Source organism: Bufo gargarizans, unplaced genomic scaffold (assembly GCF_014858855.1).
Source record: "Bufo gargarizans isolate SCDJY-AF-19 unplaced genomic scaffold, ASM1485885v1 fragScaff_scaffold_249_pilon, whole genome shotgun sequence".
Classification (NCBI taxonomy): Eukaryota; Metazoa; Chordata; class Amphibia; order Anura; family Bufonidae; genus Bufo; species Bufo gargarizans.
Genome location: NW_025334076.1, coordinates 3,113 through 74,708, shown reverse-complemented (window position 1 = coordinate 74,708; position 71,596 = coordinate 3,113). Strand labels below are relative to the sequence as shown.

Here is a 71,596-nt window from a genome sequence, read left to right as displayed (position 1 = left end):
GATGAGGAGGAGGAGGAGCAGAGCAGAGCAGGAGATGAGGAGGAGCAGAGCAGAGCAGGAGATGAGGAGGAGGAGGAGCAGAGCAGGCAGGATATGAGGAGGAGGAGGAGCAGAGCAGAGCAGGATATGAGGAGGAGGAGCAGAGCAGGCAGGAGATGAGGAGGAGGAGGAGCAGAGCAGGCAGGATATGAGGAGGAGGAGGAGCAGAGCAGGCAGGATATGAGGAGGAGGAGCAGAGCAGGCAGGAGATGAGGAGGAGCAGAGCAGAGCAGGAGAGGAGGAGGAGCAGAGCAGAGCAGGAGATGAGGAGGAGGAGGAGCAGAGCAGAGCAGGATATGAGGAGGAGGAGCAGAGCAGGCAGGAGATGAGGAGGAGGAGGAGCAGAGCAGAGCAGGAGAGGAGGAGGAGCAGAGCAGAGCAGGAGATGAGGAGGAGGAGGAGCAGAGCAGAGCAGGATATGAGGAGGAGGAGCAGAGCAGGCAGGAGATGAGGAGGAGGAGGAGCAGAGCAGGCAGGATATGAGGAGGAGGAGGAGCAGAGCAGGCAGGATATGAGGAGGAGGAGCAGAGCAGGCAGGAGATGAGGAGGAGGAGGAGGAGCAGAGCAGGCAGGATATGAGGAGGAGGAGGAGGAGCAGAGCAGGCAGGATATGAGGAGGAGGAGGAGGAGCAGAGCAGGCAGGATATGAGGAGGAGGAGCAGAGCAGGCAGGATATGAGGAGGAGGGGCAGAGCAGGCAGAGTTATGTAAAAATTGTAAAATATCATTCATACCACAAGCTGCATGTGGCTACCAGACCCCAAATACCCCGCACATCCACAGGGAGAAAAGCCCACTATTATCAGGGGTCAGCAAAATCCAGCTGATGTGAAACTACAACTCCCAGCGTGTTCCATCTACTCCTATGGGAGATCCGGCATTGTAGTTACACAGCAGCAGCCGACCCCTGCACTATACCCTGACTACGGAAACACAGGAAGCACCCCCTGCTGGAGCATCTGTACTCACCTGTACTCGCTGGGATTAATCCTAACAGCTTCCGTATAATAATGTAACGCCTCCACATAACGCCCCCTGCTGGCCATATTATTCCCTATATCTGTGGGGGACAGCCAGCGTTAGAAGGCAGCGCGAGGAGGATGGGAGTTATAGAGGAGGGAGCAGAACAGACTCACTTGCTAAATCCAAACTCTCCTGAACTTTATACCGATCCAAAAGATGTTCCTGTAAAAAAAAGTGTCAGGAGGAGATGGGCGATGAAGAGGGTCACAAGGGGGTGGAGCTCAGGTCGAGAGGGGGCGGAGCGCAGAGGGAAGACAGAAGGTGGAGCAAAGAAAGGGCGGGGCGCAGAGGGAAGACAGAAGGTGGAGCGAAGAGAGGGCGGGGCGCAGAGGGAAGACAGAAGGTGAAGCGAAGAGAGGGCGGGGCGCAGAGGGAAGACAGAAGGTGAAGCGAAGAGAGGGCGGGGCACAGAGGGACGACAGAAGGTGGAGCAAAGAAAGGGCAGGGCGCAGAGGGACGACAGAAGGTGGAGCAAAGAGAGGGCGGGGCGCAGAGGGAAGACAGAAGGTGGAGCAAAGAAAGGGCGGGGCGCAGAGGGAAGACAGAAGGTGGAGCGAAGAGAGGGCGGGGCGCAGAGGGAAGACAGAAGGTGAAGCGAAGAGAGGGCGGGGCGCAGAGGGACGACAGAAGGTGGAGCGAAGAGAGGGCGGGGCGCAGAGGGACGACAGAAGGTGAAGCGAAGAGAGGGCGGGGCACAGAGGGACGACAGAAGGTGAAGCGAATAGAGGGCGGGGCGCAGAGGGACGACAGAAGGTGGAGCGAAGAGAGGGCGGGGCGCAGAGGGACGACAGAAGGTGGAGCGAAGAGAGGGCGGGGCGCAGAGGGACGACAGAAGGTGGAGCAAAGAGGGGGCGGAGCGCAGAGGGACAACAGAAGGTGGAGCGAAGAAAGGGCAGGGCGCAGAGGGAAGACAGAAGGTGGAGCGAAGAAAGGGCAGGGCGCAGAGGGAAGACAGAAGGTGGAGCGAAGAAAGGGCGGGGCGCAGAGGGAAGACAGAAGGTGGAGCGAAGAGAGGGCGGGGCGCAGAGGGAAGACAGAAGGTGGAGCGAAGAGAGGGCGGGGCGCAGAGGGAAGACAGAAGGTGGAGCAAAGAGAGGGCGGGGCGCAGAGGGAAGACAGAAGGTGGAGCAAAGAGAGGGCGGGGCGCAGAGGGGAGACAATATGGAGCGAAGAGAGGGCGGGGCGCAGAGGGGAGACAGAAGGTGGAGCGAAGAAAGGGCGGGGCGCAGGGGGAAGACTGAAGGTTGAGCGAAGAAAGGGCGGGGCGCAGAGGGGAGACAGAAGGTGGAGCGAAGAAAGGGCGGGGCGCAGAACGTCTAGAGGAGGCGGGGTGGCGAGGGTCATGAGAAGGCGGAGCACAAGGTCAAGAGGGGGCAGGGTGCAGAGGGGAGACAGAAGGTGGAGCAAAAAGGGGGCAGAGAAAGGAGGGAAGGGGGTGGAACGAAGAAAAGGGGAGAGGGAAGAGGGGGAGGAGTGAAAACAGGAGTAAGAGAAGAAAGAGGGCAGAGAGGAGGTGGATGGAGCGGGAGGAGGGAAGGCGAGAGAAAAAGGGAGGATGGAAAGCCAAATAGGTGAAGTGTGGGACAGATGGGAAGAAGAGAAGAGAAGAGAAGAAAGAAGAGTGCGAGAGACAGGAGGGAAGAAAAAGAAGAGAGAGAGACAGGAGAGGAGAAAGAAAAGAGAGAGAGTGCGAGAGACAGGAGGGAAGAAAGAGAAGAGAGAAGAGAGTGCGAGAGACAGGAGGGGAGAAAGAGAAGAGAGAAGAGAGTGCGAGAGACAGGAGGGGAGAAAAAAGAGAAGAGAGTGCGAGAGACAGGAGGGAAGAAAGAGAAGAGAGTGCGAGAGACAGGAGGGAAGAAAGAGAAAAGAGTGCGAGAGACAGGAGGGAAGAAAGAGAAGAGAGAGAGAGAGTGTGAGAGACAGGAGGGGAGAAAGAGAAAAGAGAGAGAGAGAGAGAGAGAGAGAGAGAGAGAGAGAGAGAGAGAGTGCGAGAGACAGGAGGGAAGAAAGAGAAAAAGAGAAGAGAGTGCGAGAGACAGGAGGGGAGAAAGAGAAAGAGAGAGAGAGAGTGCGAGAGACAGGAGGGAAGAAAGAGAAGAGAGAGAGTGCGAGAGACAGGAGGGAAGAAAGAGAAGAGAGAGAGTGCGAGAGACAGGAGGGAAGAAAGAAAAGAGAGAGAGTGCGAGAGACAGGAGGGAAGAAAGAGAAGAGAGAGAGTGCGAGAGATAGGAGGGAAGGAAGAGAAGAGAGAGAGTGCGAGAGATAGGAGGGAAGGAAGAGAAGAGAGTGCAAATATTGGAGGGAAAAGGCAGGAAGGAATGCTGGCGCTCCTTACATTCCTCTGTGCTGCTGGTGGACTCTCTGCCACCTTTTCTAGCTGTGGATCCATGCTCTCGCTCATGCCGTCCTGAGATTTGTTCCGTCCTCTTTCACGTAAGGTCTCTTTACTTCGTTCCCTCCTTTCTGGCTTTGGTTTGTTCTCCATCTTTTTTTGTGCCTGACGAACAAACGAGCTTCCGAGATCCAGATCGTCCTGATGAAGAGCCCGGGTCAGACAGAGCAGTGATCGCCGGCAGCAGCGGACATGCAGCCACTCACCTCATTCCCTAATTCACCAATATCATCTTGTCCCATGTCCTGAGTGACCGGGGCTCTCGGACCATCTACTGGAGCCTGATACAAACAATGGGGGGGAGAGGTCAGACTGTGCTTCCCCTGCCCAGGATACCTGGACGCCCACCACATCCCCATTACACCTTCCCACTGCTACTGGAACCAGTACTGCCACAATGGCCGCCCCCTCCAGCTGATCAGAGCCGCCACTCACCAGGTTCTCCCCCGCTGGTTCCTCCTTTAGACGCTGCTGACGTTTACGATCTTTCTGTCTCTGAAAATAAATGTAAATCCAGAATAACAAAACCAGACTAACAAGTGACCGGGGGAGGCTACCGGAGACTACCGGAGACTAACAAGTGACCGGGGGAGGCTAGCGGAGACTAACAAGTGACCGGGGGAGGCTAGCGGAGACTAACAAGTGACCGGGGGAGGCTAGCGGAGACTAACAAGTGACCGGGGGAGGCTAGCGGAGACTAACAAGTGACCGGGGGAGGCTAGCGGAGACTAACAAGTGACCGGGGGAGGCTAGCGGAGACTAACAAGTGACCGGGGGAGGCTAGCGGAGACTAACAAGTGACCGGGGGGAGGCTAGCGGAGACTAACAAGTGACCGGGGGAGGCTAGCGGAGACTAACAAGTGACCGGGGGAGGCTAGCGGAGACTAACAAGTGATCGGGGGAGGCTACCGGAGACTAACAAGTGACCGGGGGAGGCTAGCGGAGACTAACAAGTGACCGGGGGAGGCTAGCGGAGACTAACAAGTGACCGGGGGAGGCTAGCGGAGACTAACAAGTGACCGGGGGAGGCTAGCGGAGACTAACAAGTGACCGGGGGAGGCTAGCGGAGACTAACAAGTGCCCGGGGGAGGCTAGCGGAGACTAACAAGTGGCCGGGGGAGGCTAGCGGAGACTAACAAGTGGCCGGGGGAGGCTAGCGGAGACTAACAAGTGGCCGGGGGAGGCTAGCGGAGACTAACAAGTGACCGGGGGAGGCTAGCGGAGACTAACAAGTGACCGGGGGAGGCTAGCGGAGACTAACAAGTGACCGGGGGAGGCTAGCGGAGACTAACAAGTGACCGGGGGAGGCTAGCGGAGACTAACAAGTGACCGGGGGAGGCTAGCGGAGACTAACAAGTGACCGGGGGAGGCTAGCGGAGACTAACAAGTGACCGGGGGAGGCTAGCGGAGACTAACAAGTGACCGGGGGAGGCTAGCGGAGACTAACAAGTGACCGGGGGAGGCTAGCGGAGACTAACAAGTGCCCGGGGGAGGCTAGCGGAGACTAACAAGTGGCCGGGGGAGGCTAGCGGAGACTAACAAGTGGCCGGGGGAGGCTAGCGGAGACTAACAAGTGGCCGGGGGAGGCTAGCGGAGACTAACAAGTGGCCGGGGGAGGCTAGCGGAGACTAACAAGTGGCCGGGGGAGGCTAGCGGAGACTAACAAGTGGCCGGGGGAGGCTAGCGGAGACTAACAAGTGGCCGGGGGAGGCTACCGGAGACTAACAAGTGACCGGGGGAGGCTACCGGAGACTAACGGAGACTAACAAGTGACCGGGGGAGGCTAGCGAGACTAACAAGTGACCGGGGGAGGCTAGCGGAGACTAACAAGTGACCGGGGGAGGCTACCGGAGACTAACGGAGACTAACAAGTGACCGGGGAGGCTAGCGGAGACTAACGGAGACTAAAAAGTGACCGGGGGAGGCTACCGGAGACTAAAAAGTGACCGGGGGAGGCTACCGGAGACTAACAAGTGACCGGGCGAGGCTACCGGAGACTAACAAGTGACCGGGGGAGGCTACCGGAGACTAACAAGTGACCGGGGGAGGCTACCGGAGACTAACAAGTGACCGGGGGAGGCTATCGGAGACTAACAAGTGACCGGGGGAGGCTATCGGAGGGCAATAACACAATAACAGAGAGGAGAGGAGACAGGAGGGTAATTACAGAGAGAGGAGAGATAAAGTAGAGGGAAGTGACATTTCTCCACTCACCTTCTTTTTCAGCCTCTTCTTATCCGCTTTCTCCTTCTCTCTCTTTTCCTCCTCTAATAGTTCTTCAGCATTTCTATCTGCCTGCTGTATGGAGACAACAGCTTAGGTTTTTTTTGGACAGTAACAGTCCCCCATCCTATCCCCACCATAATCCCACCTGCTGAGTCCACTATCCCCACCATCATCCTCACCATAATCCCACCTGCTGAGTCCACTATCCCCACCATCATCCTCACCATAATCCCACCTGCGGAGTCCACTATCCCCACCATCATCCCACCTGCTGAGTCCACTATCCCCACCATCATCCTCACCATAATCCCACCTGCTGAGTCCACTATCCCCACCATCATCCTCACCATAATCCCACCTGCTGAGTCCACTATCCCCACCATCATCCGCACCATAATCCCACCTGCTGAGTCCACTATCCCCACCATCATCCTCACCATAATCCCACCTGCTGAGTCCACTATCCCCACCATCATCCTCACCATAATCCCACCTGCTGAGTCCACTATCCCCACCATAATCCCACCTGCTGAGTCCACTATCCCCACCATCATCCTCACCATAATCCCACCTGCTGAGTCCACTATCCCCACCATCATCCTCACCATAATCCCACCTGCTGAGTCCACTATCCCCACCATCATCCTCACCATAATCCAACCTGCTGAGTCCACTATCCCCACCATCATCCTCACCATAATCCCACCTGCTGAGTCCACTATCCCCACCATCATCCTCACCATAATCCCACCTGCTGAGTCCACTATCCCCACCATCATCCTCACCATAATCCCACCTGCTGAGTCCACTATCCCCACCATCATCCTCACCATAATCCCACCTGCTGAGTCCACTATCCCCACCATCATCCTCACCATAATCCAACCTGCTGAGTCCACTATCCCCACCATCATCCATACCCATCAGCCACCGTATCCTGGATTTATTTTTATATTTTTTCTTCCCTCCACCTAAAAGATTTCAGTTTGTTTTTCGGTTGAGTTGTACAGTTTATAGTTCACATTAAAAGGTGGAAAAAGTTCTGAAATTATTTATCTTTGTCTTGTTTTTTTACAGCACAGAAACCGGACATTTTACCAGGGGGTGTGTAGACTTTTTATATCCACTGTACATACTACAGCTGGTACTAGTGGTACTATGGCTGGTACTATGTATACACTACAGCTGCAAGCCTCCCACCCTGCCCTCCTCATCATCAGCCCATCTCCTCTCCACCATCACCCTGACATAACCGTCCCCCACCCTGTCCTCTCCACCGTCACCCTGACATAACCGTCCCCCACCCTGTCCTCTCCACCGTCACCCTGACATAACCGTCCCCCACCCTGTCCTCCCCACCGTCACCCTGACATAACCGTCCCCCACCCTGTCCTCTCCACCGTCACCCTGACATAACCGTCCCCCACCGTCACCCTGACATAACCGTCCCCCACCCTGTCCTCCCCACCGTCACCCTGACGTAACCGTCCCCTCCATTATCATCTTCTCTCCACTATCACACTAATTCCACAATGCCTATGCAGTACCTCCGCAGCCTCCCCTGCGCCTCCCCCGTGCACCCCTCTCACCTCTTTTGTTATACAAGTCGGGATAGGTGGAAAATCCTTAGAGTAAAGGAAGGAAGGGCGGAAGCCACAATACGTCCCCCGAGTAGGCAGACCATCCCAAAATCTATAGTCTTCAACATCATCATCATCCTCATCATTGTTATAATAATAATATTCATCAGGATAACTATCATCCGAGTCTACGGAAAGAAAAACAGGTCAGAGAAGGCCCCACCAGAGGGCGAGGACAAAGCAAGAGTGTCCTGTAGTGTAGAATACATACTACATGTGATACATCATGGAGCTGACAGGTTCGGTAGAATACATACATACAACATGCGATACATCACGGAGCTGACAGGTTCTGTAGAAGGCAAGGGAAAAAAAAATCATGGGTGTGTCACAGGTGAGGCGCCAATTTTCTCGTGACGGGAGACACACTAATAGGTGCTCCCCGGTGACGGGAGACACACTGATGGGTGCTCCCCGGTGATACATTAACCAGTAGAAGGGTCTTGGAGGATTATAATTGGATAAACATATATTATTGTTTACATTCTGTAAAGGTGAACTGATGATGATACAAGCAGTGTGTAGAGACCACTGACCCCACCAGGGACATGACGCCCACAGACCTCCCTCGCCCGAGTCGCTGGTAGAATGTGAGGAAGAAACAGCGACCTCCACAGCAGGGGTTCTTGTTGGCTCCTTTATTGGTAAGAGCGGGCCATGTGCTCAACGCGTTTCGGGGTCTTAGTGGTCCCCCTCATCAGGAGCATTCAGTAAACTGACATAGACCTGTAGAGACAAGCATGGTGTATATAGGGAGGGGCGGGAAAACGTCAGTACCCAAATACATCACTTCCGGTTTCGAGTATACAGGAAGTGGCGCGTTCCACCGTGGAACGCATATTGACATGACATATAAATGGAGGTGCTGCACCAGTGATAGAGAATGAGCGGGCGAGGACTTTCCTCTCCATACAGACGTGATTCAAGGGGGTTTCAATACGAGCGTCAGGGATGGGAGAAGATTAGGGACAGAAACAGCTACGTATCCAAATACGAAACCAGAAGTAGTGCCTTCCACCGTGGAACGCACTCGGACTTAGTCCTCCTCCGTGTACACTGCTGCTGAGCTGGGGAAGAGGATGAACAAGGACTGGGAACCCGTCTGGGTCCAAGCAGGGAGATGGTACCTGTCAGTGAATAGAATGCTGAGACTGCTCAGAGGCGATAGAATCGCGGCGAGGGCGCAAGTGATGTCACGTCCGGTTGGGTCTGGAGGAACGCAGCCAGATCCCATATGTCAGTAGGAGAGAAAAAGAAGAAATATGGACAAATGAAAGAAAACATGAGACCGGGGGAAACGCAGTGTCCGTATTGTGAGTGAAGAAAAATAATGAGAAAGAAGATCGGGGGGAGAAAGGGAAACCAGAAATAGGACTGACCGTAACGTAATCACTTGGTGCATTAGATCCAAGTTATTGTGGGACCGGAGCTGTAAGAGCTTCCTATCAGACCGGATCCAATGTGTGGGCCCCTCTGAAGAGTCTAATACTGGTCTGTATATTGTAATGATACATGAATATAGAAGGCGTGAGAAGTAGGAGTGCTGCGAGACTCCTCGGGGTTCCATCTGTACGGCGAATAGATTCCATGGAGTAAAGTCTTATCTTCTACGTAAATATATCTATAAATATATGTATGGGTGGGGGGGGGGGGGGGCTGTGAGAAGTAAGAAGTAGAGGGGATAGGGAAAAGAAAACGAGAGATCTATAAACGGTATATGATAGAAATATATGGAAGGATATACAAACCGGATTCCCAAAAAGTTGGGACACTAAACAAATTGTGAATACAAACTGAATGCAATGATGTGGAGATGGCAAATGTCAGTATGTTATGTGTAATAGAACGTAGATGACGGATCAAACGTTTAATCCGAGTAAATGTATCATTTTAAAGGAAAAATACGTTGATTCAAATTTTCATGGTGTCAACAAATCCCAAAAAAGTTGGGACAAGTAGCAATAAGAGGAAAAAGTAAATTTGAGCCTAACGAAGAGCTGGAAGACCAATTACCACTAATTAGGTCAATTGGCAACATGATTGGGTATAAAAAGAGCTTCTCAGAGCGGCCGTGTCTCTCAGAAGCCACGATGGGTAGAGGATCACCAATTCCCACAATGTTGCACAGAAAGATAGTGGAGCAATATCAGAAAGGTCTTACCCAGCGAAACATTGCAAAGACTTTGCATCTATCATCATCAACTGTGCATAACATCATCCGAAGAGTCAGAGAATCTGGAACAATCTCTGTGCGTAAGGGTCAAGGCCGTAAAACCCTACTGGATGCCCGTGATCTCCGGGCCCTTAAACGACACTGCAGCACAAACAGGAATGCTACTGTAAAGGAGATCACAGAATGGGCTCAGGAATACTTCCAGAAACCATTGTCAGTGACCACAATCCACCGCGCCATCCGCCGCTGCCAGCTGGAACTCTACAGTGCAAAGAAGAAGCCATTTCTAAGCAAGATCCACAAGCTCAGGCGTTTTCACTGGGCCAGGGGTCATTTACAATGGAGTGTGGCAAAATGGAAGACTGTTCTGTGGTCAGACGAGTCACGATTCAAAGTTCTTTTTGGAAATCTGGGACGCCATGTCATCCGGACCAAAGAGGACAAGGACAACCCAAGTTGTTATCAACGCTCAGTTCAGAAGCCGGCATCTCTGATGGTATGGGGTGGCATGAGTGCGTGTGGCATGGGCAGCTTGCATGTCTGGAAAGGCACCATCAATACAGAAACATATCTTCAGGTTCTAGAACAACATCTGCTCCCATCCAGACGTCATCTCTTTCAGGGAAGACCCTGCATTTTTCACAAGATAATGCCAGACCACATTCTGCATCAATCACAGCATCATGGCTGCATAGGAGAAGGATCCGGGGACTGAAATGGCCGGTCTGCAGTCCAGATCTTTCACCTATAGAGAACATTTGGCGCATCATAAAGAGGAAGGTGCAGCAAAGAAGGCCCAAGACGATGGAACAGTTAGAGGCCTGTATTAGACAAGAATGGGAGAGCATTCCTATTTCTAAACCTGAGAAACTGGTCTCCTCGGTCCCCAGACGTCTGCTGAGTGTTGTAAGAAGAAGGGGAGATGCCACACAGGGGTGGAAATGGCCTTGTCCCAACTTTTTGGGGATTTGTTGACACCATGAAATTCTGATTCAACATATTTTTCCCTTAAAATGGTAAATTTTCTCAGTTTAAACTTTTGTTCTGTGATTTATGTTCTATTCTGAATAAAATATCAGAAGTTGGCACCTCCACATCATTGCATTCGGTTTTTACTCACGATTTGTATAGTGTCCCAACTTTTTTGGAATCCGGTTTGTACATCAGAAGTAATGGTTTCACGTCTCAGATGGAGAACATAATAGGTCGACAATCTCACACTGCGCAGTGAAAATAAAAGGTAAGAAATACATTCTGGACTTAAAAAACGAAGTATAAAAGTGGGAGAGGACGAATAGTTCACATATTCCAGAGATTCCTTCAATCCGAAAGGAGATAAATCCAATACATGTCCTTCCTGGTAAGAGAATGGCGCCCGTTCTGGGGGACTCGCTGGAAGGAGAGCGGAGTTGCTTCCGTGGGGTTCTGAAAATGTTTTGGAATACTGTGTGTCAATGTGACGGCTGATGTTTGATCATTGATTTGAGTGGTCCTTCCGACACACTGCAGTTTACAGGGCTTTCTAATAGACATCCGATATTGCGCGCTCTAACGTCCATCTTTCCTTGGAGCCCGGGGTTCTTATGTCTTTTTGGTTATCGGTGATCAGGACGCAGCAGTTACACCTTTTTATGTTGCATCTAAAAGCCCCTTTTTTGTCTTCATTGACATTATGTAAGGGAAAGAGAGGGCGGCTGCTGCTGCTGGGGCAAGAGGGTGCGATGATATTTTTGAGGGTCTGGGCCCTCCTATAGGTGATCTGTGGGGCCGGGGGGAATATGTGCATTAGAATGGGGTCTTTTAGCAGGACTCCCGATGTTTAGCAAGTACCTTTCTGATCGTCACATGTTTGGTATTGTACTGAGTTATCATATTGGGTTGGGGGTCTTTCACAGGATCTACTTTGATCGGTTTTAATGCCTCCTTTTGATTTATTTTTATGGTTCTTTTTATAGATTCATTGATGAGGGTTTTTGGGTACCCTTTTACTTTAAACTATACCGTTTATATACCCAACCCCCCCCCTCCCCATTTTAACAATGGAAATCTGTGCGTTTTTCACATGTAATCTTGCCGTTTAAGATACTTTGGTTTTTGTAACATTCTAGTAGAGATACTAATGCACCAAGTGATTACGTTACGGTCAGTCCTATTTCTGGTTTCCCTTTCTCCCCCCGATCCTCTTTCTCATTATTTTTCTTCACTCACAATACGGACACTGTGTTTCCCCCGGTCTCATGTTTTCTTTCATTTGTCCATATTTCTTCTTTTTCTCTCCTACTGACATATGGGATCTGGCTGCGTTCCTCCAGACCCAACCGGACGTGACAAAGCAGTCTCGGCATTCTATTCACTGACAGGTACCATCTTCCTGCTTTGGCTCAGACGGGTTCCCTGTCCTTGTTCATCCTCTTCCCCAGCTCAGCAGCAGTACACGGAGGAGGACTAAGTCCGAGTGCGTTCCACGGTGGAACGCACTACTTCTGGTTTCGTATTTGGATACGTAGCTGTTTCTGTCCCTAATCTTCTCCCATCCCTGACGCTCGTATTGAAACCCCCTTCACCAGGAATCACGTCTGTATGGAGAGGAAAGTCCTCACCCGCTCATTATCCATCACTGGTGCAGCACCTCCATTTATATGTCATGTCAATATGCGTTCCACGGTGGAACGCGCCACTTCCTGTATACTCGAAACCGGAAGTGATGTATTTGGGTACTGACGTTCTCCCGCCCCTCCCAATATACACCATGCTTGTCTCTACAGGTCTATGTCAGTTTACTGAATGCTCCTGATGAGGGGGACCACTAAGACCCCGAAACACGTTGAGCCAACAAGGACCCCTGCTGTGGAGGTCGCTGTTTCTTCCTCACATTCTACCAGCGACTCGGGCGAGGGAGGTCTGTGGGCGTCATGTCCCTGGTGGGGTCAGTGGTCTCTACACACTGCTTGTATCATCATCAGTTCACCTTTACAGAATGTAAACAATAATATATGTTTATCCAATTATAATCCTCCAAGACCCTTCTACTGGTTAATGTATCACCGGGGAGCACCCATCAGTGTGTCTCCCGTCACCGGGGAGCACCCATCAGTGCGTCTCCCGTCACCGGGGAGCACCCATTAGTGCGTCTCCCGTCACCGGGGAGCACCCATTAGTGCGTCTCCCGCCACCGGGGAGCACCCATCAGTGCGTCTCCCGCCACCGGGGAGCACCCATCAGTGCGTCTCCCGCCACCGGGGAGCACCCATCAGTGCGTCTCCCGCCACCGGGGAGCACCCATCAGTGCGTCTCCCGCCACCGGGGAGCACCCATCAGTGCGTCTCCCGCCACCGGGGAGCACCCATCAGTGTGTCTCCCGCCACCGGGGATCACCCATCAGTGTGTCTCCCGCCACCGGGGAGCACCCATCAGTGTGTCTCCCGTCACCGGGGAGCACCTATTAGTGTGTCTCCCGCCACCGGGGATCACCCATCAGTGTGTCTCCCGCCACCGGGGAGCACCCATCAGTGTGTCTCCCGTCACCGGGGAGCACCTATTAGTGTGTCTCCCGCCACCGGGGATCACCCATCAGTGTGTCTCCCGCCACCGGGGATCACCCATCAGTGTGTCTCCCGCCACCGGGGAGCACCCATCAGTGTGTCTCCCGCCACCGGGGAGCACCTATTAGTGTGTCTCCCGCCACCGGGGAGCACCTATTAGTGTGTCTCCCGCCACCGGGGAGCACCCATTAGCGTTTTTTTCCTTGCCTATTTGATTATGGAACGGTTTTCCGTACATATGTGATCACGCCTGGCAGCCTTTTTCTGATTCCCTACTCCCAATTTTCCATCTCAGTCCGTCCTTTGGCGCTCTGCGGTTACTCCCAGATTCCCCAGGAGTTTTCTTTAATTAACGCTCTCTTATTCTTTATTTTCTCTACCTCATGTTCTGTAGAATACATACATACTACATGTGATACATCCCGGAGCTGACATGTAGTGTAGAATACATACATACTACATGTGATACATCACGGAGCTGACATGTAGTGTAGAATACATACATACTACATGTGATACATCACGGAGCTGACATGTAGTGTAGAATACATACATACTACATGTGATACATCCCGGAGCTGACATGTTCTGTAGATTACATACATACTACATGTGATACATCACGGAGCTGACAGGTTCTGTAAAATACATACATACTACATGTGATACATCCTGGAGCTGACATGTAGTGTAGAATACATACATACTACATGTGATACATCCCGGAGCTGACATGTTCTGTAGAATACATACATACTACATGTGATACATCCCGGAGCTGACATGTATTGTAGAATACATACATACTACATGTGATACATCACGGAGCTGACATGTAGTGTAGAATACATACATACTACATGTGATACATCCCGGAGCTGACATGTTATGTAGTGTAGAATACATACATACTACATGTGATACATCCCGGAGCTGACATGTTCTGTAGAATACATACATACTACATGTGATACATCCCGGAGCTGACATGTTCTGTAGATTACATACATACTACATGTGATACATCCCGGAGCTGACATGTTCTGTAGAATACATACATACTACATGTGATACATCCCGGAGCTGACATGTTCTGTAGAATACATACATACGACATGTGATACATCACAGAGCTGACATGTTCTGTAGAATACATACATACTACATGTGATACATCACGGAGCTGACATGTTCTGTAGAATACATACTACATGTGATACATCACGGAGCTGACATGTTCTGTAGAATACATACATACTACATGTGATACATCACGGAACTGACATGTTCTGTAGAATACATACATACTACATGTGATACATCACGGAGCTGACATGTTCTGTAGAATACATACATACTACATGTGATACATCCTGGAGCTGACATGTTCTGTAGAATACATACATACTACATGTGATACATCACGGAACTGACATGTTCTGTAGAATACATACATACTACATGTGATACATCCCGGAGCTGACATGTTCTGTAGAATACATACATACTACATGTGATACATCACGGAGCTGACATGTTCTGTAGAATACATACATACGACATGTGATACATCACGGAGCTGACATGTTCTGTAGAATACATACATACGACATGTGATACATCACGGAGCTGACATGTTCTGTAGAATACATACATACGACATGTGATACATCACGGAGCTGACATGTTCTGTAGAATACATACATACTACATGTGATACATCACGGAGCTGACATGTTCTGTAGAATACATACATACTACATGTGATACATCCCGGAGCTGACATGTTCTGTAGAATACATACATACTACATGTGATACATCACGGAGCTGACATGTTCTGTAGAATACATACTACATGTGATACATCACGGAGCTGACATGTTCTGTAGAATACATACATACGACATGTGATACATCACGGAGCTGACATGTTCTGTAGAATACATACATACTACATGTGATACATCACGGAGCTGACATGTTCTGTAGAATACATACATACTACATGTGATACATCACGGAGCTGACATGTTCCGGTCACAGACATATAATCCAGTAATGTGGGATTAAACCCACGGTGCTGCGGAGTCTGCGGCCGCCCTTAGCGGTGAGATTACAGCCGGATCCGCACAGATCACGTACCAATAATAAGATGGCACAGTAGGGGTTAAAGAGGACTGGAAACAGTCCGTATGCAGGAATGGTCCCTAACACAGTCCTTGGTCTTCGGCTCAGCTGGGTGTCTCCTCTGGTGCATGTACAGAAACATCTGGTCCGGGCGCACAGCGCAGACGGGACTCTGACCGGAGGAAGGGTTGAGGAATCCCAGCTCTTTAATATGTCGCTGCCTCTTTAAGGGACCAAAAGTAATTGGCCAATTGACTTAAAAGCCACTTAATGGGCTGCATGGGCTATTCCCTCGTTAGGCCAGAGACACACGAGCGGCTGCCGTCCTGTCCTCCCATCACACAGCTTCGTGTCAGTGTAATGCCACAGATTTCAGGACTGTAGGGATCACGCAGCATCAGAAATCAGTATAACTGCTGTGTGATCCCTTCAGTGGAACGGAGGTCAGGACGGGACCCCTCACTGACACACACTGACAGTTTAATGCAGCGCACCCGCTCGTGTGTCTCTGGCCTTAATCCATCATCAATTAAGCAGGTAATAGGTCTGGAGTAAATTCCAGGTGTGGAATTTGCATTGGAAGCTGTTGAGGTGAAACCACAACATGCGGCCAATCAGCTCTCAATGGAAGTGAAACAGACCATCGCTGTACACCACACCGAGGTCTCCGAGGACACAGAGGTGTGACCGGTATCACAGCGCCCCCCGCCGTACACCACACACCGAGGTCTCCGAGGACACAGAGGTGTGACCGGTATAACAGCGCCCCCCGCCGTACACCACACACCGAGGTCTCCGAGGACACAGGTGTGACCGGTATCACAGCGCCCCCCGCCGTACACTACACACCGGGGTCTCTGAGGACACAGGTGTGACCGGTATCACAGGCCCCCCCGCCGGACACCACACACCGAGGACACAGGTGTGACCGGTATCACAGCGCCCCCCGCCGTACACTACACACCGGGGTCTCTGAGGACACAGGTGTGACCGGTATCACAGCGCCCCCCGCCGGACACCTCACACCGGGGTCTCCGAGGACACAGAGGTGTGACTGGTATCACAGCGCCCCCCGCCGTACACCACACACCGAGGTCTCCGAGGACACAGAGGTGTGACCGGTATCACAGCGCCCCCCGCCGTACACTACACACCGGGGTCTCTGAGGACACAGGTGTGACCGGTATCACAGCGCCCCCCGCCGGACACCTCACACCGGGGTCTCCGAGGACACAGAGGTGTGACTGGTATCACAGCGCCCCCCGCCGTACACCACACACCGAGGTCTCCGAGGACACAGAGGTGTGACCGGTATAACAGCGCCCCCCGCCGTACACCACACACCGAGGTCTCCGAGGACACAGAGGTGTGACCGGTATCACAGCGCCCCCCGCCGGACACCTCACACCGGGGTCTCCGAGGACACAGGTGTGACCGGTATCACAGCGCCCCCCGCCGTACACCACACACCGAGGTCTCTGAGGACACAGGTGTGACCGGTATCACCGCCCCCCGCCGTACACCACACACCGAGGACACAGGTGTGACCGGTATCACAGCGCCCCCCGCCGTACACCACACACCGAGGACACAGGTGTGACCGGTATCACAGCGCCCCCCGCTGTACACCACACACCGAGGTCTCTGAGGACACAGGTGTGACCGGTATCACAGCGCCCCCCGCCGTACACCACACACCGAGGTCTCCGAGGACACAGGTGTGACCGGTATCACAGCGCCCCCCGCCGTACACCACACACCGAGGTCTCCGAGGACACAGGTGTGACCGGTATCACAGCGCCCCCCGCCGTACACCACACACCGAGGACAAAGGTGTGACCAGTATCACAGCGCCCCCCGCTGTACACCACACACCGAGGACACAGGTGTGACCGGTATCACAGCGCCCCCCGCTGTACACCACACACCGAGGTCTCTGAGGACACAGGTGTGACCGGTATCACAGCGCCCCCCGCCGGACACCACACACCGAGGTCTCTGAGGACACAGGTGTGACCGGTATCACAGCGCCCCCCGCCGTACACCACACACCAAGGTCTCCGAGGACACAGGTGTGACCGGTATCACAGCGCCCCCCGCCGTACACCACACACCGAGGTCTCCGAGGACACAGAGGTGTGACCGGTATCACAGCACCCCCCGCCGTACACCACACACGGAGGTCTCCGAGGACACAGAGGTGTGACCGGTATCACAGCGCCCCACGCCGTACACCACACACCGAGGTCTCCGAGGACACAGAGGTGTGACCGGTATCACAGCACCCCCCGCCGTACACCACACACCGAGGTGTCCGAGGACACAGGTGTGACCGGTATCACAGGCCCCCCCGCCGGACACCACACACCGAGGACACAGGTGTGACCAGTATCACAGCGCCCCCCGCCGGACACCACACACCGAGGTCTCCGAGGACACAGGTGTGACCGGTATCACAGCTCCCCCCGCCGGACACCACACACCGAGGTCTCCGAGGACACAGGTGTGACCGGTATCACAGCGCCCCCCGCCGGACACCACACACCGAGGACAAAGGTGTGACCGGTATCACAGCCCCCGCCGCTGTACACCACACACTGAGGACACAGGTGTGACCGGTATCACAGCGCCCCCCGCCGTACACCACACACCGAGGACACAGGTGTGACCGGTATCACAGCGCCCCCCGCCGTACACCACACACCGAGGACACAGGTGTGACCGGTATCACAGCCCCCGCCGGACACCACACACCGAGGTCTCCGAGGACACAGGTGTGACCGGTATCACAGCGCCCCCCGCCGTACACCACACACCGAGGACACAGGTGTGACCGGTATCACAGCGCCCCCCGCCGTACACCTCACACCGAGGTCTCTGAGGACACAGGTGTGACCGGTATCACAGCGCCCCCCGCCGGACACCACACACCGAGGTCTCTGAGGACACAGGTGTGACCGGTATCACAGCCCCCGCCGGACACCACACACCGAGGTCTCTGAGGACACAGGTGTGACCGGTATCACAGCGCCCCCCGCCGGACACCACACACCGAGGACACAGGTGTGACCGGTATCACAGCGCCCCCCGCCGTACACCACACACCGAGGTCTCTGAGGACACAGGTGTGACCGGTATCACAGCGCCCCCCGCCGGACACCACACACCGAGGTCTCTGAGGAAACCATTATATATGAAAGCAATGAGTGGGCGGAGACATCTCTGGTCATGTGATCATTATCAGCCAATAATAACTACGCGGACTGAGAAGAGAAAGTAGCGTCTGCCCCGCCCACTGCCGGGTGTAACACATCTCACCGGCTGATCACCACCGCTGGGGTCATTGTGTCAGCCGTCCAGACACGGGCACTCACCCAACTCCATGTCTCCGGCTTACGCCGCGTCCGCCATTCTCCCCCGGGCCCGCCTCTTCCGGATTTCCCGCCTCCGATTGGTTATCATTATTATCAACGCCCTGATCGATAATTCCAGCCCTATATGGTAAGCTCCACCTTTTTACCTGACGTCACTGACTGATACGGTCACGTGATATGAGATCCCAGATCAGGGCGGTAGGTCAGCAGAAATGGCGCGGAGAGCGACAAAGTGAATACCGGGGGCGTGGTGTAACATGTGGGAGGCGTGGCCTACTATAGTGAGGTGGGTGGAGCGGCAGATGTGAGGAGGACATGTCCACCACTGAGGAGAGGAGATGTCTGACCAGATCTATGCAGGTGTAGAGAGGAGCGGCTGATGTGAGGAGGTGTAATGAGGAGCGGCTGATGTGAGGAGGTGTAGAGAAGAGCGGCTGATGTGAGGAGGTGTAGAGAAGAGCGGCTGATGTGAGGAGGACAGCTCCACCGCTGAGAAGAGGAGATGTCTGACCAGATCTATGGAGGTGTAGAGAAGAGCGGCTGATGTGAGGAGGACAGCTCCACCGCTGAGAAGAGGAGATGTCTGACCAGATCTATGGAGGGTTAGAGAGGAGCGGCTGATGTGAGGAGGACAGCTCCACCGCTGAGAAGAGGAGATGTCTGACCAGATCTATGGAGGTGTAGAGAGGAGCGGCTGATGTGAGGAGGTGTAGAGCGGCTGATGTGAGGAGGACAGCTCCACCGCTGAGGAGAGGCGATGTCTGACCAGATCTATGGAGGTGTAGAGAGGAGCGGCTGATGTGAGGAGGACATGTCCACCACTGAGGAGAGGCGATGTCTGACCAGATCTATGGAGGTGTAGAGAGGAGCGGCCGATGTGAGGAGGACAGCTCCACCACTGAGGAGAGGAGATGTCTGACCAGATATATGGAGGTGTAGAGAGGAGCGGCTGATGTGAGGACAGCTCCACCACTGAGGAGAGATGTCTGACCAGATATATGGCGGTGTAGAGAGGAGCGGCTGATGTGAGGAGGACATGTCCACCACTGAGGAGAGGAGATGTCTGACCAGATATATGGCGGTGTAGAGAAGAGCGGCTGATGTGAGGAGGACAGCTCCACCACTGAGGAGAGATGTCTGACCAGATCTATGGCGGTGTAGAGAAGAGCGGCTGATGTGAAGAGGACAGCTCCACCACTGCGGAGAGGATATGTCTGACCAGATCTATGGCGGTGTAGAGAAGAGCGGCTGATGTGAGGAGGTGTAGAGAAGAGCGGCTGATGTGAGGAGGTGTAGAGAAGAGCGGCTGATGTGAGGAGGTGTAGAGAAGAGCGGCTGATGTGAGGAGGTGTAGAGAAGAGCGGCTGATGTGAGGAGGTGTAGAGAAGAGCGGCTGATGTGAGGAGGTGTAGAGAAGAGCGGCTGATGTGAGGAGGTGTAGAGAAGAGCGGCTGATGTGAGGAGGTGTAGAGAAGAGCGGCTGATCTGAGGAGGACAGCTCCACCACTGAGGAGAGGAGATGTCTGACCAGATCTATGGAGGTGTAGAGAAGAGCGGCTGATGTGAGGAGGACAGCTCCACCACTGAGGAGAGGAGATGTCGGACCAGATCTATGGAGGTGTAGAGAGGAGCGGCTGATGTGAGGAGGACAGCTCCACCACTGAGGAGAGGAGATGTCTGACCAGATCTATGGAGGTGTAGAGAGGAGCGGCTGATGTGAGGAGGACAGCTCCACCGCTGAGGAGAGGAGATGTCTGACCAGATCTATGGAAGTGTAGAGAGGAGCGGCTGATGTGAGGAGGACAGCTCCACCGCTGAGGAGACGAGGTGTCTGACCAGATCTATGGAGGTGTAATGAGGAGCGGCTGATGTGAGGAGGTGTAGAGAAGAGCGGCTGATGTGAGGAGGTGTAGAGAAGAGCGGCTGATGTGAGGAGGTGTAGAGAAGAGCGGCTGATGTGAGGAGGTGTAGAGAAGAGCGGCTGATGTGAGGAGGTGTAGAGAAGAGCGGCTGATGTGAGGAGGTGTAGAGAAGAGCGGCTGATGTGAGGAGGTGTAGAGAAGAGCGGCTGATGTGAGGAGGTGTAGAGAAGAGCGGCTGATGTGAGGAGGTGTAGAGAAGAGCGGCTGATGTGAGGAGGTGTAGAGAAGAGCGGCTGATGTGAGGAGGTGTAGAGAAGAGCGGCTGATGTGAGGAGGTGTAGAGAAGAGCGGCTGATGTGAGGAGGTGTAGAGAAGAGCGGCTGATGTGAGGAGGTGTAGAGAAGAGCGGCTGATGTGAGGAGGTGTAGAGAAGAGCGGCTGATGTGAGGAGGACAGCTCCACCACTGAGGAGAGGAGATGTCTGACCAGATCTATGGAGGTGTAGAGAGGAGCGGCTGATGTGAGGAGGATAGCTCCACCGTTGAGGAGAGGCGATGTCTGACCAGATATATGGAGGTGTAGAGAGGAGCGGCTGATGTGGGGAGGAAAGCTCCACCACTGAGGAGAGGAGATGTCTGAAACAGATCTATGGAGGTGTAGAGAAGAGCGGCTGATGTGAGGAGGACAGCTCCACCACTGAGGAGAGGAGATGTCGGACCAGATCTATGGAGGTGTAGAGAGGAGCGGCTGATGTGAGGAGGAAAGCTCCACCACTGAGGCGAGGAGATGTCTGACCAGATCTATGGAGGTGTAGAGAGGAGCGGCTGATGTGAGGAGGACAGCTCCACCACTGAGGAGAGGCAATGTCTGACCAGATATATGGAGGTGTAGAGAGGAGCGGCTGATGTGAGGAGGAAAGCTCCACCACTGAGGAGAGGCAATGTCTGACCAGATATATGGAGGTGTAGAGAGGAGTGGCTGATGTGAGGAGGACAGCTCCACCACTGCGGAGAGGAGATGTCAGACCAGATCTATGGAGGTGTAGAGAGGAGCGGCTGATGTGAGGAGGACAGCTCCACCACTGAGGAGAGGAGATGTCTGACCAGATATATGGAGGTGTAGAGAGGAGCGGCTGATGTGGGGAGGAAAGCTCCACCACTGAGGAGAGGAGATGTCTGAACAGATCTATGGAGGTGTAGAGAAGAGCGGCTGATGTGAGGAGGACAGCTCCACCACTGAGGAGAGGAGATGTCGGACCAGATCTATGGAGGTGTAGAGAGGAGCGGCTGATGTGAGGAGGAAAGCTCCACCACTGAGGCGAGGAGATGTCTGACCAGATCTATGGAGGTGTAGAGAGGAGCGGCTGATGTGAGGAGGACAGCTCCACCACTGAGGAGAGGCAATGTCTGACCAGATATATGGAGGTGTAGAGAGGAGCGGCTGATGTGAGGAGGAAAGCTCCACCACTGAGGAGAGGCAATGTCTGACCAGATATATGGAGGTGTAGAGTGGAGTGGCTGATGTGAGGAGGACAGCTCCACCACTGCGGAGAGGAGATGTCGGACCAGATCTATGGAGGTGTAGAGAGGAGCGGCTGATGTGAGGAGGACAGCTCCACCACTGAGGAGAGGAGATGTCTGACCAGATATATGGAGGTGTAGAGAGGAGCGGCTGATCTGAGGAGGACAGCTCCACCACTGAGGAGAGGAGATGTCTGACCAGATCTATGGAGGTGTAGAGAAGAGCGGCTGATGTGAGGAGGACAGCTCCACCACTGAGGAGAGGAGATGTCTGACCAGATCTATGGAGGTGTAGAGAAGAGCGGCTGATGTGAGGAGGACAGCTCCACCACTGAGGAGAGGAGATGTCTGACCAGATCTATGGAGGTGTAGAGAGGAGCGGCTGATGTGAGGAGGACAGCTCCACCACTGAGGAGAGGAGATGTCTGACCAGATCTATGGAGGTGTAGAGAAGAGCGGCTGATGTGAGGAGGACAGCTCCACCACTGAGGAGAGGAGATGTCTGACCAGATCTATGGAGGTGTAGAGAGGAGCGGCTGATGTGAGGAGGACAGCTCCACCGCTGAGGAGACGAGGTGTCTGACCAGATCTATGGAGGTGTAATGAGGAGCGGCTGATGTGAGGAGGTGTAGAGAAGAGCGGCTGATGTCAGAGGTGTAGAGAAGAGGGTGATGTGAGGAGGTGTAGAAGAGCGGCTGATGTGAGGAGGTGTAGAGAAGAGCGGCTGATGTGAGGAGGTGTAGAGAAGAGCGGCTGATGTGAGGAGGTGTAGAGAAGAGCGGCTGATGTGAGGAGGTGTAGAGAAGAGCGGCTGATGTGAGGAGGTGTAGAGAAGAGAGGCTGATGTGAGGAGGTGTAGAGAAGAGCGGCTGATGTGAGGAGGACAGCTCCACCACTGAGGAGAGGAGATGTCTGACCAGATCTATGGAGGTGTAGAGAGGAGCGGCTGATGTGAGGAGGACAGCTCCACCACTGCGGAGAGGAGATGTCAGACCAGATCTATGGAGGTGTAGAGAGGAGCGGCTGATGTGAGGAGGACAGCTCCACCACTGAGGAGAGGAGATGTCTGACCAGATCTATGGAGGTGTAGAGAAGAGCGGCTGATGTGAGGAGGACAGCTCCACCACTGAGGAGAGGAGATGTCGGACCAGATCTATGGAGGTGTAGAGAGGAGCGGCTGATGTGAGGAGGAAAGCTCCACCACTGAGGCGAGGAGATGTCTGACCAGATCTATGGAGGTGTAGAGAGGAGCGGCTGATGTGAGGAGGACAGCTCCACCACTGAGGAGAGGCGATGTCTGACCAGATATATGGAGGTGTAGAGAGGAGCGGCTGATGTGAGGAGGAAAGCTCCACCACTGAGGAGAGGCAATGTCTGACCAGATATATGGAGGTGTAGAGAGGAGTGGCTGATGTGAGGAGGACAGCTCCACCACTGCGGAGAGGAGATGTCAGACCAGATCTATGGAGGTGTAGAGAGGAGCGGCTGATGTGAGGAGGACAGCTCCACCACTGAGGAGAGGAGATGTCTGACCAGATATATGGAGGTGTAGAGAGGAGCGGCTGATCTGAGGAGGACAGCTCCACCACTGAGGAGAGGAGATGTCTGACCAGATATATGGAGGTGTAGAGAGGAGCGGCTGATCTGAGGAGGACAGCTCCACCACTGAGGAGAGGAGATGTCTGACCAGATCTATGGAGGTGTAGAGAAGAGCGGCTGATGTGAGGAGGACAGCTCCACCACTGAGGAGAGGAGATGTCTGACCAGATCTATGGAGGTGTAGAGAAGAGCGGCTGATGTGAGGAGGACAGCTCCACCACTGAGGAGAGGAGATGTCTGACCAGATCTATGGAGGTGTAGAGAGGAGCGGCTGATGTGAGGAGGACAGCTCCACCACTGAGGAGAGGAGATGTCTGACCAGATCTATGGAGGTGTAGAGAAGAGCGGCTGATGTGAGGTGGACAGCTCCACCACTGAGGAGAGGAGATGTCTGACCAGATCTATGGAGGTGTAGAGAGGAGCGGCTGATGTGAGGAGGACAGCTCCACCACTGAGGAGAGGAGATGTCTGACCAGATCTATGGAGGTGTAGAGAAGAGCGGCTGATGTGAGGAGGACAGCTCCACCACTGAGGAGAGGAGATGTCTGACCAGATCTATGGAGGTGTAGAGAGGAGCGGCTGATGTGAGGAGGACAGCTCCACCGCTGAGGAGACGAGGTGTCTGACCAGATCTATGGAGGTGTAATGAGGAGCGGCTGATGTGAGGAGGTGTAGAGAAGAGCGGCTGATGTGAGGAGGTGTAATGAGGAGCGGCTGATGTGAGGTGTAATGAGGAGCGGCTGATGTGAGGAGGTGTAATGAGGAGCGGCTGATGTGAGGAGGTGTAATGAGGAGCGGCTGATGTGAGGAGGTGTAATGAGGAGCGGCTGATGTGAGGAGGTGTAGAGAAGAGCGGCTGATGTGAGGAGGTGTAGAGAAGAGCGGCTGATGTGAGGAGGACAGCTCCATCGCTGAGGAGAGGAGGTGCCTGACCAGATATATGGAGGTGTAGAGAGGAGCGTCTGATGTGAGGAGGACAGCTCCACCACTGAGGAGAGGAGATGTCTGACCAGATCTATGGAGGTGTAGAGAGGAGCGGCTGATGTGAGGAGGATAGCTTGGGGTTGGGGCTGTTAGAGAAGTGTATGTCAAACCTGTGCCCCAGCTAACAAAATAACTTTCTTGTTGTACTTCTGGACTATCATGTCCTTTCTTCCTCAGTAATAAAAACCAGAAGGCTTTGATTCTGTCTCCTCCTTCTGTCAGTCCACAATAAGCTTACTCAGGAACATCATGGCATTTCTAGGTCTCTTGAGGGCCATTATTCCTGTGGTCATCTGGACCCAGGCCTAGTATTACAGGTATTTGTCCCCTCATCTTGGGACAGAACTTCATCCTCATTGGACAAAAAGTGAAAATTCCAACTCATATCAAAAGCAATCGTCTACGGGGACTTCTGGCATCAAGAAAACCATGTGGCAATTACCACAGATTCCAGCAGGTGGGGCTGCGGAGCTCACACCTTAAATCTGATTGTTCAAGGCACATGGAACACAGAACCGAGCATGGCCTCATCCAACCTAAACTCACAGCTATCAGACTCTCATATCCCTCCACTCCTCTACAAAGCCCCGTAATTATGGATCGGCCAATATTCATGATTTCCAAAGTTATTGGTAACGGCATCTAACCTTGCCGATAATGCGTCCAGCACACTATCACAAAACAAACATGAGCATACTGCAGTCAGCGCGCCATCACAGAACACGAGCATACTGCAGTCAGCGCGCCATCACAGAACACGAGCATACTGCAGTCAGCGCGCCATCACAGAACACGAGCATACTGCAGTCAGCGCTCCATCACAGAACACGAGCATACTGCAGTCAGCGCGCCATCACAGAACACGAGCATACTGCAGTCGGCGCGCCATCACAGAACACGAGCATACTGCAGTCGGCGCGCCATCACAGAACACGAGCATACTGCAGTCAGCGCGCCATCACAGAACACGAGCATACTGCAGTCAGCGCGCCATCACAGAACACGAGCATACTGCAGTCAGCGCGCCATCACAGAACACGAGCATACTGCTGTCAGCGCGCCATCACAGAACACGAGCATACTGCTGTCAGCGCGCCATCACAGAACACGAGCATACTGCTGTCAGCGCGCCATCACAGAACACGAGCATACTGCTGTCAGCGCGCCATCACAGAACACGAGCATACTGCAGTCAGCGCGCCATCACAGAACACGAGCATACTGCAGTCAGCGCGCCATCACAGAACACGAGCATACTGCAGTCAGCGCGCCATCACAGAACACGAGCATACTGCTGTCAGCGCGCCATCACAGAACACGAGCATACTGCAGTCAGCGCGCCATCACAGAACACGAGCATACTGCAGTCAGCGCGCCATCACAGAACACGAGCATACTGCAGTCAGCGCGCCATCACAGAACACGAGCATACTGCAGTCAGCGCGCCATCACAGAACACGAGCATACTGCTGTCAGCGCGCCATCACAGAACACGAGCATACTGCTGTCAGCGCGCCATCACAGAACACGAGCATACTGCAGTCAGCGCGCCATCACAGAACACGAGCATACTGCAGTCAGCGCGCCATCACAGAACACGAGCATACTGCTGTCAGCGCGCCATCACAGAACACGAGCATACTGCAGTCAGCGCGCCATCACAGAACACGAGCATACTGCAGTCAGCGCGCCATCACAGAACACGAGCATACTGCTGTCAGCGCGCCATCACAGAACACGAGCATACTGCAGTCAGCGCGCCATCACAGAACACGAGCATACTGCAGTCAGCGCGCCATCACAGAACACGAGCATACTGCAGTCAGCGCTCCGTCACAGAACACGAGCATACTGCAGTCAGCGCGCCGTCACAGAACACGAGCATACTGCAGTCAGCGCGCCATCACAGAACACGAGCATACTGCAGTCGGCGCGCCATCACAGAACACGAGCATACTGCAGTCGGCGCGCCATCACAGAACACGAGCATACTGCAGTCAGCGCGCCATCACAGAACACGAGCATACTGCAGTCAGCGCGCCATCACAGAACATGAGCATACTGCAGTCAGCGCGCCATCAGAACACGAGCATACTGCAGTCAGCGCGCCATCACAGAACACGAGCATACTGCTGTCAGCGCGCCATCACAGAACACGAGCATACTGCAGTCAGCGCGCCATCACAGAACACGAGCATACTGCTGTCAGCGCGCCATCACAGAACACGAGCATACTGCTGTCAGCGCACTATCACAGAACACGAGCATACTGCTGTCAGCGCGCCATCACAGAACACGAGCATACTGCAGTCAGCGCGCCATCACAGAACACGAGCATACTGCAGTCAGCGCGCCATCACAGAACACGAGCATAGTGCTGTCAGCGCGCCATCACAGAACACGAGCATACTGCAGTCAGCGCGCCATCACAGAACACGAGCATACTGCAGTCGGCGCACCATCACAGAACACGAGCATACTGCAGTCAGCGCGCCATCACAGAACACGAGCATACTGCAGTCAGCGCACTATCACAGAACACGAGCATACTGCAGTCAGCGCGCCATCACAGAACACGAGCATACTGCAGTCGGCGCGCCATCGCAGAACACGAGCATACTGCTGTCGGCGTGCCGTCACAGAACACGAGCATACTGCAGTCAGCGCGCCATCACAGAACACGAGCATAGTGCTGTCAGCGCGCCATCACAGAACACGAGCATACTGCAGTCGGCGCGCCATCGCAGAACACGAGCATACTGCTGTCGGCGCGCCGTCACAGAACACGAGCATACTGCTGTCAGCGCGCTCGTGTTCCCTCAGCAGCACAGGGGAGGAGTCACTCTCTCGCTCCCCCTGTGCCGCGCTACCAATAAGGAGAGACGGGAGGAGGAGGGGCGGGCGCACTGCGCTGTTATTGGACAGCGCTACAGCCGGGGAGATGGAACGCCCAGGAGAGAAGCTGATGTCTCCTCCCTGGTGTTCCGATGCTAGTGATTAGCATACAGTGCAGGAGAAGGTAACGGGGCCACAGCAGCGGAGCGGCGCCCAGATATAATAGTAAGTGCAGGGACAACCCCATGTTCTGCTACTTAGTTTGGACCCATGAAAGGTCCTCCTTAACGTTTAATACAAATGCAGGAGGCTGGGTGCAGAATCACAGAGTCGTCGCCCAGCCTCTATTAAAGGAAGCCGCTGATCGCAGCAGTTAACCCCTCAGGTGTGGCACCTGAGGGGTTAACCGCTGATCGCAGCTCCCTGTCAGAGGTAGGGCGACGACTATGTGATTCTGCCGCCGACACACCCGCCTCCTGTATTAACTGTAGATATCATTGGTGGCGCAGTGCGCCCTCCTCCCCCCAGTATTAGAATCATTGGTGGCAGCGGCCACAGGGTCCCCTCTCCTCCTTCTCATCGGTGGTGCAGCGGCTGCTTCTGATCGGAGCCCCAGCAGTGTAATCCCGGAGCTCCGATCGGTTACCATGGCAGCCAGGACGCTACTGCAGCTGTCCGTGGGAACCTCCCTGCTGCTGTGTGCCCTATCTTCTGGGAGACACCGATGTCATTTCCCATCAAAAAATTACTTGCTGGTTAAATAAAAGTAACTAAGTCAAAATTTGCCAGGAGTATGAATAATTATGGGCAGCGCTGTACAGGGCAGCAGGGGGTGTGCGAGGTCCTAGTCACCACAATACAGCTCTATCGGGGGAATAGGACAAGGGGTTAAAATATCCCAGGTTCTGGCCCCTAAGGGGGGAAATAGTTATTAAATAAAAAAAAGTGTAAAAAACACCAAAATATTAAGTATAAATCTTCCCCTTTTCCGATTTTACATATAAAATATATAAACAATAAATAAACATATCACATATCGCCACGACCGAAAATATAAAAAATATCTGTGTGGTGAACGCTGTAACAGAAAAAACATATTTTTTTTTAATGACAAAGCACCGAATATCGGTATAAGTTATCGGCCCGAAAGTTCAGGTTATCGGTATTGGCTCTAAAAATCTATATCAGTCGATCCTTACCTGTAATGTCAAAGCTCTATCAGAGCCATAACCCTATCAGAGCCTCCTGCAGGCGGCGTGCTCCAGTCCTCCTGCAGGCGGCGTGCTCCAGTCCTCCTGCAGGCGGCGTGCTCCAGTCCTCCTGCAGGCGGCGTGCTCCAGTCCTCCTGCAGGCGGCGTGCTCCAGTCCTCCTGCAGGCGGCGTGCTCCAGTCCTCCTGCAGGCGGCGTGCTCCAGTCCTCCTGCAGGCGGCGTGCTCCAGTCCTCCTGCAGGCGGCGTGCTCCAGTCCTCCTGCAGGTGATGTGCTCCAGTCCTCCTGCAGGTGGTGTGCTCCAGTGCAGGTGGTGTGCTCCAGTCCTCCTGCAGGCGGCGTTGCTCCAGTCCTCCTGCAGGCGGCGTGCTCCAGTCCTCCTGCAGGCGGCGTGCTCCAGTCCTCCTGCAGGCGGCGTGCTCCAGTCCTCCTGCAGGCGGCGTGCTCCAGTCCTCCTGCAGGCGGCGTGCTCCAGTCCTCCTGCAGGCGGCGTGCACCAGTCCTCCTGCAGGCGGCGTGCTCCAGTCCTCCTGCAGGCGGCGTGCTCCAGTCCTCCTGCAGGCGGCGTGCTCCAGTCCTCCTGCAGGCGGCGTGCTCCAGTCCTCCTGCAGGCGGTGTGCTCCAGTCCTCCTGCAGGTGGCGTGCTCCAGTCCTCCTGCAGGCTGCGTGCTCCAGTCCTCCTGCAGGCGGCGTGCTCCAGTCCTCCTGCAGGCGGCGTGCTCCAGTCCTCCTGCAGGCGGTGTGCTCCAGTCCTCCTGCAGGTGATGTGCTCCAGTGCAGGTGGCGTGCTCCAGTCCTCCTGCAGGTTGTATGCTCCAGTGCAGCTGGTGTGCTCCAGTGCAGGTGGCGTGCTTAAGGAAAAGGGGGTCGCTCAAAGCCACTGGTCTCCTGTTCAGCCTCAAGCCGATCACATCAAATATTTACCTGAGGACCTGGGGAGCATTCTGATGGGATTCAAGTAATTCCCCCGACGTCCCTATTATTTATCGGTTGTGATAAAAGCCTTCCGTTGGATTTACACTCTCCGAGCAGAAGCCAAGTGGTCCTTCTCGTCAGTCGTCTGCTCGTTCAGAAGTGCAGCATTTACATACAGCGATCCCCTCCACAGTATGAGGACGACTGATGGAGTAATGGTTGCTTCAGCTGCCCGTTCCTCGGATTCTCTGTGGCAGCTTTAGACGGGCCAATTATCAGTTGGAGCCCGACAACCGGCCCAAACATCAGGCCATGTCAACCCAGCATTGGACCAAACACACTGAAGGTTCAAAAAGTGTCACCAAAAGGTTTTTCTGCTAGTTAAATCCAGACATCTAATCTCTAATCCGTTTTCTGATTGCAGATAGTTTCCCGAGCAGGGCGGACATCTTGCATTACAGCAGCCACACGGGCCACAGACACAATGGACAGGAGTGGACCTCCTTGCCTTCTATAGGCATGCTTGGTGATGTGCAGACGTCAGGAAGGAGTCGATAAGCTACTGTGAAAGATGGATCCTGTGTGCTGTCATTCTAATCCTGCCTGTAATGACAAGCAGATAACTGCCATCACGTGGTCTGCACAGAACAGAGCGGCGAAAACCAGAGGATTTTATAGTTTTTGTTGACAGACATTGATATGGAAAACAACATGATTTCAGTCGGCCCAGCAGGGCTACCCTTAAAGGTTCCGTTACAGGAGCTGGAAGACTTCCCACCGCAGAACGGCAACTGTTATCGGACTGTGCGTCTTCTAACTCAGTGTTTCCCAACCAGCGTGCCTCCAGCTGTTGCAAAACTACAACTCCCAGCATGCCCGCACAGCCTTTGGCTGTGCAGGCATGTTGGGAGTTGTAGTTTTGCAACACCTGGAGGCACACTGGTTGGGAAACACTGTTCTAACTCACTGGCCAAGGTGGGATTTACGTGTCACTGTCACCTTGGTTTTGTCCATCTCCTTCTTCGGAGACAGACAGTAAATCTCCTAATCTGGAGGCCACAAAACAGTGCAGGAAAGGCCTTCTTCTCCACTAGGGCTGAAAAAAATTCTCGACACAAAAAATTAGCATCGTGGATTTGTTTGTGTCATGTGACCACGGAGCAGGAGTGAAGCACTTGCTATTACTTACCGCTCCATGGTCACCCGCCGGCCTGCACTGGATCCTGACACATCATAGTGCACGTGAGCGCGAACTATGACCCGGTGCTGTGTGACGTCAGTGCAGCGCGCAGAGAAGAAGGTGGAGGAGCTGTGGAGCAGCGCCCCTACAGGAAAGGTGGGTACTGCCACTGGGGACATGGCGGGGTGAGGCAGAGCTGAAGGCACTGGGGGAACGGAGCTGATGGCACCGGGGGGAACTGAAGCTCTTGGGCTGATCGCACAGGGGGGAACGAAGGGTGTTGGGGTCTGATGAGTTTTTATAAAGGAAAACAGTCCATTCATTCACTTTTTCTTATTAGATTACTCGATTAATCGTAAAAAAATACATCGATAGAATACTCGATTTCTAAAATAATCGTTTGCTGCATCCCTATTCTCCAGTACTAAGGAACTAGCTAACACAGGTACCACTGCCCGATGGATAAGAGCTTTTATTCTTGTCAGAGAGACCTGACCCGTCCTGAAGGCAGAGAGTGCTGCTAGTGATGGAGTCAGGCCACCACCGGGACTAAGTCAATGACATTACTGCCATTTGGCCACAAATTATCGTCAGCAGCCCCCCCCCCCCCCCAGCTGGTGCCCACCTTTAGGTTACGGTAATGTCGCCCACCACAGTAATAACAATTGTGGATATCAGAAATATTTAATAAAATAGAGCTCTGAATATAAAATAATAAGTTATAATGGAGGATTGTCTCGGCCTCGCCGCTCCCACGACTCATCCCAGCCCATTCCAACCCTTGTGGAGACGGAGGGAAAGCCACTGGCGCTGGTTGTGGGGGAGGTAGGAGTCGTGGCTGTGCCTCGGCTGCTGTGCAGGATAATTATGGCTCCACACCCTGCGCCCCAGACTGTCCAGACTCTGCAGACTATCCGATACGCTGTCCACGGTGGTGCGACACAGGGGAGGACCTGACCATGAGAAGACAGCAAATTAATGATAAAAAAAACAACTCACGAGAAGCATGAAGGACACAGCGCCTACTCACAGCAGAAGACGGAGCAACCGCGGGTCTGCAGGTAAGTCTTACGAGACGGCTGCTGCAGGAGGCACACAATGGCGTTATCTGCTTGCTGGAAAACCGGGAGAGACAGCACCGCCTGGAGCACTTCTGGAGACAGCCCAAGCTCTGGAGACTTCAGCAGCTCACGGACACTCTCAAAATCACATCTGAGTTGTAGTGCTCCCTGCAAACTGAGAGACAGATGCTGAGCACAGAATGGAGGAGACGAAGCTTAGAAACCTTCTCCACAACAAAGAGACGTCAACGTGACTCCTCAAGAGACTGCAGACATAATGACCTCTCCTCAAGAGAAGAGACAGTAGACACCAACAGAACAACCTCTCCTCAGGACAAGAGACAACTGGGCAGGACTTCCAGGGTAGCCTCTCATTACACACCTGAATCTTGGCCTCTCCTGAAGGATATGTTCCATCCAGGCTTCCATGAACACCCCAACGCTAAGGCACACGGCAGACATCTGTTCTTCCAGAGACAGAGGACGGACTCCATCCAGGAGCGGTACCAGCACTGCATTCACTGCAGCCCGAGCGTACTCACTGGGAACCAGGTCAGGACCTGCGGGGAAAACACGGGAGAACAATCTCAGCCATCTCCGCATGTAGACACAGGCTCAGTGGCCATATCAGCAGACTGCTGTCCGCTCACTAACATCTCGACTCACCGTCCACCCTCTTCCCTCTCCAGTGACGTCCGGCCGGCATCGTGTGCTGGAAAATATCCTGAGCATGATGAGTGCACACAGCGCCCAGGAGGCGGGGCACACACAAGGCCACGCCCTGCAAAGAGGAGGGGGTACAGTAACTATGGGCAGCATACGGGGGCCCTCTAGTTCTCGGCACGTGTTCCTGCGGGGCAGTCGGCGCCCTCTCTCCACACTGCACAGCGGAGGCCATGTACTCACCTCCAGGCTCTCCACCACGTTCTGTAGCTTAACGCACAGTCGTTGGCTCACAGGAGACCATTCCACGCCACGTGCAGCCGCATTCACACTGCGCATCTGGTCTTTTATCACCTGAGATACAGATCAGCGTTAAAAGATGAGCGGAGACACCTTCAGTGGGTGACAAGACGAGGTACGACCCATTCTTACTGGAAGATCTCCGTGACTTATCAGCAGCAGATGACCCAGAGACCCGGAGCTATTGTAGACCTGAGAGCGGCTCCTCAGCCACAAATCGCAGAGCTGCAGGGACGCCACGCAACGGCTGAGGACGGCCTGCTGACCGGAGACGTCGCCTGCTGCAGAAACAACACCAAGGATGAGGTCAGAGGCTCGAGGTGACGCCTGCCCGGGTACACAGTGACGTGGCATCTTACCAGAGCTCAGAGCATGCAGCAGCACCGATGACTCCTGGCACACTGTAACGAGGGCCTCAGAGGTTCTGCTGTGTGTCCTACGGGCCCCGGCATCCAGCAGCGAAGTCACACACTTATCTGTAAGAGCCAAACTCAACGCCCGACACATCCCTGCGGAGGACAGAAGGTCAGAGCACGACTCTGTGCACCCGACGTGCGCCCCGCTCCCAGCAGCCTGCTTCTCTCGCTGTCCCATCCAGTAATGTAGGGCAGGCCTCGCTGCTGGGCCCCCAGAAACGCGTTGCCCGCTCTTACCTGTGTCCCAGGAGATGAAGGCCGCGGTGCACAGTAAGTGATGACAGAGGTGGCGGCCCGATTCTCGGCACTGCTCGGGGACAGCGTCTATATCATACAGAAAGTTATAATCACCTAAAGCTGCCCCGATATCACATGGACAACATCTCCCCAGCAAAGGGGCCCCTGACAGAGAATGTTACAGGACATAGTGAGAGGGGCCCCTGACAGAGAATGTTACAGGACAATGTTAGTGAGAGGGGCCCCTTAGGGACACGACAGTTACCCCCCAGACACACACGTGTACAGCCTACCCGATGTCAGCATGCTCTGTAGTGACTGGATGATGGCCGTGGTCCTCTTCCCCACAGCACATGGCATCAAGCCTGGCATCGCTTGGACTCCGTGTCTGCCAGGGTACAAGGCCTGGAAGAGATAGGTGGAGAGGACCGGCCACAGGTGGCTGCAGTACTGCGCATACAGGAGTCCGTCTCTGCTGCGCAGGCTCTGGCCCTCCACCACGTGATCCAGGCCGCCCACCACCCTCAACAGAGGGGCCACCAGACCTTTATCTTCCTGAATTAGGCTCTCCAGACGGGACAAGAGCGCTCCGCTCGCCTCCTCCAGCCTGTGCGAGGAGAAGTGTCCGACCATCAGGCGCCCCCGCTCCTGGGCTATGATCTCCAGGGACCTAGTGATGGACATCAGGTACAGATCTTTCCGCGGTGCTGCCCATGGTGACACATACGTTAAGACTTTGTTGTAGATGATCAGAGCTCGGCAAAGACTCCCAGGAGCCTCTGCGGGGATCCGCGCTGCTCTACGCACTGCGCTCAGGACACGCTCCTCTGTCACTATGGCCGCCTTCACGGACATCAGCTGCAGTGTGCGGCGCATGTTCTGGAGAGAGCGGTGTAACAGCGGGGAAAGTGGACGCAGCCGCTGATCGGCCTGGACCTTCCTCTGCAATAACGCCCCGCCGTGACACAGCTCCTGCAGCCTGAGACACGTGGCCTCCAATCCAGGGAGCGCCGTCTGCTCCACCATCTTACAATATTCCAGGACTCGCATCTGATGGAAGACAAACTCCTGCGCAAGTGTGAGGAGGCGCCGCTGCCGGCGGAGGAACTGCAGCGATGCATCGTGTCTGCCTGGATCACTGTGCGTCGGCTCCTCCCCTTCACCGATGACGTCACACGGCGACTGTGCACTCTGGAGCAGAACTGAAGAACGGAGCGAGGAGGCGGAGCCTAAAGATACAGAGAGTAAATACAAAGGGGCCCCGAGGGTCCTACAGAGCACAGAACCCCCCAGAGAAGGCAGAGACCTCTCCCCCCAAAAGAGGATTCCCAGAAGCAGGAAATAACAGAGCAGAGGAGACCCTGACCAGAGCGCGGGGGAGAATGGGGGCGTTCACCTTGTAGGAAGCCATGTCTGCATTCAGACCAGGGCGCCTCACGTCTCCTCATTGGCTCAAGGTGATGGGAAGAACTCGGCTGCTCGGCTCCTTCATCGTCAGATCCATCGTCTGAAAGAAAAGAAGCCATTTACTAGGGATCAGGGCGAGCGTCACCGTCCGCAGCGGCCGAGCCCAGGCGCCCGTCCGCAGCGGCCGAGCCCAGATACCGTCCGCAGTCCGCAGCGGCCGAGCCCAGATACCGTCCGCAGTCCGCAGCGGCCGAGCCCAGATACCGTCCGCAGTCCGCAGCGGCCGAGCCCAGATACCGTCCGCAGTCCGCAGCGGCCGAGCCCAGATACCGTCCGCAGTCCGCAGCGGCCGAGCCCAGATACCGTCCGCAGTCCGCAGCGGCCGAGCCCAGATACCGTCCGCAGTCCGCAGCGGCCGAGCCCAGATACCGTCCGCAGTCCGCAGCGCCCGAGCCCAGATACCGTCCGCAGTCCGCAGCGGCCGAGCCCAGATACCGTCCGCAGCGGCCGAGCCCAGATACCGTCCGCAGTCCGCAGCGGCCGAGCCCAGATACCGTCCGCAGTCCGCAGCGGCCGAGCCCAGATACCGTCCGCAACGGCCGAGCCCAGATACCGTCCGCAACGGCCCGAGCCCAGATACCGTCCGCAGTCCGCAACGGCCCGAGCCCAGATACCGTCCGCAACGGCCCGAGCCCAGATACCGTCCGCAACGGGCCGAGCCCAGATACCGTCCGCAACGGCCCGAGCCCAGATACCGTCCGCAACGGCCCGAGCCCAGATACCGTCCGCAACGGCCCGAGCCCAGATACCGTCCGCAACGGCCCGAGCCCAGATACCGTCCGCAACGGCCCGAGCCCAGATACCGTCCGCAACGGCCCGAGCCCAGATACCGTCCGCAACGGCCCGAGCCCAGATACCGTCCGCAACGGCCCGAGCCCAGATACCGTCCGCAACGGCCCGAGCCCAGATACCGTCCGCAACGGCCCGAGCCCAGATACCGTCCGCAACGGCCCGAGCCCAGATACCGTCCGCAGTCCGCAGCGGCCGAGCCCAGATACCGTCCGCAGTCTGTAACAGCACAGATACAGTCCGCAACAGCCGAGCCCAGATACCGTCCGTAACAGCCGAGCCCAGATACCGTCCGTAACAGCCGAGCCCAGATACCATCCGCAGTCCGCAACAGCCGAGCCCAGATACCGTCCGCAGTCCGCAACAGCCGAGCCCAGATACCGTCCGCAGTCCGCAACAGCCGAGCCCAGATACCGTCCGCAGTCCGCAACAGCCGAGCCCAGATACCGTCCGCAGTCCGCAACAGCCGAGCCCAGATACCGTCCGCAGTCCGCAACAGCCGAGCCCAGATACCGTCCGCAGTCCGCAACAGCCGAGCCCAGATACCGTCCGCAGTCCGCAACAGCCGAGCCCAGATACCGTCCGCAGTCCGCAACAGCCGAGCCCAGATACCGTCCGCAGTCCGCAACAGCCGAGCCCAGATACCGTCCGCAACAGCCGAGCCCAGATACCGTCCGCAACAGCCGAGCCCAGATACCGTCCGCAACAGCCGAGCCCAGATACCGTCCGCAACAGCCGAGCCCAGATACCGTCCGCAACAGCCGAGCCCAGATACCGTCCGCAACAGCCGAGCCCAGATACCGTCCGCAACAGCCGAGCCCAGATACCGTCCGCAACAGCCGAGCCCAGATACCGTCCGCAACAGCCGAGCCCAGATACCGTCCGCAACAGCCGAGCCCAGATACCGTCCGCAACAGCCGAGCCCAGATACCGTCCGCAACAGCCGAGCCCAGATACCGTCCGCAGTCCGCAACAGCCGAGCCCAGATACCGTCCGCAGTCCGCAACAGCCGAGCCCAGATACCGTCCGCAGTCCGCAACAGCCGAGCCCAGATACCGTCCGCAGTCCGCAACAGCCGAGCCCAGATACCGTCCGCAGTCCGCAACAGCCGAGCCCAGATACCGTCCGCAACAGCCGAGCCCAGATACCGTCCGCAGTCCGCAACAGCCGAGCCCAGATACCGTCCGCAGTCCGCAACAGCCGAGCCCAGATACCGTCCGCAGTCCGCAACAGCCGAGCCCAGATACCGTCCGCAGTCCGCAACAGCCGAGCCCAGATACCGTCCGCAGTCCGCAACAGCCGAGCCCAGATACCGTCCGCAGTCCGCAACAGCCGAGCCCAGATACCGTCCGCAGTCCGCAACAGCCGAGCCCAGATACCGTCCGCAGTCCGCAACAGCCGAGCCCAGATACCGTCCGCAGTCCGCAACAGCCGAGCCCAGATACCGTCCGCAGTCCGCAACAGCCGAGCCCAGATACCGTCCGCAGTCCGCAACAGCCGAGCCCAGATACCGTCCGCAGTCCGCAACAGCCGAGCCCAGATACCGTCCGCAGTCCGTAACAGCCGAGCCCAGATACCGTCCGCAGTCCGCAACAGCCGAGCCCAGATACCGTCCGCAGTCCGCAACAGCCGAGCCCAGATACCGTCCGCAGTCCGTAACAGCCGAGCCCAGATACCGTCCGCAGTCCGCAACAGCCGAGCCCAGATACCGTCCGCAGTCCGTAACAGCCGAGCCCAGATACCGTCCGCAGTCCGCAACAGCCGAGCCCAGATACCGCCCGCAGTCCGTAACAGCCGAGCCCAGATACCGTCCGCAGTCCGTAACAGCCGAGCCCAGATACCGTCCGCAGTCCGCAACAGCCGAGCCCAGATACCGTCCGCAGTCCGTAACAGCCGAGCCCAGATACCGTCCGCAGTCCGTAACAGCCGAGCCCAGATACCGTCCGCAGTCCGTAACAGCCGAGCCCAGATACCGTCCGCAGTCCGTAACAGCCGAGCCCAGATACCGTCCGCAGTCCGCAACGGCCGAGCCCAGATACCGTCCGCAGTCCGCAGCGGCCGAGCCCAGATACCGTCCGCAGTCCGCAACAGCCGAGCCCAGATACCGTCCGCAGTCCGTGAGCCCAGATACCGTCCGCAGTCCGCAACAGCCGAGCCCAGATACCGTCCGCAGTCCGTAACAGCCGAGCCCAGATACCGTCCGCAACAGCCGAGCCCAGATACCGTCCGCAGTCCGTAACAGCCGAGCCCAGATACCGTCCGCAGTCCGTAACAGCCGAGCCCAGATACCGTCCGCAGTCCGTAACAGCCGAGCCCAGATACCGTCCGCAGTCCGTAACAGCCGAGCCCAGATACCGTCCGCAGTCCGTAACAGCCGAGCCCAGATACCGTCCGCAGTCCGTAACAGCCGAGCCCAGATACCGTCCGCAGTCCGTAACAGCCGAGCCCAGATACCGTCCGCAGTCCGCAACAGCCGAGCCCAGATACCGTCCGCAGTCCGTAACAGCCGAGCCCAGATACCGTCCGCAGTCCGCAACGGCCGAGCCCAGATACCGTCCGCAGTCCGTAACAGCCGAGCCCAGATACCGTCCGCAGTCCGCAACAGCCGAGCCCAGATACCGTCCGCAGTCCGTAACAGCCGAGCCCAGATACGGACTGCGGACGGTATCTGGGCTCGGCTGTTGCGGACTGCGGACGGTATCTGGGCTCGGCTGTTACGGACTGCGGACGGTATCTGGGCTCGGCTGTTGCGGACGGTATCTGGGCTCGGCTGTTACGGACTGCGGACGGTATCTGGGCTCGGCTGTTGCGGACGGTAACAGCCGAGCCCAGATACCGTCCGCAACAGCCGAGCCCAGATACCGTCCGCAGTCCGTAACAGCCGAGCCCAGATACCGTCCGCAGTCCGCAACAGCCGAGCCCAGATACCGTCCGCAGTCCGTAACAGCCGAGCCCAGATACCGTCCGCAACAGCCGAGCCCAGATACCGTCCGCAGTCCGTAACAGCCGAGCCCAGATACCGTCCGCAGTCCGCAACGGCCGAGCCCAGATACCGTCCGCAGTCCGTAACAGCCGAGCCCAGATACCGTCCGCAGTCCGTAACAGCCGAGCCCAGATACCGTCCGCAGTCCGTAACAGCCGAGCCCAGATACCGTCCGCAGTCCGCAACAGCCGAGCCCAGATACCGTCCGCAGTCCGTAACAGCCGAGCCCAGATACCGTCCGCAGTCCGCAACGGCCGAGCCCAGATACCGTCCGCAGTCCGTAACAGCCGAGCCCAGATACCGTCCGCAGTCCGTAACAGCCGAGCCCAGATAATGATAACACTATATAATATGGGGGGGGGGATCGGTTTCCTCGTTACCTCCACATATTTCCCGTCTCCAGTCTCAGAATCCACAACACAGCGGACAGGAAGCACACGTCATTAGCGGTGCGACGGGAAGTCAGGAGGTAGGGGAATGTAACGGTACATGGGCTGCAGCCCGGTGCATGCCGGGAAGTGTAGTCTGTACGGGGTGTATACCGGCTGTCGCCAGGTGCATGCCGGGAAGTGTAGTCTGTACGGGGTGTATACCGGCTGTAGCCCGGTGCATGCCGGGAAGTGTAGTTTAAAACAGGTCACGTGGTCGTAATGAGCCGCAGTTAGAACTTGCTGACACTGAGGAGAAGTGTTGTGCCACCTAGTGGTCAGGACCGGAATGTCATCATCATCTGCAGACAAGAATATAGAGGCTGGAAGGAGGCAGAACTGGGGGGATGGCGGTTAGGAGGTTACAGGACTATGGAGGCTGGAGGGAGGCAGGACTGGGGAGGAGAGAGGTTAGGAGGAAGCAGACTGGGGAGAATGGAGGCAGAACCGGGGAGGAGAAGGCAGTACTGGGGAGGAGAGGTTAGAAGAAGGCAGGACTGGGGAGGAGGGAGGTTAGGAGAAGGCAGGACTGGGGAGGAGGGAGGTTAGGAGAAGGCAGGACTGGGGAGGAGGGAGGTTAGGAGAAGGCAGGACTGGGGAGGAGGGAGGTTAGGAGGAGGCAGGACTGGGGAGGAGGGAGGTTAGGAGGAGGCAGGACTGGGGAGGAGAAGGCAGGACTGGAGAGGAGGGAGGTTAGGAGAAGGCAGAACTGGGGAGGAGGGAGGTTAGGAGAAGGCAGGACTGATGAGGAGAAGGCAGGACTGGTGAGGAAGGAGGTTAGGAGGAGGCAGGACTGGAGAGGAGGGAGGTTAGGAGAAGGCAGGACTGGGGTGGAGGGAGGTTAGGAGAAGGCAGGACTGGGGAGGAGAAGGCAGGACTGAGGAGGAGGGAGGTTAGGAGGAGGCAGGACTGGAGAGGAGGGAGGTTAGGAGGAGGCAGGACTGGGGAGGAGAGGTTAGGAGAAGGCAGGACTGGGGAGGAGAAGGCAGGACTGGGGTGGAGGGAGGTTAGGAGAAGGCAGGACTGGGGAGGAGAGGTTAGGAGGAGGCAGGACTGGGGTGGAGGGAGGTTAGGAGAAGGCAGGACTGGGGAGGAGGGAGGTTAGGAGAAGGCAGGACTGATGAGGAGGAGGCAGGACTGGGGTGGAGGGAGGTTAGGAGAAGGCAGGACTGGTGAGGAGGGAGGTTAGGAGGAGGCAGGACTGATGAGGAGGCAGGACTGGGGAGGAGGGAGGTTAGGAGAAGGCAGGACTGGGGAGGAGGGAGGTTAGGAGGAGGCAGGACTGGGGAGGAGAGGTTAGGAGGAGGCAGGACTGGGGAGGAGGGAGGTTAGGAGAAGGCAGGACTGGGGAGGAGGGAGGTTAGGAGAAGGCAGGACTGGGGAGGATGGAGGCAGAACTGGGGAGGAGGGAGGTTAGGAGAAGGCAGGACTGATGAGGAGAAGGCAGGACTGGTGAGGAAGGAGGTTAGGAGAAGGCAGGACTGGGGAGGAGGGAGGTTAGGAGAAGGCAGGACTGATGAGGAGAAGGCAGGACTGGTGAGGAAGGAGGTTAGGAGAAGGCAGGACTGGGGAGGAGGGAGGTTAGGAGAAGGCAGGACTGATGAGGAGAAGGCAGGACTGGTGAGGAAGGAGGTTAGGAGGAGGCAGGACTGGAGAGGAGGGAGGTTAGGAGAAGGCAGGACTGGGGTGGAGAAGGCAGGACTGGGGAGGAGGGAGGTTAGGAGGAGGCAGGACTGGAGAGGAGGGAGGTTAGGAGGAGGCAGGACTGGAGGGAGGGAGGTTAGGAGAAGGCAGGACTGGGGTGGAGGGAGGTTAGGAGAAGGCAGGACTGGGGAGGAGAAGGCAGGACTGGGGAGGAGGGAGGTTAGGAGGAGGCAGGACTGGGGTGGAGGGAGGTTAGGAGAAGGCAGGACTGGGGAGGAGAGGTTAGGAGGAGGCAGGACTGGGGTGGAGGGAGGTTAGGAGAAGGCAGGACTGGGGAGGAGGAGGCAGGACTGGGGTGGAGGGAGGTTAGGAGAAGGCAGGACTGGTGAGGAGGGAGGTTAGGAGGAGGGCAGGACTGATGAGGAGGCAGGACTGGGGAGGAGGGAGGTTAGGAGAAGGCAGGACTGGGGAGGAGGGAGGTTAGGAGGAGGCAGGACTGGGGAGGAGAGGTTAGGAGGAGACAGGACTGGGGAGGAGGAAGGTTAGGAGAAGGCAGGACTGGGGAGGAGGGAGGTTAGGAGAAGGCAGGACTGGGGAGGATGGATGCAGAACTGGGGAGGAGGGAGGTTAGGAGAAGGCAGGACTGATGAGGAGAAGGCAGGACTGGTGAGGAAGGAGGTTAGGAGAAGGCAGGACTGGGGAGGAGGGAGGTTAGGAGAAGGCAGGACTGGGGTGGAGGGAGGTTAGGAGAAGGCAGGACTGGGGTGGAGGGAGGTTAGGAGAAGGCAGGACTGGGGAGGAGAAGGCAGGACTGGGGAGGAGGGAGGTTAGGAGGAGGCAGGACTGGGTGGAGGGAGGTTAGGAGGAGGCAGGACTGGGGTGGAGGGAGGTTAGGAGAAGGCAGGACTGGGGAGGAGAGGTTAGGAGGAGGCAGGACTGGGGAGGAGGGAGGTTAGGAGGAGGCAGGACTGGGGAGGAGGGAGGTTAAGAGGAGGCAGGACTGGGGAGGAGGGAGGTTAGGAGGAGGCAGGACTGGGGAGGAGGGAGGTTAGGAGGAGCAGGACTGGGGAGGAGGGAGGTTAGGAGGAGGCAGGACTGGGGAGGAGGGAGGTTAGGAGGAGGCAGGACTGGGGAGGAGGGAGGTTAGGAGGAGGCAGGACTGGGGAGGAGGAGGCAGGACTGGAGAGGAGGGAGGTTAGGAGGAGGCAGGACTGATGAGGAGAAGGCAGGACTGGGGAGGAGGGAGGTTAGGAGGAGGCAGGACTGGGGAGGAGAGAGGTTAGGAGGAGGCAGGACTGGGGAGGAGGGAGGTTAGGAGAAGGCAGGACTGGAGAGGAGAGGTTAGGAGAAGGCAGGACTGGGGAGAATGAAGGCAGGACTGGAGAGGAGGGAGGTTAGGGGGAGGCAGGACTGGGGAGGAGGGAGGTTAGGAGGAGGCAGGACTGGGGAGGAGGAGGCAGGACTGGAGAGGAGGGAGGTTAGGAGGAGGCAGGACTGATGAGGAGAAGGCAGGACTGGGGAGGAGGGAGGTTAGGAGAAGGCAGGACTGGAGAGGAGAGGTTAGGAGAAGGCAGGACTGGAGAGGAGGGAGGTTAGGAGAAGGCAGGACTGGAGAGGAGGGAGGTTAGGAGAAGGCAGGACTGGGAAGGAGGGGGGTTAGGAGGAGGCAGGACTGATGAGGAGGGAGGTTAGGAGAAGGCAGGACTGGAGAGGAGAGGTTAGGAGAAGGCAGGACTGGAGAGGAGGGAGGTTAGGAGAAGGCAGGACTGGAGAGGAGGGAGGTTAGGAGGAGGCAGGACTGATGAGGAGGGAGGTTAGGAGAAGGCAGGACTGGAGAGGAGAGGTTAGGAGAAGGCAGGACTGGGGAGAATGAAGAGAAGTACGCTACACCTTAAGTGGAGCGTGTGGACTGCTGGGGGCGCACGAGACAACCAAACAAGGACCGTGTTTTAATTTCGGCAGTATTCCATTTATTTATAAGACTGTATAAATAAATGGAATACTGCCGAAATTAAAACACGGTCCTTGTTTGGTTGTCTCGTGCGCCCCCAGCAGTCCACACGCTCCACTTAAGGTGTAGCGTACTTCTCTTCATTTCCATTACCCTAGTGGCAGGGTGGCCCCTGCCCAAGGTGTTAGGACGGATCTTGGCTGCACCAACCATCCCTTATCTATACTTGATCTCCATTGCAGTTGCATCCAATTGATGCAACCGCAGTAGGTGAGCAAACCATTTCTTTCATTAGAAATTTGTTTGTTTGAATTTACTTACCCTATGAGCGCCTTCTCTATCCCATTGGCCATCATTTGCTGGGGAGAATGAAGGCAGGACTGGAGAGGACGGAGGTTAGGAGGAGGCAGGACTGGGGAGGAGGGAGGTTAGGAGGAGGCAGGACTGGGGAGGAGGAGGCAGGACTGGAGAGGAGGGAGGTTAGGAGGAGGCAGGACTGGGAGGAGGGAGGTTAGGAGGAGGCAGGACTGGGGAGGAGGGAGGTTAGGAGGAGGCAGGACTGGGGAGGAGGGAGGTAGGAGGAGGCAGGACTGGGGAGGAGGGAGGTTAGGAGGAGGCAGGACTGAGGGAGGCAGGAGGTTAGGAGGAGGGAGGTTAGGAGGAGGCAGGACTGGGGAGGAGGGAGGTTAGGAGGAGGCGAGGACTGGGGAGGAGGGAGGTTAGGAGAAGGCAGGACTGGAGAGGAGAGGTTAGGAGAAGGCAGGGACTGGAGAGAATGAATGAAGGCAGGACTGGAGAGGATGGGAGGTAGGAGGAGGCAGGAGAGGGCAGGACTGGGGAGGAGGGAGGTTAGGAGGAGGCAGGACTGGGGAGGAGGGAGGTTAGGAGGAGGCAGGACTGGGGAGGAGGAGGCAGGACTGGAGAGGAGGGAGGTTAGGAGGAGGCAGGACTGATGAGGAGAAGGCAGGACTGGGGAGGAGGGAGGTTAGGAGAAGGCATGGACTGGAGAGGAGAGGTTAGGAGAAGGCAGGACTGGAGAGGAGGGAGGTTAGGAGAAGGCAGGACTGGAGAGGAGGGAGGTTAGGAGAAGGCAGGACTGGGAAGGAGGGGTGGTTAGGAGGAGGCAGGACTGATGAGGAGGGAGGTTAGGAGAAGGCAGGACTGGAGAGGTTAGGAGAAGGCAGGACTGGGGAGAATGAAGGCAGGACTGGAGAGGAGGGGGGTTAGGAGGAGGCAGGACTGGGGAGGAGGGAGGTTAGGAGGAGGCAGGACTGGGGAGGAGGAGGCAGGACTGGAGAGGAGGGAGGTTAGGAGGAGGCAGGACTGATGAGGAGAAGGCAGGACTGGGGAGGAGGGAGGTTAGGAGAAGGCAGGACTGGAGAGGAGAGGTTAGGAGAAGGCAGGACTGGAGAGGAGGGAGGTTAGGAGAAGGCAGGACTGGAGAGGAGGGAGGTTAGGAGAAGGCAGGACTGGGAAGGAGGGAGGTTAGGAGAAGGCAGGACTGATGAGGAGGAGGCAGGACTGGGGAGGAGGGAGGTTAGGAGAAGGCAGGACTGGAGAGGAGGGAGGTTAGGAGAAGGCAGGACTGGAGAGGAGAGGTTAGGAGAAGGCAGGACTGGGGAGAATGAAGGCAGGACTGGAGAGGAGGGAGGTTAGGAGGAGGCAGGACTGGGGAGGAGGGAGGTTAGGAGGAGGCAGGACTGGGGAGGAGGAGGCAGGACTGGAGAGGAGGGAGGTTAGGAGGAGGCAGGACTGATGAGGAGAAGGCAGGACTGGGGAGGAGGGAGGTTAGGAGAAGGCAGGACTGGAGAGGAGAGGTTAGGAGAAGGCAGGACTGGAGAGGAGGGAGGTTAGGAGAAGGCAGGACTGGGGAGGAGGGAGGTTAGGAGAAGGCAGGACTGGGGAGGAGAGAGGTTAGGAGGAGGCAGGAGGTTGGGGGAGGATCTGAGGCGTCAGACTTTCACATCACTTCCTGGAGGCTGTGAGGAGATCTGGAGGCTCCGTGCTCAGTGTTGGGGTGTGTAGAGGACAGGAGGTGAGAGGCCTGACCCCTGGGGGCCACAGTGACGTCACATGAGGCTGAGGTGTCAGAGGTGATGGGCCCCCCCCCCCCCATGTGTGCAGCACGTGCTGGAGACATATGGAACACATGGAGCCTGAGCCCAGAAACCCCCCCCTAGCATTAACCCCTTCCCTGCTCCACCTGTCTGTAGCATTAACCCCTTCCCTGCTCCACCTGTCTGAAGAAGTAACCCCTTCTCTGTTTCCTCTGCATTCTACGTTAACCCCTTCCCTGTGTGTTGTCTGTCCGTTTAGACCAGTGATGGCAAACCTATGGCACGGGTGACAGAGGCGGCACTCGGAGCCCTCTCTGTGGGCACCCGCACCCTGGAAAATGTCTCTGTTGTACTAATATGCCTTAGACTCTTCCTGCCAGCAGCGCAGGGCGCACTACGTACGGCACAGGCAGCGCAGGGGGCACTATGTACGGCACAGGCAGCGCAGGGCGCACTACGTACAGCACAGGCAGCGCAGGGCGCACTACGTACGGCACAGGCAGCGCAGGGCGCACTATGTACAGCACAGGCAGCGCAGGGCGCACTACGTACGGCACAGGCAGCGCAGGGGGCACTATGTACGGCACAGGCAGCGCAGGGCGCACTATGTACAGCACAGGCAGCGCAGGGCGCACTATGTACGGCACAGGCAGCACAGGGCGCACTATGTACGGCACAGGCAGCGCAGGGCGCACTATGTACGGCACAGGCAGCGCAGGGCGCACTATGTACGGCACAGGCAGCACAGGGCGCACTACGTACGGCACAGGCAGCGCAGGGCGCACTACGTACGGCACAGGCAGCGCAGGGGGCACTATGTACGGCACAGGCAGCGCAGGGCGCACTATGTACAGCACAGGCAGCGCAGGGCGCACTATGTACGGCACAGGCAGCGCAGGGGGCACTATGTACAGCACAGGCAGCGCAGGGCGCACTATGTACGGCACAGGCAGCGCAGGGCGCACTATGTACAGCACAGGCAGCGCAGGGCGCACTATGTACAGCACAGGCAGCGCAGGGCGCACTATGTACAGCACAGGCAGCGCAGGGCGCACTATGTACGGCACAGGCAGCGCAGGGCGCACTATGTACGGCACAGGCAGCGCAGGGCGCACTATGCACGGCACAGGCAGCGCAGGGCGCACTATGTACGGCACAGGCAGCGCAGGGCGCACTATGTACGGCACAGGCAGCGCAGGGCGCACTACGTACGGCACAGGCAGCGCAGGGCGCACTACGTACGGCACAGGCAGCGCAGGGGGCACTATGTACGGCACAGGCAGCGCAGGGCGCACTATGTACAGCACAGGCAGCGCAGGGCGCACTATGTACGGCACAGGCAGCGCAGGGGGCACTATGTACAGCACAGGCAGCGCAGGGCGCACTATGTACGGCACAGGCAGCGCAGGGCGCACTATGTACAGCACAGGCAGCGCAGGGCGCACTATGTACAGCACAGGCAGCGCAGGGCGCACTATGTACGGCACAGGCAGCGCAGGGCGCACTATGTACGGCACAGGCAGCGCAGGGCGCACTATGTACGGCACAGGCAGCGCAGGGCGCACTATGTACGGCACAGGCAGCGCAGGGCGCACTATGTACGGCACAGGCAGCGCAGGGCGCACTATGTACGGCACAGGCAGCGCAGGGCGCACTAGGTACGGCACAGGCAGCGCAGGGCGCACTATGTACTGCGCAGGGCGCACTATGTACGGCACAGGCAGCGCAGGGCGCACTATGTACGGCACAGGCGGAGGACGAACTATGTACGGCACAGGCAGCGCAGGGCGCACTATGTACGGCACAGGCAGTGCAGGGCGCACTATGTACGGCACAGGCAGCGCAGGGCGCACTATGTACGGCGCAGGACGAACTATGTACAGCACAGGCAGCGCAGGACGCACTATGTACGGCACAGGCAGCGCAGGGCGCACTATGCACGGCACAGGCAGCGCAGGGCGCACTATGTACGGCACAGGCAGCGGAGGACGAACTATGTACGGCACAGGCAGCGCAGGGCACACTATGTACGGCACAGGCAGCGCAGGGCGCACTATGTACAGGGCAGGACGAACTATGTACGGTACAGGCAGCGCAGGGCACACTATGTACGGCGCAGGGCGCACTAGGTACGGCACAGGCAGCGCAGGGCGCACTATGTACGGCACAGGCAGCGGAGGACGAACTATGTACGGCACAGGCAGCGCAGGGCGCACTATGTACGGCACAGGCAGCGCAGGGCACACTATGTACGGCACAGGCAGCGCAGGGCACACTATGTACGGCACAGGCAGCGCAGGGCACACTATGTACGGCACAGGCAGCGCAGGGCGCACTATGTACAGGGCATGACGAACTATGTACGGCACAGGCAGCGCAGGGCACACTATGTACGGCGCAGGCAGCGCAGGGCGCACTAGGTACGGCACAGGCAGCGCAGGGCGCACTATGTACTGCGCAGGACGAACTATGTACGGCACAGGCAGCGCAGGACGCACTATGAACAGCACGGGCAGCGCAGGACGAACTATGTACGGCACAGGCAGCGGAGGACGAACTATGTACGGCACAGGCAGCGCAGGGCGCACTATGAACGGCACAGGCAGCGCAGGACGCACTATGTACGGCACAGGCAGCGCAGGGCACACTATGTACGGCACAGGCAGCGCAGGGCACACTATTTACGGCACAGGCAGCGCAGGGCACACTATGTACGGCACAGGCAGCGCAGGGCGCACTATGTACAGGGCATGACGAACTATGTACGGCACAGGCAGCGCAGGGCACACTATGTACGGCGCAGGCAGCGCAGGGCGCACTAGGTACGGCACAGGCAGCGCAGGGCGCACTATGTACTGCGCAGGACGAACTATGTACGGCACAGGCAGCGCAGGACGCACTATGAACAGCACGGGCAGCGCAGGACGAACTATGTACGGCACAGGCAGCGCAGGACGCACTATGAACAGCACGGGCAGCGCAGGACGAACTATGTACGGCACAGGCAGCGCAGGGCGCACTATGTACGGCACAGGCAGCGCAGGGCGCACTATGTACGGCACAGGCAGCGCAGGGCGCACTATGTACAGCACAGGCAGCGGAGGACGAACTATGTACGGCACAGGCAGCGCAGGGCACACTATGTACGGCACAGGCAGTGCAGGGTGCACTATGTACAGGGCAGGGCGCACTATGTACAGCGCAGGACGCACTGTGTACGGCACAGGCAGCGCAGGATGCACTATGTACGGCACAGGGCGCACTATGTACGGCACAGGACGCACTATGTACGGCACAGGGCGCACTATGTACGGCACAGGCGGCGCAGGGCGCACTATGTACGACACAGGCAGCGCAGGGCGCACTATGTACGGTACAGGCAGCGCAGGACGCACTATGTACAACGCAGGGCGCACTATGAACAGCACAGGCAGCGCACTGAATGCAGGCAGGCTATTATAGCTAAATGATAAAGTACATGGAATATATACTATACTGGACTGTAGTATTCAGGGTGAATTGCCATGTTGGCACTTTGCGATACATGTGTGGGGTTGGGGTTACGGTTTCGGCACTTGGTCTGTAAAAGGTTCCCCATCACTGGTTTAGACTATTGGTAGGTGTTTGTTCTTATGGTCTTGTTATTGTGGAGTAACGTGTGATAGATCTGGGGGTGCAGGACAATGACAGTCGGGTAGCAGTTACTGATATCAGGGATGCCCTCCCTGTACTGGGTGGTGGCGCCCCCTGGTGTCACTGTGGCCAGGGCAATTACACTCTTCCTTGGTTTCCAGGACAATTTATCATTTGGGACATCGTCTTCTGCTGGGATGGGTCCTGGAGAGGATGAAGTCTTGGAGGGAGAGGAGCTGAGTGATGAGGAGATGTCTCGGGACTGGACACCACAGGAAAAGGCTCTACACGAAGCAAAAATGAAGGCCAAGGCCAAGCATCGCGTGCGCAGGACATCATCGCGTGACTCTACCCGGGAGTCCGAGAGCACTGACTGTCCAGTGGAGCCCATCAGTCCTCGAGAGAAAGGCCACGACAGAAAATCCCGGATGGGGAAAGGACGAGGACTCCCCAAGAAAGGTACAAAGGGGGGCTTCACGAGGCGAGTGAGCAAAGATAAGGGAGGTGGGGAGGGTGTCGGGCCGCTGGCTGCAGGGAGGGTGTCGGGCCGCTGGCTGCAGGGAGGGTGTCGGGCCGCTGGCTGCAGGGAGGGTGTCGGGCCGCTGGCTGCAGGGAGAGTGTCGGGCCGCTGGCTGCAGGGAGGGTGTCGGGCCGCTGGCTGCAGGGAGGGTGCCGGGCCGCTGGCTGCAGGGAGGGTGCCGTGCCGCTGGCTGCAGGGAGGGTGCCGTGCCGCTGGCTGCAGGGAGGGTGCCGTGCCGCTGGCTGCAGGGAGGGTGCCGTGCCGCTGGCTGCAGGGAGGGTGCCGTGCCGCTGGCTGCAGGGAGGGTGCCGTGCCGCTGGCTGCAGGGAGGGTGCCGGGCCGCTGGCTGCAAGGAGGGTGCCGGGACTGTAGTGGTCAATGTCTGGTAGATCTAGATGTGGGATTGTAGATGGGGGAGGGACGGTCACATATTTGGTTTCTTTTGCAGGTGGCGCTGGTGGAAAAGGAGTCTGGGGAGCTCCAGGGCAGGTCTACACTTATCAGGAACCTGATGCTCGAGACCCAAATTATGATGAAGCTGCTCAGGTAATGGCTGTGTGAAGCAGGTGACCAGAAGACTTGCATCAGTGGTCAGATGGTTGTGAGACCAGCACTGAGGGGGCTTCTTCTCTTCTAGGAGACCGGAGTCAGGTCTCCCTGCAGACTGGTTGCTGCAGAACGCGGGCTGGCGCTGTACACCCCGACCACTGACAGAACGCGGGCTGGCACTGTACACCCCGACCACTGACAGAACGCGGGCTGGCGCTGTACACCCCGACCACTGACAGAACGCGGGCTGGCGCTGTACACCCCGACCACTGACAGAACGCGGGCTGGCGCTGTACACCCCGACCACTGACAGAACGCGGGCTGGCGCTGTACACCCCGACCACTGACAGAACGCGGGCTGGCGCTGTACACCCCGACCACTGACAGAACGCGGGCTGGCGCTGTACACCCCGACCACTGACAGAACGCGGGCTGGCGCTGTACACCCCGACCACTGACAGAACGCGGGCTGGCGCTGTACACCCCGACCACTGACAGAACGCGGGCTGGCGCTGTACACCCCGACCACTGACAGAACGCGGGCTCGCAGCACCGCTCCAGGTTCACAGACTATAGCGGGATCCTGGGAGAATTGCCACTGCTCTCCGGACCACAGGATGTTGGTGAGTGTTTGGTGTATTGTCCGTATTCTCCTCACTCACTGGTATCTCCTATCAGGGGGCCACGGTATATCAGAAGGTGATCCCGGAGCTGGATGAGGCCGGGCTACAGAAGACGGTGCAGCCCATGGTGCAGGAATACTTTGAGCATGGAGACACCGAGGAGGTTCTGGTAAGTACCTGGTGATGAGGCCTGGGCTGTGGAGTTCTGGTTAGAGAAGCTCCAGTAGGGTGCAGACAAGCCACTCCATGAAGACACTTGGTATACTACGTGTAGTGCACCACACTGGCTGACAACGTACTGACACCCCAAACATTATAAGACTGCGCTGCATCCTCCAGAAATGACAAACCTCAGGTATTAGTTGATCTTTTAGCCAAAATGCATCGGTTCACAACCCGTATCGAGACCTCATGGTCTTGTGAGTCCGAGACCTGAGAATGCCAACGTATTCCTCAAATGTACTGATACAGGCTTAAAACGCCATTCGCAATGGTGTATAAGGTCGGCTGCACTGGTGCTGATCATCCCCTCACACGTCCATCATACATGATGGGAGGGCACTGCTGCCAAACAAATCCATTCACGCTCCTGTCCCACATGGCGGCGTAGTGAGGTCACAGCTGAGGTTGTGTTCCTGTTTCACCGCAGGCTCTTCTGCGGGAGCTGAATTTGGGAACTCAGAAGCCTGGGGTTCCCCGTCTTGCTGTGTCTCTGTCCCTGGAAGGAAAAGCTAGTCACCGCGAGCTGACGTCTCGTCTCCTGTGTGATCTGTGCAAACTCCTGTCTGAAAAGGACATGACGCAGGCCTTCGACCGACTGCTGACGGAGCTCGCTGACCTGATCCTGGACACCCCTGAGGCTCCACAGGTAATGACCGAAGCAGCCTGGCATCCTCGTCTTCTGCTGTCCGACTAGAAGGATGTTCACACTGAAGCGTGCGGTGTCCCATGCTTGTCTTGCAGATGCTGGGCCAGTTTATTGCTCGTGCAGTTGCGGATCACGCTTTGCCATTAGATTTCCTGGATCACTACAAGGGACGAGTTGACTGTGAGCATGCGCGGTGAGAGGGCTGGTGGTGAATGCTGGGAATAATGCATGTCAGCTGCTGGGGGTCACACATCGGGGCCTAGCCCCTCATGCCCCGATCTGTCACTGCTCTCCTTACTGTCCTATCAATAATTCTCCACCTAGTGACCTCCTGTCATTCCTACTGAGAGCCAGTTTGGTCAAAATAGTCTCCCAGGGCAGAGCCTCCCTGACTGACCACACTTGTTAATGGCAGGAAGTCATCCCTCCATGCTGATGATTTCCATCTGCCTTCTGTTCGCCCTTTTATGCTCGTTCTCCCCAATTTAAGGCCTTTCTTGAGGTCTTATGATGTCATCTCATGCCGTGGTTGGTCCTCTCAGGGCAGCGCTGGACCGTGCCGCAGTGTTATTAAGAATCAAGAGGGAAATTATCCGACTGGACAATGTATGGGGCGTTGGTGGGGGCCAGAGACCTGTTAAACATCTTATTAAGGAGGTGAGTGTGATCATGAAGACTCATTTCTTCCAGCCAGGTTCTGATCGCTTATGGTTGTGTCTTCTTTCAGATGAACCTCATCCTACAGGAGTTCTTAGTCTCAGGACAAGTATCTGAGGCAGAGCGATGTCTGGGGGAGTTGGAGGTGCCTCATTTCCACCATGAGCTTGTCTATGAGGTATCTATGGCATTGTGTATCTGTGTCTCTGTTACCATGCGTCTTGGCGGCGGGGCCACGGAATGGGTGATATGCTATGTGTCTATGGCGGTTATATCCTCACCTTGGTGTCTCCCTGGTTCCAGGCTGTGGTTCTGGTGTTGGAAAGCTCTGCTGAAGGCCACGTTCTGATGGTGGTGAAATTGCTGAAAGCTTTATGGGAAAGTGGTCTGATCACGCTTGACCAGATGAACCGGGTAATGCTCGAGTCACTCACACTTTCTGTATTTACATGTTGGCCTCCTCCTCACTGTCCGACGTCTTGCAGGGCTTCCAGCGTGTGTACTCGGAGCTGCCAGACCTCACTCTGGATGTCCCGCTGGCCCACAACGTCATGGAAAAGTTAGTGGAGCTGTGTTATCAGGAGGGGGTGATTACCAAACAGCTACGGGACGAGTGTCCCTCTAGGTGAGTGCACATCTTATCTCTGATGGAAACTTTGCTTTGGGCACAGTCCCTTGTCCTCTGGTGAAACGGCTGACACACAAACACTTCTGCCCTTCACTCTTGTTTACTGCAGGGGCCGGAAACGCTTTGTGAGTGAAGGCGATGGTGGGCTTATCAAAGAGTGACTCCAGCCTGTACCAACCAATGCTTTCCAGGATCTGAGGGTCTCTTGGGAACATGTCATGACGATCAGTTATTCCGAAATAAAGAGTGGAGAACTGAGACGCGCACCCGGTGTGTTTGTGCTGTTGTATAGATACGCGAAGCATAAGTTTAGGCTTTGGAAAGTTTGTATTGTGTGATGCCTCCAGTTTGGACGTCTCGCATAGTCTCCAGGTCTGTGAAGAAGACTGCAGAACGTCCATCTTCACATCAGCAACGGGTGCGATCTGTCGCCTCTTCACGGTTGGTTTGTTAATTCTCTGTCTCCTGTTTCCAGGATTTGTGGATATTTGTAGAATCCATTCTTAGGTGCCACTGGCTGCCGCTCAGCCCTGACGTGAAGCCAATTGACAAGACGTTCCGTTATTAGAGAATTTTATAAGATTATTCTTGACATCTTTAACACTTTGTCTCTTTTGGGCGCGCACCTTGTTCTTCCTTTCGATTCCTCCATCTTGTGTTTCGTACTGAGACGTTTCTTCTGATGACTCTTGTGTGAAGACCATGAACCAGACTCCACCAATAATGATCCTAATGCTCTTCAGCAAAGAGGTGGAAGGTTTCCCTTGTTGTCTCAAGACATATTCCATAGACGTGCGCTTTTTTAGGGCAAACTGTGAAATCCCAACTGGTGTCCCTTTTAGTCGGCCATGCTTTATTCCCATTCTTTGGACCTTTCTGGCCGTAAACATTGCAAGCAGGAAGCGTTTAAGTATCTTTTGGAATGCTCTACGCCGTACAATATGGGTGAAGGAAATGACCACCCTGGTCCAAGTATAATATGCCACAAAGCATTGTCTACTCTCAGGATTGGGTGCAGAAGTGTAGAAAAAGGTGTAAATTGGAAGTCCAAAAGTGGGCAGCATGGAAAGAAAGTCCCTGGTGGAACGACTGGAACCCGATGACTACTTCCAGATACAGCAATACAGGTTGTCAGTAGAAGGTTTTTATTGTGTTCTGACTGATAACGAGAGACCTGCTATTAAACTGGGCGTGTCACCGTCCAAACCATCACATATTCAGCAGCCAACACATGGGGCTCCTTGAAGACAGTCTTTTAGATGTCGCCTTCAAGGAGATTTATACTGATGACCTACCCTCTGAATAGGTAATCAGTATCTGAATGGTAGGGGTCCGACACCCGGGACCCCCGCTGATCAGCTGGCACAGCAGCATTCTCCAGGTTTCCCCAGGCCAGGTGACGTCACGTTCATCGGTCATATGGCCTAGACGTAGCTCAGCCCCATAGAAGTGAATTGGGCTCAGGGCGATACCAAGCACGGCCACTACACATGTACGGCGCTGTGCTCGAGCACAGAGAAGGCGGCGGGGCTCACAGGAGCGGGGGTCCCGGGTGTTGGACTTCCGACGATCTGGTACTGAAGACTTAGCCAGAGGATAGCTCATCAGTAGGGGTGAGCGAATCGCCCTTCGGATCCAAGATCCAAACTTGATTTGTTCCCCAATTTCGTTTTAATGCTGTTACGGAGACCTGTACCGCATAAAATGTGTGGGCTTCGCAGAGGCAAACTTCGTTAACTCTGAAGTCGCGTGAGACTTTGGTGAAGAACTTCGGCCTTCAATTCTACAAAAACATTTTAGAACCAGTCAGTACCAAAGCCGACTTCGGATCGCTGTTTTTAAATGTAAAGTTGTAGAATCGAAGTTCTTCCCCGAAATCTCACGCGCCTTCGGACTTAACGACGCATGGAGACTCTGTACAGCAGTAAAATGAAGGAATCTGCTCACCCCTAGTCATCAGTATGGACCTCCCAGAACCTTCAAATCTGGGAGCGTGAGGAGCAAGTTTAATGGTCCAAAGCAGTCCGTGTAAAGGATGGGTTCAGCACCTAGAGAAGCCTGCAGACAGAAATGATGTAAAAACTGGAGGATGAGAGTTGTAGGTCAGTGGCTGAGTGGAGATCACAAGCTCTGCTCGTTAAGAACCTCCATGGCTGTCTCATCTGTAATACTGATCCCCTGTATAGAGCGCCAGTGAGACCTCATCTGTAATACTGATCCCCTGTATAGAGCGCCAGTGAGACCTCATCTGTAATACTGATCCCCTGTATAGAGCGCCAGTGAGACCTCATCTGTAATACTGATCCCCTGTATAGAGCGCCAGTGAGACCTCATCTGTAATACTGATCCCCTGTATAGAGCGCCAGTGAGACCTCATCTGTAATAATGAGTCCAGTTCTGGAGACCCCACCTACAAAAAGAACAGGTAAAGCGTAAAAGATATCAGGAGAGACTTAAAGATCCTAATCTGTATAGCCATGAAGAAAAGGGGACATGACCGAGACCTTTATATATGTTAGGGGGGGACATGACCAAGACCTTTATATATGTTAGGGGGGGACATGACCGAGACCTTTATATATGTGAGGGGGGGACATGACCAAAACCTTTATATGTTAGGGGGGGACATGGCTGAAACCTTTATAGATGTTAGGGGGGACATGACCGAGACCTTTATATATGTTAGGGGGGACATGACCAAAACCTTTATATATGTTAGGGGGGACATGACCAAAACCTTTATATATGTTAGGGGGGGGGGGGGACATGGCTGAAACCTTTATATATGTTAGGGGGGACATGACCAAAACCTTTATATATGTTAGGGGGGGGGACATGGCTGAAACCTTTATATATGTTAGGGGGGGGGGGGACATGGCTGAAACCTTTATATATGTTAGGGGGGGGACATGGCTGAAACCTTTATATATGTTAGGGGGGGGGACATGGCCGAAACCTTTATATATGTTAGGGGGGGACATGACCAAAACCTTTATATATGTTAGGGGGGGGACATGGCTGAAACCTTTATATATGTTAGGGGGGACATGACCAAAACCTTTATATATGTTAGGGGGGGACATGGCTGAAACCTTTATATATGTTAGGGGGGGGGGGGGACATGGCTGAAACCTTTATATATGTTAGGGGGGGGGGACATGGCTGAAACCTTTATATATGTTAGGGGGGGACATGACCAAAACCTTTATATATATATTAGGGGGGGACATGACCAAAACCTTTATATATGTTGGGGGGGGGGACATGGCTGAAACCTTTATATGTTAGGGGGGGACATGGCTGAAACCTTTATATATGTTGGGGGGGGACATGGCTGAAACCTTTATATGTTAGGGGGGGACATGGCTGAAACCTTTATATATGTTAGGGGGGACATGACCGAAACCTTTATATATGTTAGGCTAGTCTCACACCTCTGGTGACAATGCTGGGAATCTTCTGGACACAAACTTCAGCCTGCAGCGGTTTGTGTCTGGCCGATCCTCCGCATTGTGTGCTGGGAGGTGGCCAGATCTCCGCCTTATATTTAATGGGGCCGTCAGTGCCGGCTCCGGTGAATTCTGCCAGGCTGTTCTATGCTGGAGCAGCCTGACAGAATTCATACCACAGGTGTAAAACTAGCAGAACACGAGGACAGAAGGGAAAGGGAAGACATGACCAAAACCTTTAAGCAGGATGTCCTCAGATGGAGTTGGCCCCTGAGCTTAGAGTGTCACCAGCAGGTTGTATTAGAGATACAGAGACTGAAAGAGTCACAGAAAGGCAGATACGTGGACGTCCTGTGGCCACATCCCACACTGATGACCGCTTCATTGTGAACAATGCCTTGCGGAACCGGATGATGAATGCCACACAACTCCAGGTACATGTAAGGAGGTGAGAGGCACCAAGTGTCACATCAGACCATTGGAAAACGTTTACATCAGCATGGTCTGCATGCTAGACGACCTGCAAGATACCTGACCGCACCACCAGGCACAGGCCTCATCGTCTTGGGCCAGGAAGCATCTACACTGACGAGGGACCAGTGGCCTCAGTGCTGTTCACTGCTGAAAGTCGATTCATGCTGAGCAGAGGGGATGGCCGCCAACGACGTTGGAGACGTCCAGGAGAGCGCTCTGCATCAGCCACTGTGGTCACCAGACCAGTCTTTGGAGGTGTCACATTGTGGGCATTGTGTCTAGTCCGTACAGGACTGCCCTACACTGTGCATGGTCCAGGGACAGCCCAGACTACCTGAAGAACATCATAAGCTTCCATAAGAAGCTAAACACAAGGACAAGGGGCACCATCTGAAATGCGCCGGGGTAGGGAAATATTATTTTACTGAAAACGTGTTTGAAGCTTGGAACAAACCTCCAGCAGATCTACAGTAAGTGATAAACCCGTCTACCCTAGGAGATACTATACGGGGCGACTAGCGGGACCCGGTGGGCCGCTTCTGATTAGCTTCACTTGTTTTTTACATTTCTCTGTATGGTTTCTAGAACTATCTCTCTTGTGGCTCCTGTGATGAATAGTCACTTTATTAGAGACACCCACGGCTTAGCACCTTGGATCTCCTGTCACCACGGGGTACGACCACACCGTAAGGTTCTGCAGGCATGGTCACACGGTAAGGTCCTGCAGGCACGGCCGCACGGTAAGGTTCTGCAGGCACGGCCGCACGGTAAGGTTCTGCAGGCACGGCCGCACGGTAAGGTCCTGCAGGCACGGCCACACGGTAAGGTTCTGTAGGCACGGCCACACGGTGAGGTTCTGTAGGCACGGCCACACGGTGAGGTTCTGTAGGCACGGCCGCGCGGTGAGGTTCTGTAGGCACGGCCGCGCGGTGAGGTTCTGTAGGCACGGCCGCGCAGTGAGGTTCTGCAGGCACGGCCACGCGGTGAGGTTCTGTAGGCACGGCCACACGGTGAGGTTCTGCAGGCACGGCCACGCGGTGAGGTTCTGCAGGCACGGCCGCGCGGTAAGGTTCTGCAGGCACGGCCGCACGGTGAGGTCCTGCAGGCACGGCCACACGGTGAGGTTCTGCAGGCACGGCCACGCGGTAAGGTTCTGCAGGCACGGCCACGCGGTGAGGTTCTGCAGGCACGGCCACGCGGTGAGGTTCTGCAGGCACGGCCACACGGTGAGGTTCTGCAGGCACGGCCACACGGTGAGGTTCTGCAGGCAGTGTCTAAAGCCAAAATTGGGAACAGATCTTAGAAGAGAGAAAATAGAAAGAACAGATCTGAGGTCTCCTTTTAATTCACTCCTGATTTTGGCTTCCAAAACTGCATCAGGAAACCTGTGTGGCCGTCAAAGAGGTCGTCTCATCTCCGACTGATGCCATAGCTCTAGCTAAGCCAGCGATGGAGGGAGGGTGCTCACACCTGTTCTGGAACTAGGCAGGGGACTAGCCTGCAATATGCCGTCAGTCTGAGCCACTTTCAAAACTGCAGCAATTCGTCATAGTAAGGATTCCACTAGGTGCAGACGTCATTCTTCAGGAATACTGGCCGTGCCGACAGGATAGCTTCTCGGGAATACTGGCCGTGCCGACAGGATAGCTTTTCAGGAATACTGGCCGTGCAGACAGGATAGCTTCTCGGGAATACTGTCCGTGCAGACACAATAGCTTCTCGGGAATACTGTCCGTGCAGACACGATAGCTTCTCGGGAATACTGGCCGTGCAGACAGGATAGCTTCTCGGGAATACTGGCCGTGCAGACAGGATAGCTTCTCGGGAATACTGGCCGTGCAGACAGGATAGCTTCTCGGAAATACTGGCCGTGCAGACAGGATAGCTTCTCGGGAATACTGGCCGTGCAGACACAATAGCTTCTCAGTTATGGAGTGTAACGGACCGTTTCAGCAGACAAGGGGTTAAAATCCGTTTAGGCGATATGCCCCTTTCCGAGAGACAGGCACAGCTACTGCAGAACACCAACCTCCCGAACTGGATACAAAATAGCACTCCAAACTGGAACCTCGCGAATAGCTGTCAGCAGACGAACAGGAAAAGCATTCAGTCAGCTTACACTCCTGGCAATCAGTCTCCAACAGCATACAGGGAATCCCCCCAATAACGAGACAAGGCTCCGTGTTGAGGGTCAAGCAGTGTCTGTGAGCTAAAATGGCCGCTATCTATTGTTCTCACCATGTGCTTCATCCAAGCAAGTAAGGCAAAGGATGCAATCCAGGGACAGAGGGCTCCGTCCCAAGTGCCTTAAGACCCAATTACTTATGGGGCCATAATCCCAGGGCAGGAGGCTGGTAAACAGCCCCCTCCAAAACACCGTGGCGAGGTTGGTTTCGCCACACATCTCCCCCCCCCCCAGGGAAGACTAACCAGATACCTGACCTCACGCCGGTCGGTACCTGAGTTAGTCTGGCAGCCCACCCACAACCCAATACTGGACCTGCTGAATTTCGTAGCCTGTCTCTGTCCAGTGAATCCACCAAGATTATATTTGTAGCTGGTACTCCCGGTCTCTGAGTTGCTCCCTGGCTTGGAGTGGAGGTTGCTTTGTGGGCAGGGATCAGCGGGACTCTGCCCTGGTACCAGCGCTACCATGGAAGAAGCCTGGTTGGAGTCTGGTTGTTGGAGGGGGAAACCGACTGTCTCCCCTTTGGCTAAACTGCCCTGTTGCTGGGGGACAGGAACAACTGTCCCTACCCCCTGTGCTGTAAGTGCAGAGACCACGGTCCCATCTGCACAGTTGTGGGGCTTACTGTCTCCCCCTGGTGCGTTAATCTGCCGCTGGGGAGAGGGGGTAACGAGCTCCTCTCCCATACATACTTCCAGCCGCTGGGGAGGGCGACCGACCGCCTCCGCTCCCAATACAGTGTCCTGCTGCTGGGGAAAGGAGACTGGGCTCTCTATTCCCTGTAGGACACTCTGCCGCTGGGGGACAGGACCGACTGTCTCTGCCCCCTGTAACTCCGTCTGCCGCTGGGGAATGGAGACTCGGCTCCCAGTTCCCAAAAAATCATGCTGCTGCTGGGGGGCAGGAACAACTACCTCTGCCCCCTGTAACTCAGCCTGCCGCTGGGGAGGGAGGCCGCTGCTCTCCTCTCCCTGCACTTCACACTGCCTTCCCGGCATATCACTCTGCTGCTGGGGGGCAGGAACAACTATCTCTGCCCCCTGTAACTCAGCCTGCCGCTGGGGAGGGAGGCCGCTGCTCTCCCCTCCCTGCACTTCACACTGCGGCTGGGGAATGGAGACTGGCCTCCCACTGTCCCGCAACCGTAACTTCCGATGGAGGTCCACCCAACGTGGCAGCTGACCGTCACCTTCTGCCCGGTATAGTAGGGTCTTAGACACTAGACTCCTCACGAACTTCACGTATTTCTCAGCTGGATTGGGTCCGAAGAAGTTCAGCCGCAACCACATCATACGGTCAAATTCCTCCACAGAGTATCTGTACTCCACTGCTGGTTCCATCCTGGTGCTTTTAGGGTCGCTGTACTGAGACATGCGTTGCCCTTAAGTTGTAAAATCCAAAGAAATGGTGTCTCCTGTAGCTGTCCTTCTGGCTGTAGGAACGATCCCGCTGCTTGCCACCAATGTAACGGACCGTTTCAGCAGACAAGGGGTTAAAATCCGTTTAGGCGATATGCCCCTTTCCGAGAGACAGGCACAGCTACTGCAGAACACCAACCTCCCGAACTGGATACAAAATAGCACTCCAAACTGGAACCTCGCGAATAGCTGTCAGCAGACGAACAGGAAAAGCATTCAGTCAGCTTACACTCCTGGCAATCAGTCTCCAACAGCATACAGGGAATCCCCCCAATAACGAGACAAGGCTCCGTGTTGAGGGTCAAGCAGTGTCTGTGAGCTAAAATGGCCGCTATCTATTGTTCTCACCATGTGCTTCATCCAAGCAAGTAAGGCAAAGGATGCAATCCAGGGACAGAGGGCTCCGTCCCAAGTGCCTTAAAGGGTTTCTACCACTTAGGTGTCACATATTTGGCTGTCAGACACTAGCGATCCGCTAGTGTCTGCTCTGGCCAACCATCCTAATATAATTGCTTTTGGGGCGGTGGTTTGGCTGAAAAAACAACTTTTATTAATATGCTAATGAGCCTCTAGGTGCTATGGGGGCGTCATTAGCACCTAGAGGCTCCGTCTACCTTCAGAAACTGCCGCCGCCGAGCGCGTCCCTCCAGCCCGCCCATCTCCTCATGAATGCGATCCTCGTATGTATTCTGCGCATGCGCAGTGAATGTCTGACCGCTTCCTTGCTCAGACATCTCCACTGCGCCTGCGCGATGACGCCATAGTGCTCCGAGGAACAGGCGCAGTGGAGATGTCTGAGCAGGGAAGCTGTCAGACATTTACTGCGCATGCGCAGAATACATACGAGGATCGCATTCAGGAGGAGATGGGCGGGCTGGAGGGACGCGCTCGGCGGCGGCAGTTTCTAAAGGTAGACGGAGCCTCTAGGTGCTAATGACGCCCCCATAGCACCTAGAGGCTCATTAGCATATTAATAAAAGTTGTTTTTTTAGCCAAACCACCGCCCCAAAAGCAATTATATTAGGATGGTTGGCCAGAGCAGACACTAGCGGATCGCTAGTGTCTGACAGCCAAATATGTGACACCTAAGTGGTAGAAACCCTTTAAGACCCAATAACTTAAGGGACCATAATCCCAGGGCAGGAGGCTGGTAAACAGCCCCCTCCAAAACACCGTGGCGAGGTTGGTTTCGCCACATGGAGGTTCTGACATCAACGGCCTGCACTACCTTATCCCAGAGACGCCCGACAGGATAAGATCTGGAGACTGGGAAGGGCAGAGATGTGGGCCAACTTGCTGTCATGTTCTTGGACCCAATTAGTCTACGACCATCATATTGTAGCAGTACTTGCGTTGTACTGCTGAAGGTGTCCTGTCATGGTGTACACGGGCATCATGTAGGGATGAACTTGGTTGGCCCATGCTTAGGTAAGGCATACTGTCCACATATCCGTCCACGGACATCAGAGGAACCTGGGGTGTGCCTAAAAAAACCTTCCCCGCCACCTGACAGGAAGGGTTCACCCATTCTCGTGGCCCCATCTTCATGGAGCAGCAGCAGTCTGGATTCCTCCGAGCAGGCCATGGTCGACTCCTGGTTTCCAGTAGACAGGACTGGTCCTGGACCTCTTCTGTCACAGGGCGAGTTCTGCCCTCGCACACATTACTTGTAATTCTTTTTTTAACAAGCTTTATTACCCTAATTATTATTTCACTGGGGGGCGTCACAAGGCGGCAGTTACCGGTTATAATGCACTGGCACGCCATGATTGCACCTGATGGGTACAGATCCCGCTGTCACTACTGACTACATCATGTAGGATCACATCACCGTCATACCTGGACCCCACTGACGTCATGCAGGGGCCCGTACACATAGACAGTGAAGATTACTGTGTGCGCGCTGCCAGGCGAGGCCTGGGCCATAGTGAAGACCCAGCAGCTGGACTCGGGCCCCCAAAACGTGTCTACCGTGAGGGGGCGCGGTGCCGGTACAACTACCGCGCGGGGGCGCGGTGACGGTACCTCTACCGCGCGGGGGCGCCGTGACGGTATATCTACAGTGCGGGGGCGCCGTGCCGGTTCAACTACCGCGTGGGGGCGCCGTGCCGGTACAAGTACCGGCGGGGGCGCCGTGCCGGTACAACTACCGCGCGGGGGCGCCGTGCCGGTACAACTACCGCGCGGGGGCGCCGTGACGGTACTACTACCGCGCGGGGGCGCCGTGACGGTACAACTACCGCGCGGGGGCGCCGTGACGGTACAACTACCGCGCGGGGGCGCCGTGACGGTACAACTACCGCGCGGGGGCGCCGTGACGGTACGACTACCGCGCGGGGGCGCCGTGACGGTACGACTACCGCGCGGGGGCGCCGTGACGGTACGACTACCGCGCGGGGGCGCCGTGACGGTACGACTACCGCGCGGGGGCGCCGTGACGGTACAACTACCGCGCGGGGGCGCCGTGACGGTACAACTACCGCGCGGGGGCGCCGTGCCGGTACATCTACCGTGCGGGGGCGCCGTGCCGGTACATCTACAGTGTGGGGGTGCCGTGCCGGTACATCTACCCTGTGGGGGCGCCGTGCCGGTACATCTACCCTGTGTGGGCGCCGTGACGGTACATCTACACTGAATAGGAAACCATCCTGTCACCTCGCCCCTCGCTTTACGGCTTCCCGACACCTCACCCCTCACTTTACGGCTTCCCGTCACCTCGCCCCTCACTTTACGGCTCCCCGTCACCTCGCCCCTCACTTTACGGCTCCCCGTCACCTCACTCATACACTGGTGACAGGTCGCGCCGCAGGAACCACCTTTCAGTACTGCGCACGCGCACAGCGGGAAGCCTCGTCTTCACGGCCTCTTCCGGGAGCACAAACATGGCGGAGTACACCTGCGCGGTCTTCCGGGTACCAGCTCCACGTGTCATACCGCTCTTCCGGATTCTGTTCCACCAATGAGGAAGCGCGGTGCCCGGTAAGTAGCAGCGGGGTCGCCCTTACCCAGCAGCAGACCTCCAGTCCGTCCTGTGCAGGTCTAGGGACAACCGACTACAGCCCCCAACCGAAGGGAGCTCCACGAGAGCCGTCAGTGGATGTGATCACTGCATCCTGGGCAGAGCCGGCGTGTGTTCTGTGATATATTACACTATAACGTCCCCTGTGATATATTACACTATAACGTCCTGTGATATATTACACTATAACGCCCCCTGTGATATATTACACTATAACGCCCCCTGTGATATATTACACTATAACGTCCTGTGATATATTACACTATAACGTCCTGTGATATATTACACTATAACGTCCTGTGATATATTACACTATAACGTCCCCTGTGATATATTACACTGTAACGTCCCCTGTGATATATTACACTATAACGTCCCCTGTGATATATTACACTATAACGTCCCCTGTGATATATTACACTATAACGCCCCCTGTGATATATTACACTATAACGTCCTGTGATATATTACACTGTAACGTCCCCTGTGATATATTACACTATAACGTCCCCTGTGATATATTACACTATAACCTGGATATATTACACATAACGTCCTGTGATATATTACACTATAACGTCCTGTGATATATTACACTATAACGTCCTGTGATATATTACACTATAACGTCCTGTGATATATTACACTATAACGTCCCTGTGATATATTACACACTATAACGTCCCCTGTGATATAGTACACTATAACGTCCCCTGTGATATATTACACTATAACGTCCCCTGTGATATATTACACTATAACGTCCCTGTGATATATTAACTATAGACGCCCTGTGATATATTACACTATAACGCCCCCTGTGATATATTACACTATAACGCCCCCTGTGATATATTACACTATAACGTCCCCTGTGATATATTACACTATAACGCCCCCTGTGATATATTACACTATAACGTCCCCTGTGATATATTACACTATAACGTCCCCTGTGATATATTACACTATAACGTCCCCTGTGATATATTACACTATAACGTCCCCTGTGATATATTACACTATAACGTCCCCTGTGATATATTACACTATAACGTCCCCCTGTGATATATTACACTATAACGTCCCCTGTGATATATTACACTATAACGTCCCCTGTGATATATTACACTATAACGTCCTGTGATATATTACACTATAACGTCCCCTGTGATATATTACACTATAACGTCCTGTGATATATTACACTATAACGTCCCCTGTGATATATTACACTATAACGTCCTGTGATATATTACACTGTAACGTCCCCTGTGATATATTACACTATAACCGTCCTGGATATATTACACTATAACGTCCTGTGATATATTACACTATAACGTCCCCTGTGATATATTACACTATACGTCCCCTGTGATATATTACACTATAACGTCCCCTGTGATATATTACACGTATAACGTCCCCTGTGATATATTACACTATAACGTCCCCTGTGATATATTACACTATAACGTCCCCTGTGATATAGTACACTATAACGTCCCCTGTGATATATTACACTATAACTGTCCCCTGTGATATATTACACTATAACGTCCTGTGATATATTACACTATAACGTCCCCTGTGATATATTACACTATAACGTCCTGTGATATATTACACTGTAACGTCCCCTGTGATATATTACACTATAACGTCCTGTGATATATTACACTATAACGTCCTGTGATATATTACACTGTAACGTCCTGTGATATATTACACTATAACGTCCTGTGATATATTACACTATAACGTCCCCTGTGATATATTACACTATAACGTCCTGTGATATATTACACTATAACGTCCCCTGTGATATATTACACTATAACGTCCCCTGTGATATATTACACTATAACGTCCTGTGATATATTACACTATAACGTCCTGTGATATATTACACTATAACGTCCTGTGATATATTACACTATAACGTCCTGTGATTAACGTCCTGTGATATATTACACTGTAACGTCCTGTGATATATTACACTGTAACGTCCCCTGTGATATACTACACTATAACGCCCCCTGTGATATATTACACTATAACGTCCCTGTGATATATTACACTGTAACGTCCACCTGTGATATATTACACTGTAACGTCCCCTGTGATATATTACATAACGTCCCCTGTGATATATTACACTATAACGTCCCTGTGATATATTACACTAACGTCCCCTGTGATATATTACAATAACGTCCTGTGATATATTACACTATAACGTCCCCTGTGATATATACACTATAACGTCCCTGTGATATATTACACTATAACGTCCTGTGATATATTACACTATAACGTCTCCTGTGATATATTACACTATAACGTCCTGTGATATATTACACTATAACGTCCTGTGATATATTACACTATAACGTCCCTGTGAATATTACACTATAACGTCCCCTGTGATATTACACTATAACGTCCCTGTGATATATTAATAATCCCTGTGATATATTACACTATAACGTCCTGTGATATATTACACTATAACGTCCTGTGATATATACACTATAACGTCCCCTGTGATATATTACACTATAATGTGATATATAATAACGTATATATTACACTAACCCTGTGATATATTACACTATAAGTGATATATTACACTATAACGTCCTGTGATATTACTATTCTGTGATATATTACACTATAACGTCCTGTGATATATTACACTATAACGTCTCCTGTGATATATTACACTATAACGCCCCCTGTGATATATTACACTATAACGCCCCCTGTGATATATTACACTATAACGCCCCCTGTGATATATTACACTATAACGCCCCCTGTGATATATTACACTATAACCCCCTGTGATATATTACACTATAACGCCCTGTGATATATTACACTATAACGCCCCTGTGATATATTACACTATAACGCCCCTGTGATATATTACACTATAACCCCCTGTGATATATTACACTATAACGCCCCTGTGATATATTACACTAACGCCCCCTGGATATATTACACTATAACGCCCCCTGTGATATATTACACTATAACGTCCCCTGTGATATATTACACTATAACGTCCCCTGTGATATATTACACTATAACGTCCCCTGTGATATATTACACTATAACGTCCCCTGTGATATTTACACTATAACGCCCCTGTGATATATTACACTATAACGTCCCTGTATATATTACACTATAACGTCCTGTGATATATTACACTATAACGTCCTGTGATATATTACACTATAACGTCCCCTGTGATATTACACTAACGTCCCCTGTGATATATTACACTATAACGTCCTGTGATATATTACACTATAACGTCCTGTGATATATTACACTATAACGTCCTGTGATATATTACACTATAACGTCCCCTGTGATATATTACACTATAACGTCCCCTGTGATATATTACACTATAACGTCCCCTGTGATATATTACACTATAACGTCCTGTGATATATTACACTATAACGCCCTGTGATATATTACACTATAACCCCCTGTGATATATTACACTATAACGCCCCTGTGATATATTACACTATAACGCCCCCTGTGATATATTACACTATAAACCCCCTGTGATATATTACACTATAACGTCCTGCTATATTACACTATAACGTCCTGTGATATATTACACTAAACGTCCCCTGTGATATATTACACTATAACGTCCCCTGTGATATATTACACTATAACGTCCTGTGATATATTACACTATAACGTCCCCTGTGATATATTACACTATAACGCCCCCTGTGATATATTACACTATAACGCCCCCTGTGATATATTACACTATAACGCCCCCTGTGATATATTACACTATAACGCCCCTGTGATATTACACTATAACGTCCTGTGATATATTACACTATAACGCCCCTGTGATATATTACACTATAACGCCCCCTGTGATATATTACACTATAACGCCCCCTGTGATATATTACACTATAACGTCCCCTGTGATATATTACACTATAACGTCCCCTGTGATATATTACACTGTAACGTCCTGTGATATATTACACTATAACGTCCTGTGATATTACACTAAACGTCCCCTGTGATATTACACTATAACGTCCCCTGTGATATATTACACTATAACGTCCCTGTGATATATTACACTATAACGTCCCCTGTGATATATTACACTATAACGTCCCCTGTGATATATTACACTATAACGTCCCCTGTGATATATTACACTATAACGTCCTGTGATATATTACACTATAACGTCCTGTGATATATACACTATAACGTCCCCTGTGATATATTACACTGTAACGTCCCCTGTGATATATTACACTATAACGTCCTGTGATATATTACACTATAACGTCCTGTGAATATACACTATAACGTCCCCTGTGATATATTACACTATAACGTCCTGTGATATTACACTATAACGTCCCCTGTGATATATTACACTATAACGTCCCCTGTGATATATTACACTATAACGTCCCTGTGACATATTACACTATAACGTCCCCTGTGATATATTACACTATAACGTCCCCTGTGATATATTACACTATAACGTCCTGTGATATATTACACTATAACGTCCTGTGATATATTACACTGTAACGTCCCCTGTGATATATTACACTGTAACGTCCCCTGTGATATATTACACTGTAACGTCCCTGATATATTACACTGTAACGCCCCCTGTGATATATTACACTATAACGTCCCCTGTGATATATTACACTATAACGTCCCCTGTGATATATTACACTATAACGTCCCCTGTGATATATTACACTATAACGTCCTGTGATATATTACACTATAACGTCCTGTGATATATTACACTATAACGTCCCCTGTGATATATTACACTATAACGTCCCCTGTGATATATTACACTATAACGTCCTGTGATATATTACACTATAACGTCCTGTGATATATTACACTATAACGTCCTGTGATATATTACACTATAACGTCCCCTGTGATATATTACACTATAACGTCCCCTGTGATATATTACACTATAACGTCCCCTGTGATATATTACACTATAACGTCCTGTGATATATTACACTATAACGCCCCCTGTGATATATTACACTATAACGCCCTGTGATATATTACACTATAACGCCCCCTGTGATATATTACACTATAACGCCCCCTGTGATATATTACACTATAACGTCCTGTGCTATATTACACTATAACGTCCTGTGATATATTACACTATAACGTCCCCTGTGATATATTACACTATAACGACCCCTGTGATATATTACACTATAACGTCCTGTGATATATTACACTATAACGTCCCCTGTGATATATTACACTATAACGCCCCTGTGATATATTACACTATAACCCCCTGTGATATATTACACTATAACGCCCCCTGTGATATATTACACTATAACGCCCCTGTGATATATTACACTATAACGTCCTGTGATATATTACACTATAACGCCCCCTGTGATATATTACACTATAACGCCCTGTGATATATTACACTATAACGCCCCTGTGATATATTACACTATAACGTCCCCTGTGATATATTACACTATAACGTCCCCTGTGATATATTACACTTAACGTCCTGTGATATATTACACTATAACGTCCTGTGATATATTACACTATAACGTCCCCTGTGATATATTACACTATAACGTCCCCTGTGATATATTACACTATAACGTCCCTGTGATATATTACACTATAACGTCCCTGTGATATATTACACTATAACGTCCCCTGTGATATATTACACTATAACGTCCCTGTGATATATTACACTATAACGTCCTGTGATATATTACACTATAACGTCCTGTGATATATTACACTGTAACGTCCCCTGTGATAATTACACGTAACGTCCCCTGTGATATATTACACTATAACGTCCTGTGATATTACACTATAACGTCCTGTGATATATACACTATAACGTCCCCTGTGATATATTACACTATAACGTCCTGTGATATATTACACTATAACGTCCCCTGTGATATATTACACTAACGTCCCCTGTGATATATTACACTATAACGTCCCCTGTGACATATTACACTATAAGCCCCTGTGATATATTACACTATAACGTCCCCTGTGATATATTACACTATAACGTCCTGTGATATATTACACTATAACGTCCTGTGATATTACACTGTAACGTCCCCTGTGATATTACATGTAACGTCCCCTGTGATATTACACTGTAACGTCTCCTGTGATATATTACACTGTAACGCCCCTGTGATATATTACACTATAACGCCCTGTGATATTTACACTATAACGTCCTGTGATATATTACACTATAACGTCCCCTGTGATATATTACACTATAACGTCCTGTGATATATTACACTATAACGTCCCCTGTGATATTACACTATAACGTCCTGTGATATATACACTATAACGTCCTGTGATATTACACTATAACGTCCTGTGATATTACACTATAACGTCCCCTGTGATATATTACACTATAACGTCCTGTGATATATTACACTATAACGTCCCTGTGATATACTATAACGTCCCCTGTGATATATTACACTATAACGTCCTGTGATATTACACTATAACGTCCCCTGTGATATTACACTATAACGTCCTGTGATATATTACACTATAACGTCCTGTGATATATTACACTATAACGCCTGTGATATATTACACTATAACGTCCTGTGATATATTACACTATAACGTCCTGTGATATTACACTATAACGTCCTGTGATATATTACACTATAACGTCCTGTGATATACACTATAACGTCCTGTGATATATTACACTATAACGTCCTGTGATATATTACACTATAACGTCCCCTGTGATATATTACACTATAACGTCCCCTGTGATATATACACTATAACGCCCCTGTGATATATTACACTATAACGTCCCCTGTGATATACACTATAACGTCCCCTGTGATATATTACACTATAACGTCCCCTGTGATATATTACACTATAACGTCCCCTGTGATATATTACACTATAACGTCTCCTGTGATATATACACTATAACGTCTCCTGTGATATATTACACTATAAGTCCCCTGTGATATATTACACTATAACGTCCCCTGTGATATATTACACTAAACGTCCTGTGATATATTACACTATAACGTCCTGTGATATTACACTATAACGTCCCCTGTGACTATTACACTATAACGTCCCTGTGATATATTACACTATAACGTCCCCTGTGAATATTACACTATAACGTCCCCTGTGACATATTACACTATAACGTCCCTGTGATATATTACACTATAACGTCCCCTGTGATATATTACACTATAAGTCCCCTGTGATATATTACACTAACGTCCTGTGATATATTACACTATAACGTCCCCTGTGATATATTACACTATAACGTCCTGTGATATATACACTATAACGTCCTGTGATATATACACTATAACGTCCTGTGATATATTACACTATAACGTCCTGTGATATATTACACTATAACGCCCCTGTGATATATTACACTAACGCCCTGTGATATATTACACTGTAACGTCCCCTGTGATATTACACTATAACGTCCTGTGATATACACTATAACGTCCTGTGATATATTACACTATAACGTCCTGTGTATATTACACTATAACGTCCTGTGATATATTACACTATAACGTCCCCTGTGATATATTACACTATAAACGTCCCCTGTGATATATTACACTATAACGTCCCCTGTGATATATACACTATAACGTCCCCTGTGATATATTACACTATAACGTCCCCTGTGATATATTACACTGTAACGTCCCCTGTGATATATTACACTGTAACGTCCCCTGTGATATATACACTAAACGTCCTGTGATATATTACACTATAACGTCCCCTGTGATATATACACTATAACGTCCTGTGTATATTACACTATAACGTCCTGTGATATTACACTATAACGCCCTGTGATATATTACACTAAACGCCCTGTGATATATTCACTATAACGTCCTGTGATATATTACACTATAACGTCCTGTGATATATTACACTATAACGCCCCCTGTGATATATTACACTATAACGTCCCCTGTGATATATTACACTAAACGTCCCCTGTGATATATTAACTATAACGTCCTGTGAATATTACACTATAACGTCCTGTGATATATTACACTATAACGTCCCCTGTGACATATTACACTATAACGTCCCCTGTGATATATTACACTATAACGTCCCCTGTGACATATTACACTATAACGTCCCCTGTGACATATTACACTATAACGTCCCCTGTGACATATTACACTATAACGTCCCCTGTGATATATTACACTATAACGTCCCCTGGTTATTACACTATAACGTCCCCTGTGATATATTCACTATAACGTCCTGTGATATATACACTATAACGTCCCCTGTGATATATTACACTATAACGTCCGTGATATTACACTATAACGTCCCCTGTGATATATTACACTATACGTCCCCTGTGATATATTACACTATAACGTCCCCTGTGATATATTACACTATAACCTCCTGTGATATATTACACTATAACGTCCTGTGATATATTACACTATAACGTCCTGTGATTATTACACTATAACGTCCCCTGTGATATATTACACTATAACGTCCTGTGATATATTACTATAACGTCCTGTGATATATTACACTATAACGTCCTGTGATATATTACACTATAACGTCCCCTGTGATATATTACACTATAACGTCCTGTGATATATTACACTATAACGTCCTGTGATATATTACACTGTAACGTCCCCTGTGATATATTACACTGTAACGTCCTGTGATATATTACACTGTAACGTCCCCTGTGATATATTACACTGTAACGTCCTGTGATATATTA

At 53.5% G+C, this 71,596-nt stretch overlaps 3 protein-coding genes across 5 annotated transcripts in view; 1 reads left to right on the top strand and 2 right to left on the bottom strand.

Moving 5' to 3' along the window:
* Positions 1-18,692, bottom strand: part of TTC31 (tetratricopeptide repeat domain 31) — a 21,292-nt gene extending 2,600 nt beyond the window's left edge. The window contains exons 1-8 of the mRNA XM_044272931.1: positions 18,538-18,692; positions 7,269-7,447; positions 5,668-5,751; positions 3,889-3,948; positions 3,660-3,734; positions 3,397-3,594; positions 1,175-1,223; positions 1,008-1,098 (exon numbers count right to left, since the gene is read on the bottom strand). Coding sequence (XP_044128866.1) covers positions 1,008-1,098; positions 1,175-1,223; positions 3,397-3,594; positions 3,660-3,734; positions 3,889-3,948; positions 5,668-5,751; positions 7,269-7,447; positions 18,538-18,547 — 746 coding nt within the window. The 5' untranslated portion in view covers positions 18,548-18,692. The remainder of the gene's footprint in view (positions 1-1,007; positions 1,099-1,174; positions 1,224-3,396; positions 3,595-3,659; positions 3,735-3,888; positions 3,949-5,667; positions 5,752-7,268; positions 7,448-18,537) is intronic.
* Positions 18,693-31,316: 12,624 nt separating this feature from the next.
* CCDC142 (coiled-coil domain containing 142) lies at positions 31,317-39,092 on the bottom strand. Of its 2 annotated transcripts, XM_044272932.1 has the most exons (11): positions 38,939-39,092; positions 34,716-34,826; positions 33,613-34,548; positions 33,320-33,406; positions 33,026-33,175; positions 32,799-32,947; positions 32,610-32,720; positions 32,370-32,484; positions 32,086-32,263; positions 31,673-31,878; positions 31,317-31,595 (listed from the first exon to the last, which is right to left on the bottom strand). In XM_044272932.1, exons 2-11 carry the CDS (start codon positions 34,765-34,767, stop codon positions 31,402-31,404), a joined length of 2,178 nt encoding a protein of 725 aa, XP_044128867.1. In that variant the 5' UTR covers positions 34,768-34,826; positions 38,939-39,092; the 3' UTR covers positions 31,317-31,401. The 2 variants fall into 2 exon arrangements, with proteins under 2 accessions (XP_044128867.1, XP_044128868.1); XM_044272933.1 differs by lacking the exon at positions 31,317-31,595 and having other exon boundaries at positions 31,682-31,871.
* Positions 39,093-44,464: 5,372 nt separating this feature from the next.
* On the top strand, positions 44,465-52,382 carry LOC122922348 (programmed cell death protein 4-like). 2 transcript variants are annotated; one of them, XM_044272928.1, is made up of 11 exons: positions 44,465-44,616; positions 48,433-48,730; positions 49,240-49,337; positions 50,019-50,132; positions 50,613-50,831; positions 50,927-51,024; positions 51,374-51,488; positions 51,559-51,666; positions 51,792-51,902; positions 51,974-52,113; positions 52,226-52,382. In XM_044272928.1, exons 2-11 carry the CDS (start codon positions 48,469-48,471, stop codon positions 52,275-52,277), a joined length of 1,317 nt encoding a protein of 438 aa, XP_044128863.1. In that variant the 5' UTR covers positions 44,465-44,616; positions 48,433-48,468; the 3' UTR covers positions 52,278-52,382. The 2 variants fall into 2 exon arrangements, with proteins under 2 accessions (XP_044128863.1, XP_044128864.1); XM_044272929.1 differs by having other exon boundaries at positions 44,576-44,674.
* Positions 52,383-71,596: the final 19,214 nt, after the last annotated feature.

What these genes read in the sequence shown, in the direction of transcription:
- CCDC142 (XM_044272932.1), bottom strand. Translation starts at nt 34,767, where the DNA reads ATGAGGAGACGTGAGGCGCCCTGGTCTGAATGCAGACATGGCTTCCTA. An exon ending in GCTGCATGCTCTGAGCTCTG is followed by an intron (nt 32,948 to 33,025) that starts GTAAGATGCCAC and finishes TTGTTTCTGCAG; the next exon opens with CAGGCGACGTCTCCGGTCAG. An exon ending in CAGGAGAGGCCAAGATTCAG is followed by an intron (nt 31,879 to 32,085) that starts GTGTGTAATGAG and finishes TCTGTCTCTCAG; the next exon opens with TTTGCAGGGAGCACTACAAC.
- LOC122922348 (XM_044272928.1), top strand. Translation starts at nt 48,469, where the DNA reads ATGGGTCCTGGAGAGGATGAAGTCTTGGAGGGAGAGGAGCTGAGTGAT. An exon ending in ACGAGGACTCCCCAAGAAAG is followed by an intron (nt 48,731 to 49,239) that starts GTACAAAGGGGG and finishes TTTCTTTTGCAG; the next exon opens with GTGGCGCTGGTGGAAAAGGA. An exon ending in ACCATGAGCTTGTCTATGAG is followed by an intron (nt 51,667 to 51,791) that starts GTATCTATGGCA and finishes CCCTGGTTCCAG; the next exon opens with GCTGTGGTTCTGGTGTTGGA.